Source organism: Mustela erminea, chromosome 15 (genome assembly GCF_009829155.1).
Source record: "Mustela erminea isolate mMusErm1 chromosome 15, mMusErm1.Pri, whole genome shotgun sequence".
In the NCBI taxonomy this organism is placed as follows: Eukaryota; Metazoa; Chordata; class Mammalia; order Carnivora; family Mustelidae; genus Mustela; species Mustela erminea.
In genome coordinates this window covers 29,359,588-29,431,676 of record NC_045628.1, presented here as the reverse complement: position 1 = coordinate 29,431,676, position 72,089 = coordinate 29,359,588, and the positions used below count along the sequence as shown (strand labels likewise).

General features: G+C 37.8%; 1 long non-coding RNA gene across 1 annotated transcript; it reads left to right on the top strand.

The window, feature by feature from the left end:
* The first annotated feature begins 48,205 nt into the window (after window positions 1-48,205).
* LOC116574573 lies at window positions 48,206-58,260 on the top strand. Its single transcript, XR_004279374.1, has 3 exons — window positions 48,206-48,308; window positions 55,214-55,219; window positions 58,250-58,260. It is a non-coding gene; the product is annotated as an uncharacterized LOC116574573 (long non-coding RNA).
* Window positions 58,261-72,089: the final 13,829 nt, after the last annotated feature.

Sequence of the window (72,089 nt, the reverse complement as noted above, 5' to 3'; positions counted from 1 at the left end):
GGTGGCTGGAAGACACAGAAAGTAGCGGGCTTTCAAAAAGCTGGAAGTGATGGATGGAGGAACTCCAGGCCTGGGCAAAGCTTCTCACAGAACTTACTCCAGCCCCAGAGGGATGGGCCAGGAGAATGCTGTTGTCCTGAAAGACACAAAACAGACTCCAGAAGCACCTTGTCACACATCTGAGTGCTACCTGTCTTTAGGGTGCTCAAGAAGGTGATGGTCTCCTCACAGCTGAATGGAGTTAGCCAGTGACAGTCAACCTTCTGCAGGGAACAGGGCATCTTGGTACTCAGGAGATATGCAATGTCACCTTCCCAAGCACACAGGGTAGTAAGGTTCACTTCCTCTCTTTCCCACCTCTGCCCCCAAAGCATTCCAGACGACTGGCCCTAAAAATGTATCCTCAGCTCTGTTCTCCAGCAGAGCTGTCCTCTGACATAACTCCAAGATTCCACCTGGCTAGCTGTCCTCTAAGTAGCATCCATACCCAATCCCCAGTGGCATCAGAATCCTTGGCATTGCTCTTTTTTTTTTTTTTTTTTTTTAAAGATTTTATTTATTATTTATTTGACAGAGAGAAATCACAAGTAGATGGAGAGGCAGGCAGAGAGAGAGAGAGAGGGAAGCAGGCTCCCTGCTGAGCAGAGAGCCCGATGCGGGACTCGATCCCAGGACCCTGAGATCATGACCTGAGCCGAAGGCAGCGGCTTAACCCACTGAGCCACCCAGGCGCCCTGGCATTGCTCTTTTGCTCCCATTCAGGTTGAGCTTACTCCTGAGTGGCCTAGTTAGCAGGCAACAAGCAGATAGTGACAGCTGGTTTGTTCCTCTGAGCACCGAAGGTTCAGGTTCTAGGACTTCCGAAGGTGCCCCCCTACCCCCTCCAACGCCTATGCTCCTCTGTTCTTCTGCAGAGCAGGACACTAGAGGGACCATGTTAAGTTGTGTGGCAAGAGCTGAATAAAAATAAAGGAAAAGTTCAGTGCAGAAGAAGTGGAACAGCTTTTATTTATTTGGAGATAGGGAAGTGGAGAGTTTTGAGTAAATCCCTCCTTTTTGGTGGCACCCGGTGGCTCAGTTGGTTAAGTGTTCAGCTTTTGGTTTCGGCTCATGTAATGATCTCAGGGTCCTGAGATCAAGCCCTGCATCAGGCTCACCACTCAGCAGGATTCTGCTTGTCTCCCTCTCCCTCTGCTCCTCCCCATCCCCACTTGTTCTTTCTTTCTCTCTCTATCAAATAAATACTTTTTAAAAAAGCCCTCTCTTCTCATATTAATTTGTTGTATCTCATTGATTGATTTGTGAATGTTGAACCATCTTTGTAGCCCAGGGATGAATCCCACCTGGTCATGGTGGATAATCTTTTTAATGTGCTGTTGGATCCTGTTGGCTAGGATCTTGTTGAGAATCTTAGCAGCCATATTCATCAGTGATATTGGTCTGAAATTCTCCTTTTTGGTAGGGTCTTTGCCTGGTTTGGGGATCAGGGTATCTCCAATCAAGACATACAAATGGCTATCAGACACATGAAAAAATGTTCATCATCATTAGCCCTCAGGGAGATTCAAATTAAAACCACATTGAGATATCACCTTACACCAGTTAGAATGGCCAAAATTAACAAAACAGGAAGCAACATATGTTGGAGAGGATGTGGAGAAAGGGGAACCCTCTTCCACTGTTAGTGGGAATGCAAGTTGGTGCAGCCACTTTGGAAAACAGTGTGGAGATTCCTCTGGAAATTAAAAATACAACTTCCCTATGACCCTGCCATTGCACTCCTGAGTATTTACCCCAAAGATACAGATGTCGTAAAAAGAAGAGCCATCTGTACCCCAATGTTTATAGCAGCAATGGCCACGGTCACCAAACTATGGAAAGAACCAAGATGCCCTTCAACGGACGAATGGATAAGGAAGATGTGGTCCATATACACTATGGAGTATTATGCCTCCATCAGAAAGGATGAATACCCAACTTTTGTAGCAACATGGACAGGACTGGAAGAGATTATGCTGAGTGAAATAAGTCAAGCAGAGAGAGTCAACTATCATATGGTTTCACTTATTTGTGGAGCATAACAAATATCATGGAGGACAAGGGGTGTTAGAGAGAAGGGAGTTGGGGTAAATTGGAAGGGGAGGTGAATCATGAGAGACTATGGACTCTGAAAAACAATCTGAGGGGTTTGAAGTGGCGGGGGGTGGGAGGTTGGGGTACCAGGTGGTGTGTTTTATAGAGGGCACGAATTGCATAGAGCACTGGGCGTGGTGAAAAATTAATGAATACTGTTTTTCTGAAAATAAATAAATTAATTTAATTTAAAAAAAAAAAAAAAGCCCTCCCATTTGGTCTGGGTTACTGAGAAAAGTCAATGTTGATCCTAGACGCAATTGCAATGACAGCACCGCTACTGTTGGAGGCTTTGCCCTGCCCTCTTCAGCATGTACAATAAAGCTTCTCCCCTGCCTGGAGAAGGATGATAATTAGGTTGCGTTTGGATCAGACACTAATTCTTTTTTCAGAAATTGGTGTAAATCCATATTGGGGGACACTCAAAAAAGCTGGACCTTCTAGTCCCTTTCTCATATTGTCCCTGCTTCAAAAATTACCTTTCCCTTTTCTCCCTCTTTCTTCCCTAAAACTCCCTACTTTCCCAGGGAAGATGAGCTGAAAGAGAGTTAAGAAACAAGCACATGACTGCACTAACTCGTCCAACAATACGAACAACCTTTCCTGACTATCAGCAGCTTAATAGGGGCATCTCCACAAGAGGAGTGGTTCTAAGTGACTCAGGGTTCATATTGGTTTCATTGCCATAGGAATTGACCTAACCACGGGTTTTGCCTCTGAGGATGCTGGATGGGATCAGAAAGCTGACTGTGAGTGGAGTAGAGGCTTCTGAATCCTCTCGCTGAACTTTGTTCACATGTTATTGGTCTCCATGGATGATTTACACATTCCATACAGTTATATGCTCATGCCGCAGGATTTCCTACTCACAGCTGAAGGAAGATTGGATGTGGCAATTGTCATGACTGTGTAATGGGGAAGAAATCAGTTAGTTTTGTGTTGCAAACACAGACAGAGTATGTCTCTTTGGTCTACAGATCTGTATTTGGGGATCACCATTGTGGAACCATTTGGGAAGAAAAGTGCTTCTATTTTATCTTTTGGAAGGCATTCAGTAGGTCATCCTGAGGATGGAGGTTTGGAACCCATAAAAAAGAAATAGAGCCTTGCACGATGCCTATGAAATTTCTAGAAAGATCTTCTTGAACAATAAAAAAAGTTAAAAATCTACTTTTTGGATTATCTTGCTTTTCTGTTTATCTTTCCCCTTTTCAGCTCAACTCTTATGAGCTCTTCTCCCATTATCCATTGGACGTACTCTCTGAGCCAGGAATAATGTGTGTGTTTTTACTTCAGTAATTCACCCTGCCCACCCATGGATGAATAACTAGTAAGGTCCAGGCAGGACTTGAGATGAGAGATGCACACTAACTACAATTCACCAGCTTGTTATTGTTGTATTATTTATTCTCTATATAAGATATTTCTTCTGAGATGCCCAAAGTACTTTCTACACACTAAATAAATGATTAACCCACAGAACCCTGCTAAGAGGGAAGCAGATTTGCAAAGATGATGGGAGAAGAAGGAGAAAACTAAATCCCACATGTGGAAAATAACCATTCATCACACAAGGTGAAGATGGCAATTTCTGCCTCTATAGGTATAGAGAGCAGGGAATGTCAACAGTGGATTGACGACCATGAATTATGCCTTCTTTTCTCCTCTCTACCCTCTCCCCCATGCACCCAGATTATCCAAAGCACTTTCACAGATCAATTAGGCTACCTGTCATTGCACAAGTAGCTGAGCATATGCTAATATAAACATATGCATTTCTTAAGCCTTACCATTGGCCGAATATCATGAAACTGACTGTACTGTACAGAGCTTTGCTTAAATTAACTGGCTCGGTCATAAGGCTGAAATAAGACTCGCACTGAAATCTAGATTATCTCAGAATTTAGGTTCTTCCTCATGGTTCATGTTTCAGCTGCCCGGTCTAAGTTATTCTCTCTCTTATTTATTCTCTTGATACTCTGCAATTTTCCTTCACAAACTTTTAACTTTTATATGGCTCTATTTTTAATGTATTTTTTTAATGCCTGATTTGTCCAATAAGCTGTAAATTGCATCTGGACAAAGATGGAAAGCTCTTCTCTGAGTTTTTAGCACAATGCTTGGCACATTATTACACACTTAACAAATATTGTTTTAATAAACAAATAGATGAATGAATAGAAAACATAGATTTGGGGTTAAAATAGATCTAAATTTTATTCCTGATTTTACTGTTGACTGGAAGTCTTACTGATAACATATAAAGTTAACACATATTTTGTATGTTATCTGTAGTATATATTATATTCCTATAGTAAAGTAAGCTAGAGAAAAGAACATGTTATTCAGAAGGTCATAAGGAAGAGAAAACACATTTACAGTTCCATATTGTATCAAGAAAAATGTACGTGTAAGTGGACCTATGCCACTTAAAACCATGTTGTTCCAGGGTCAATTACAATTCAATCTCTGAGCTTTGGTTTCCTCATCTATAAGATAGAGCTAATAATACCTACCTCACGGATATTTAAGATGATTTACTTAGGTGACACATGACAGATTTTAAGAACTCAAAAAATGTTCATACTCTGTAAGTTACTATTTGATTTCCAGAATTTGCAGATTTTTTAAAAAAAATGTTATTTCATCCATCAAAACTTCCTCAAATAATTATGTAGAAGTTACAGCTATTTCAAATGTAATTTGAGTATAGACTTGGAGTCATATCTCATTCATTTCTGGTTCCATACAACATTAGAAACGGGCCTTGTGTACAAAATGGGCTCAATAAATATGTACTGAGTGAATTAACTAATTTTATAGATGAGGAAACTGAGCCCAGAGAGTACCAGGGATTTGCCTAACACCACACAAATAGTCTAAGGACAAGAAGTAGGTTTTTATATTCTGATTTCCCATCTAATGGTTTTATTACTAAAGCATATTGCCTGCTTTTAATCTAGATCAATATCACATTTCATAACATTAAGAGTAATTCGTTAAGTACATGACTCAACTGCTCAAGATTGTCTTCTTTTGATATTTTATCTTATTTTATTTTTTTATTTTTATTTTTTTATTTTTCTTTGGACATTTCAGTAAAAAGCTTTAGAAACAAAATTACCTAGTTTCCAGTCTCAATTGTGCCATTTCTGAGCTGATATTGGAAAATTACATAGTATTTTTGAACCTCAGTTTCATCTTATGTAACTACAGGCATTGCAGATTATTATATGATTTTTTCTGACAATTACATGGGATAATGTTTGTAAAGCACATAACAGTTTCTAGCAGGTGCTAAGTTTTCAGGAATGGAGGTGATGATGAGGGAAGCAATGATGATAGAGTGGTGGTGAGGGGAGCAATGATGATAGGGCTGATTTCTGCTAAGCTTGTTTTTAGTTATTTAGAGCTTCCTTCCTGCACTTAGTAACAAAAATACTTTGAAACACATCTGTCATTTTCATTTTGCCCCTTTCTCTTATAAGATTTAAGTATCTTGGGTTTTTTAGTTTTATGCTTGATTGTTTCTGTTTTACTCACAAAATTACAGCAATTGTTCTTCTAGGATTCTGCCTTGTTCTGAAAATATATACAATATGATTTGTTTGCATCCAATAATGTGCAGAATGAAATTACATTCTTAGAGTTGCCCTCACAGACAGTGTGATCAATTTGCCTGGGACTGTCCGTTCAGTCCAGTTGCTGCGATGTCATTATTGATAGAACTCTCTTTGGCCTCCAGTAGTTTACACCAATGATAGATCTTCCTAAAATTTCAGTTTTTCTTCTTCTTCTTCTTCTTTTTTTCTGGCATGACCATATTAATTAGGACCATTGCCATGTCAATTTTCTGAGTAATCAAAGCTATGCCCACCAGCAAGTGACAAAATACAGAAGCAGAAAGTTTATTTTAGATCCTGTGGTGGACTGAACAATAGCCTTCTAAAGATGTCCACATCCTAATTCCCCAAACCTGCAAATATGTTGACTTACATGGCAAGAGGACTTGGGACGTGCATCAGTTAGGGGTCTTGAGATGGGGAGATTATCCTGGACTGTCATGGGGAGCCTAGGGTAGTCACAAGGGGACTTATAACAGGGGGGCAGTAGACTTAGAGTCAGAGAGAAGACATAAAGAAGGAAGCAGAGGAAAGAACATGCTGTGCTGCTGACTTTGAAGATAGAGAAGGGGCCCATGAGTCAGGGACTGTAAGCAAACTCTAGAATCCAAAAAAAGCAATGAAAAGGATTCTCCTCTGGAGCCTCTGAAACAACACAGTCTTCTTGGCATATTTGAGACTCAGACCTCCAGAACTATAAGATAATATATCTGTGTTGCTATAAGCCACTAACATTGTGGTAATTTGTTATATCAGCAACAGGAAGCTAACATGGATTTCTGCATGTCCTCCCCCTCTAAACTTTTCACTTCTTTGTATGACGTTGATGTTTGCTGAGCTTAAGAAGACACAACTATATAGTTTTACCAATACTGGATTTTTGGCCATTTGTTTTGTTTGTCTTATTATTTCATGTTTGTTCGGTAATCTTAAACTTACTGACTATTGGTGCAAAGGAACACATTCATGTAATAATAAGTATCTCTTTCTTTGGGAAATTACTGTGAATCTGTGAATATTTACGGTTGGTTGGAAGTTACACAGTTTAGGGGACCATATGAAGATTATTCCAAATCCAAGTGAATCCACTGACAAGGAGATACTTAGTTTACAAAAATTAATTGTATACAATTTCTTAGACATAATCTAAGTAAATTAGGAAGTGCACCAATAATAGTGTCCTGGAAAAGGGTATGCCAATACTGGCTCTGGGTTGGAATCTCTGCTCTACTCCTTATCAGCTGCCAGATTGGAGGTAAGTTTTCTAAATTATCTGGCTTCAATTACAGTTTTTAAAAATTGGTGTAGATTTAAGCTAAAGGAGAAAGCAGTCAACTAATTATTTTAATGAATATAAAATGGTTAATCGACATATTTCACTACATAAAAATTCTTTTGTTTCTAACTCGCCATTTCTGCTCAACTCCACAATTGACTCAATCTACACAGATACAAATTAATTTAAAATCTATTTTATATATAAGTACTGCACTTAAATATATTTGTATATATATGTATATGTACACACAAACACATACAAACACACATATACATGTATATGAGTTCAAAGTTTCTATCAAGAGTTATCAAGTGTCACTAGTTAGCTACCTAGATGGTTCCTATTCCTTGAATATTTCCAAATTGTATTTAGACAAGATAGTGCAAGACACTTGGGAGTGATGCCTCAGATACTCTAGCTGTCCTTTGGCTTTTGGGTTTTCACTCCAAATAATTTATGTGTTCCTTTCTCAGCACAGATTAGTTAAGTATTTGATGTCTAGGTATATTAATGCTTTGCATTAAAACCTAGTTCAATGCAGTGAATTATTTAATCGTTGAAAGATTTTGACATTTCTTTTCAAACTACTTGGTTTAAAATTAATTTTTTTTCTAAATCTATATTATACAACTCTTATAAAGGTAATGACAGTATCCAAAGAAAATATCTTTTTTACATTAAAAAAATTAAATATCCTTAACCAATGCCTGTGTCATTACATTTCTATATTTAGAGTCAAAATGTTCTCTCTTTCACCAGTAGTCATTGAAACTTATTACCATGTACTTCATCAAATATAAGTAGAATCGTGTCATTTTGGGAAAAAATCCATTTTGAATACAAATAAACTTCAGTCTGGATTTATTTAATAATAATAATAATAATAATAGTATTTCAGAGCATAAGTCCCATAAACCATTGCAGTTTTAACAATGACGTAACCTGCAAATGATGTAGAACAGAAATTTCATAGAGGTTTTTAGATCAATCAACTTAAAAAGAGAGAGAACATTTTGTTAGACAACACAAAGTATATTAGTGAATTTGGAGAGACACATTCTTCATGTGTTGAGGACACATTCTGTTCATGTTATTCTAGTCAGACTGAGTTTATGTGTTTCATTTCCATTTACTCTCTTTCTCATTTTCTCCTTGGCTTTCCCAAAGATGGGCCTTGTAACAATATTCTCCTGCACAATGCCGTATGGTCCCATCCATCTAGCTCTTTACCAGACTGCATTCCCTAACAGTGAACACAAAGTGTCACTGTGACTGCATGCTAATAGTCTAAAATTCAAAAAAACTTGCCCAAATTTGAAATTCATTCACTTGCCAGTTGGTGTTTTATTCGTATCTTCAGTGTTTAGCTATCCTTAAGTTGGGCAAGATTTTAATTATTTGTGTTTTTACCTCTTTGTCTTTCATAGACTAAAGTGGAAATTTTTTTTTCCTTTTGATGATACTAGAAAGAAAACAAAAGAACAGAGATTCTGAACACCTCAGTTTTGGGGTCTGATGACATGTGAATTCATGTGCATTTAAGAGAGAAACTGGCCCATGGAAGTTGTTACTGCCCTCAGTGCAGACATTTCTGGTCCACAAGGCACCATGTGTTTTATCACTGAGCTAGATAAAGGTGCTCTGCTCAGAACTGAAAAAACATGTATTCCTGTATATGTACAGCAGGAATATCAAATTATAACTGAATCCTTAAAAACCTATCATTCTTTTTCTTAAAATCTTGGTCTTATAGAATAATACTGACCAGCAACAGCTGCTTCTGAATGTACTTTCAGGAGTAAAGAAGAAGATTTGCCTTCCTTTCCCTTTTAATATCTTAATATTATTAACTTTCTCCCTGTTTGGGGTATAGAGATTTCTGAAATGAATATCTGCTCACTTATTTCAGACCCACATCAAGAATTTTCTTTCGAAATCGATTACAGGACTCCATCTTATTGGACACACCAATTGTTTTACCATGTCTGAGTAATTGTAGCCTCAGAAACATACAAATTAATTTTAAGTTCAGTATTTATGTAGAAAAACTGCAAGGATGAAATGGAAAGCTTCTATTCTGAGATATGCTATGTGGGTTGTATTGCTCCCAATACTTCTATCTGTCCCGGGTTTCATTATTTCTTCATGTATCTGGCTGTGGTAGTTTTCCCTTAAACCAGTCCCTCTAGCTATATTCTCCCCAGCCTCGTTATTACCACTTTCTAAATTATGATCTGCCATGAATGTGTTAATACAGCACATTATGGATTCATACTGAGATATCGGGCAACAGGTGAGGGGTACAACTTCTCCTGATTGTTGCCATGTTCTTTTGTAGAAGAGATCCTGATTAATCAACATTTTATGGCAATTCCTCCATTTCTACCTTTGCACTGCTGGGCAAACTATTTAATCTTGGTTTATTTATTTTTTTAAATAAGAAACAGTGTGAAAAGTTATTATAAACAATGAATTCATTTAAAAAATAATGGTTAGTCATTATCTCCAAATTTTAATATAATGAAGTTAAAAAAATCAGGTAACTTCTTTCAGAATAGCATGTCAAAGTTCCTTGCGTTAGTCCCTATCTGAAGTTTAAGAACTTAGAGCTAGAGCTAGATTGACTTTTTATAAAAATCAATAGGAGATGTTCTGAGTTTTCTTCTGTTTTGTTTAATGAGCTTAAATTACCAGAGGATTTAGAGACCTAGTGGCTACTCTTCAGCTGTGAATTTCTAATGTCTGGAATGTATAAGAATTTGAGATCTTATCTGGGGGCTTGGCATTTGGATTTTAGAGAAGGACAGTATATAACCTCATTCTTTTATTCTTGTATTATACAAGCTATTTTTATGGGCAAGGTGTGGTGCTAACACCTACAGGTACAGAGAGTCAAGGTATTTGCTCTCACAGGCTCATAGTTGTGCCAGAAGCAGCAAATACATAAGAAAGCACTACAGAATTCTACTATTGTAGAATCTACAGCGGGAGAACAGAGGTATGAGTTGTATCCACATACCCCAAATGCTTCCTCATATTTCCTCAACACTGTCTGGCACCTAGACCTTGGATGGCTGCCCAGTTGAGCATACCTCAAAGCCACGGACTGCCTCTGTGCTCACAGATTCTCTTCCCTAAGGCAGTTTATCAACATGCATAGAACCTTTGGGTCCTCCAAGCAGTTCTGGACTAGGGGAAGCACCATATTCAATGACTTCCAAAAGGGTCTAGTGATGCAATCCCAAAATGTGGGAAGTTGACACCTCATGAGACAAACAGACCAATGGGAGACAGCTCCAGAATAATCCTGTAGATAAATGTCTTCGAATGGACTGTTCTGAGTTGTGACTTTTCCATGCATCCTGTCTAGAAACATCCCGAAGCAGTGTCTGGCCAGCACAGTTCTGTATCACCCTGTATCACCCTCCCACTTTTCCATGACTTGTTCCCTTTTTGCTCATTCTTGCAGCCTTGGGATTTCACTCCTCTCAAAAGCATTGAAAACTTTAGCTTCACCTCAGTCTATGCTATTTAGGGAAGCAAGGCTAAAATAGTGGTCAACTTGATTTACATGAGGGGGGGTAGGGTAGGAGGAGTGGAAAGTATTGATCAATAAACATTGCAGAGGGAGGTGAGGTTTACTTAAAATATGCAATGAGCTTTTTTTTTTTAATACTTCTCTCTCAGAAGTCTTTTACCCATTATAAATTACTACTTTGATCAAGAGAGACAGAAAATCTAAAAGTGAGAAAATAATACAAGTCTATTAGTTCATCACTCTAGAGATACCATCACTCCACACTGATCTTAATAACATCTAAAATCCTCACCCAGAAGCCCAGTCAATGATCTCTAATCCCTTTGCCCATATTATTTATTACCTTTTAAGGATACTATCAATGTCCATTTTTCTTCAAATTCTGCAGCTTAATTTTTAATGCAGGTTTTGCCTTAGCAATGCATTCAGAGACTGTTAACACAATTTAGTTAATTGTGGAAAAGCAGCACATAAATTCCTAAAGAGGTCCACATTTCTGACCATCTGGCCCTTCAATTTCAACCATTCTTGGCCTTCAAATTTTCCTCTGAACTTCTTGTCCTTCATATTAAATCCAAATCACCCACATGAGGATTCAAGTTTCCCCCCAACCCTTTCCTATGTATTTCCAGGATGATGCTTGTCTTCCTTGCTTTGGTTCCCTTGTTCATCCTGAAGCAGCTTCCTTTTCTTTGCCATCGAGTCACTTACTTCTCCTCAGTCAACAACTCATCGTTCCTTAAGAAAGAAGACCCAGTAAGCACAAAATACTTCCTCCCTTTAGTGATCCTCCCTACTTCAAAAGCAGCATGGAGAAAACCTCCATCTCCCCAAAGAGAACTTGGCAATCACCTGCAATCTAACAGTCTTTTAAGATTACACACATTCCATATGATAGAAATTTGTCTGGTTTCAAACCTGAACTCAGAATCAGATGTTGGCAAAGCCCCAAAAAGTCCCATTTCTAGAAACAGGTTCAGTGATCCAAGCTGTAGCTTACTCTTCATTCTTCCAAATGCAATCTTTGCTTCAATTAAGCATAGCTATATAATTTATTGTGTGAATCAGTACACTTTTGAGACTGAAAAGGGCTTCAGAGATTAGATATAAAGTAGGACTTTTTCAAACCAACAGGTGTCCAGTTACCCTACTTTTAGCAGTCTACAAATAGTGTTACCAGCCTACATTTTGAATGATAAACGTTCAGGAATGACTCCTTGAGATTTTTTGTTTGTTTTTAGATGCTCAACTCAAGGGCTAGTGTGTTTCAGAAGGAAGAAAATGAGAACACACAAGTAAAATCTAAGCATAGTGCTTAAGAGTGAACATGCTATTATAAAGTAGCTTAAGAGTTCTGGGAAGTCACTTAACCTCATGACACCTCAGTTTTCATATCTGTAAAATGAGAATAAGTATGTTACTGACCTCATAGTATTGTGAGGGTTAAATAAGTAAAGGCGTTTAAAATGTTTCCTCACATATAGCACTATATGTATTAGTTAATAATAATAACAGCAGCAGCAGCAGCAACAGCAACAACAACAACAATATTACCTGGCATGAGGTGCAGCATAGAAAAGAAGGGACCTTTCCTATGGTTCTGGATATTAAGATTACCATAGGAGCAGCTTATAAGACAAATGCCAAATCCCCCATGACTTTCTATTTCTGCAGAAAGCATGAGGAACATCAAAAATTAAATTCTGATTTCCCTATAATATTTAGGACCAAAAAAAAAAAAAAATACTGAGAAGGAGTTTGCAGTTTGGAGACACTTGCTTTCTCCTTCTCAGGGCACATTTCCTCCCATTGTTTTAACTTTTGTTGGGGAAGAAGACAGAAGATATCCAAGCGGTCCCATGCATCGTGTTTATCAAGAGTTCCAGAAAAAGAGTTTGAACAGAGAAAGAGAAACTGTGAATCTGAACAAAGAAAAATTGAAGCCCAAAGGAGAAAACAAGGTACAAAGGTTCACTAAGACCTGTGGAAAAAAATCCACCTACGAAAGCTCCTCTCCCTGTGTTAAAATCAAGCAGGCATTTCTTTGCTGCTATGAATGCTCTGATTCCTTTCTTGCTGGGCAGTTAAGTGGGCTTGGATGTGGGGAATTTCTTCTGATCTTAGCCTTTTTATGGCCACAATGAACTGTCAGCACTGCCAGGGAAACCATTCCCTTCAAATTTCACAAGGCTGACCTTGTGAGGTTACCACCGTCTGTCCAAGGGGCAGGTGACCCTCAGAGCTCCCAGGAGAGCCTCTGCCAGCCGGCAGTAGAAAAACAACTACAAAAAGACACTCTCAAAAACCCCACATATCTCTTAAGCCAGCAAGAATCCCAAAGCTTCTCGCCTACGGGAGTCCAGGCTTATTTTTATTATCATATCTGACATCATTCCAGCAGAAATAGAAGACAACTGTGTGGATATCAAAAGCAGTTTATAGGCACGGATACCTCTGATGAAGAGTAATTGCACTGGAGAAAAACCTAAACGTCTAACTTGTCTCCATTGTCCGTAAGGCACTTGTCATCATGCTGGGTTTATTAATTTTCACAATCAATTACCACGGATTTTTTTCTTCACCATATCCTGGGTTCCATGGGAAGGGGAATTGAGGTTTCTCTTGATTCCATTTTCCAAAAGGGGGGCATAAAATTTCCTAGTCTAGGCAATTGGGGAGATATGGACCCTAATGGTCTCTGCCAGGTATAGACTTTCGTTTATAGGAATGAGCCATTTATTGATTAGCTATCTGTAAGTGTTTACTGAATTTTTTGAAGAAATCAGGGTAAAATTGCAACAAAAGCATTTGTGGCGGTATCCTTTAAAAGATGGCAGATTTGAATTGAAAAATAATATTTTTTAACGTATTGACATTTAGTGCTAATTCATGAGCATGCTGTCTGACACTACAAAGCATGGATCAGAACTGCTGGACAGGGCCTTTCTCCATTCTCCCTGGAAGGCAACAGAAGGCCAGGGAGCTCAGGTCTCCTGGGTCTCTCTGAGACCCAGGAGAACAGCAACAAACAAAGGTCTCCTGACTTCCGGACCAGCGCTCTTTATACAACACCTAAATCTAATCTAAGAAAGGATAATCTTAGATGCTTAAAATGAATTGTGAAAAAGGCAAACACTTTTATTCCCTTACTTATTATAGTAAAATCATAGCTTAATGAGCTTGTTAGGGAATATATATCCAAGCACAAGGACTGAGTAGCAAGGAGGAACGTGTGATTGGATGATACGTTTTATGGCCATGCTGTGATCCTTCCACTTCTTCCTGGGCCCAGCCTGCTAATTGCTCTTGTCTTGGCCCCTCCTCTGACCTGTGATGCCTGAGACATGACACAGGCTCCAGAGTCAGCTCTTCCTTCTCCTCTTTCCCATTAGCCAAGCCACCACCCCCTCAGGGCTCTGCTTCCATCTGGAGAAATGCATTCCAAATCTCTTAAATAGTTGCCTCTAAAAGGAAGGTTCAAGTGTTTCTTTAAAAAAAAAAAAAAAAAAAAAAGTCAAATTAATTTTAGAAAGGTAAATAAAATATTTAAAATATCCCTATATTTAGAAAAATTGATTGTTGATATTTTTGTTTTTAACAACTGATCTGTTGAACATTTACGATACCCGGGCATTCCAAATGTCTCCCAGGTCCTCCACGGGCTTGGAGCTGCTTCTGCACTTGAGGAAGTTTCCTGCCCGAGCCAAGTGCATTCATTATACCATCTCTCTAGCTTATTTTGTAACACAGTACTGTTGATTGACATAACTAATAAACTTTGAAGTCTAAAACCTGAAATCTAAGCAAGAAAATAAGCTTTGACTCCAGACATACTTTTTTTTCCATCTACATTGTTCTGCAAAATTCAGAATGAACCATGGAAAGATGTAGGATTTCATACGGCTATGAAAGATCTGATGTCCAAAACCATCAGGATTCAATCTTGGATACTCCCTCTAACTAGGAAGAGTTCAATGCCCTAAATGCAGAGGACTATAAGGACACAAGCTGGTGGTGGGTATTAAGGAGGGTGCATATTGCATGGAGCACTGAGTGTGGTGCATAAACAACAAATTTTGGAACACTGAAAAAAAAATTTTTTTTTAAAGTGGAGAACTTAAAAAAAAAAAAAAAGGATGCAGGTGATGGTCTGAGGAAGGGAAGTAGGGGGGTATCAGAGGAAAAGATCGTAGGGCTAGCCATAAGGAAGAAAGGATGCATCTGCCTCTTGCAACATGAAGGGCGACCTTCGTCATGAAGACTTCTTTATTACAAGTCAACCTCCTAGCTGCTTTGTTTTTGAAAAACTGGTGAAAGTGTGAGATCCGATCCAAGAGGTATGGAAATATTGCTACACCAATAACTCCACGTTAGTCGCCGAAGAGATGTGCTCGCCTTGAAATGCCTTTCAAAAATACAATTTGCTCCTTTGAAAGGTGTCGAGGCTGCCAATATCTGTTTGTCTGCTCATGCCCACTGCATTCTCAATGTATAATAAGTAGGAGCAATTGTCTCCTTAATGTGATAATAAAATGTTCATCACTTAAAAGTAAATACACTCCAAAATGAGCCGCTGTAGTTTTGCTCAGGAGCTGTGCTTTTTATAATGGGTATCATAATGAAAAACTCCCTATTAAATTTATTGTGACTTTTAATAAACTGGTTCTCCAAATGTGAAAAGTCTGTGTTGATACACCAGGATTATATGGCTGGGAAATAAAGGGAGTGAGTATTTAATTCTGAAAGGTAATAAGACAGATTACGCCATTTTTTATTTTTAAATGGGCTTGTTCCAACATTTATAAGAGCAACCAGATAAACCTGCCAACATCTGTTCCTCTTACACAAAGCACCGGCTCTAATAAAATTTTGGTCATACTATTACAAGATCTTAGCACGAGTGTGAAGAAATCTCAGGCAGAATGATGACAAACTTGACATTAATTCTTCACTAATATTGATATGCCTAAAATCTTTCGGAACATTTAATGTGCCTATAATCCTGAACCATTTGACAGCTTTTACATAATATTCTAGGCAAAGGTGACCTGATACTCCTCTGCTGTTGACAGTGCAGCTGAAATGGCCCTCCAATAAATGAGGCAGGATTATCTAGCCAAGATGGCAAACAACAGCTTATAACACGCACCAGAAAATTTCCATAGCATGCTGGATCTTTGCCGTCAATGACACATGGATCACGCCTGAATATAAAGCACACATTTCCCTAGACGCCTAATAAGTTTTAAAGGACAAAAATATGCAAAACCCATTTCAGATGTAAAGACCAGTTCTGCGCTCCACACTTAGAAGTATAGGAAGTTCCATGGAAGGAAGCCCCGAGCCTTTTAGTGTTGTGTTATTGTGCCGTCCCCTTGGTTGTATTCTAATGACTCTACAGAGAGTCTCCTTCTTAAAAATCATGGAAGAGATATTGTAATGGCATTGCAGGGTGACAGATGGTGGCTACAGTTGTGGTGAGCCCAGCATCATGTTTTAACTTGTCGAATCATGATCTTATACCCCGGAAACTAACTAACATTGTGGTTCGACTAAATGCACACTGAAAAATTAGTAAAAAAAGAAAAGAAAAGAAAAACAAAATAAAAACACAAATTACAGGAGAACGCAGGCAGTACACTAGATAGGAGTTGAAAGAAAATAATGAAAATAAATAAGCACAGAGTAGTTGTAGGCGGGATCATGACATTTGTGTAGGACTTGTATAATTTGTTCTAAAAATCTGCATCACTGTGGCCTGTAGTGAGTGGACTTTGGCCCCTCAATTTATGGGAAAATAATCAAAGAGCTTGGGGGTTGTCAATTCATAGCCTACAAGTTACCTGTTGTAAATTTAGTTTATAACAGTGTGATTAGCTGCCGCATGGCCAGATTGTCTGAATGTTCTTCCTCCTGTTGGGAGCTTGACAATTGGAATGCCACAGAATATCAATACCGATCTTTTACAGCCCTTTGCCAGAGCAGCCTCGGGATATGCTGAGCTGGCGCAGTAACTGCATTAGAGAATTGAGTTTGTTCTTTTTCAGAAGACAAATATACTATCTTTGAAACCACTTACGAGGAAAAAAATAGGTGTTAAATGCTAGTGCATAATACCAAACAAAACTTGTGCATAGTAAGGCTAACCTGGCATTGTAAATGATACGGGATCTTGAAACTCCAAGAGAAAAATGGTAGCAAAGAGGGGCAAACCCAGAACCCCATGACAGACGACATGCTTAGAGAAAGAAAACATGCGTGGAGGGGGAAGGTTTGCAGCCTGTAACAGTCAAATCTGAAGCAGTGTTGTAATATGTAATAATAACAGTGAAATCATTGTGTTGTAGCTTCTTAGATGACTAAGGCTATTTTCTGAAATATTGTAGGATCCAGAGGAATGAAGCTGAGCTAGAAATAAAAGTTGCAATGTTAGTTGCCAACAAGAGAGAAAACATTAATGGCTTTGTTTAGGAAACAGTCAAAAGCTGACAGTCAGCTTGTGTTGAGAAAGATTTCAGTTACTATGGAAAGGCTAGCGTGGTTTATTATTCTTCATGGAAACTCTAACTTTTGATACGTACATACCCTCTCTGCGAGATTTCTCAACCTTGCCATAATTAAAACACTAGACATATTAAATTAAGAAGCACTTTATAAATTGTGAGCCAGCTTGAGCAAATCAGTGCAATCACTTTTGTAAAACAGGATAGAGGCACATAATTTCTGAATGAAGCCTACTTTATGTCAAATTGAATAGATTTATCTTTATGAAAATCATACATAAATACGAAGCTATTATCCCTGTGAGCAGAATTTTTAGAAACCGTAGGTAGGTGCTTGGTGACTATTTGAACACCACATAGCTCTTATTGCCCTCCCAACTTTTACTTACTTTTTCTAATTTCCTCTGGCACTCATGAGTCCGCAATTCTATGGCTACATAGGACGCATGATTCATCAGGGACGTGACTCCAAACAGCATTTGGGTACTCCTGTAGCAATTGTGTCTACAGTTTGGCTGCCTTGTGCATCAGACCTGTGAAGACTGTGGCTTGGCTCTTCATTTGGACAATACTCCAGCCATTGTAAAAGTGACCCAAAAATAGTCTTTTGAAAATATCTACTTCTATGATCTCACAAGGTAGAGACTTTGCTGATGAATCTACTCGTGGTTTGATTTTTGCAGAATAGTGTAGACTAGATTTTCCATTATATTTGAAAAGCAAATTCTAGGGGCGCCTGGGTGGCTCAGTGGGTTAAAGCCTCTGCCTTCAGCTCAGGTCATGATCTCAGCGTCCTGGGATTGAGCCCCTCATTGGGCTCTCTGCTCAGCAGGGAGCCTGCTTCCTCCTCTCTCTCTGCCTGCTTCTCTGCCTACTTATGATCTCTGTCTGTCAAATAAATAAATAAAATCTTAAAAAAAAAAAAAAGAAAAGAAAAGCAAATTCTAAGCATTCTGATGTGAATACTAAATGGAGTCATTCTCTTCATTAGAACATTTTGTATTGTATTATCAAGAAATATAGAAAATGAAAACAAATGAACAAAAAAAGAATACCAATGACAATTATTTATTAGGTGCTCACTATTTCCCAAGGACTGAACTGGACATTTAACTTGCATCTCATTTACTTTCCTAATATTAGGAATTAGCGTGCAATGAAATAGCCTGTCCGTAGTCTCAGAGATTGTAATGTAAATAATGAAAAAGAGTTCTGATATAATTTTTTTAATATCTCCAGTCAAAAACTATGTACAAAAACTTATTTTTAAATATAAAAACATAACAGGTCAATAGATCAAGATATTTATGGAACTAGGAAAATTATATTATCATGTGATTTTTAAATATATTGTTCTCCTTTTAATTATGTACACTCTGGGTTGTATGAAAAGATTGGAAAAAAGTAAATGTATAATTTTAGACACAAAAATGAAGTGTTGATGTGAATTTCACAGTACTAAGTAATTGCCAATGCCCCATTGAAAATTCTTGTTGCTTATTCATGCAGTAATTATGGAAAACAGACCCACATTTCCTAGGTGGGACCAACAGAACTTGCAACTTGGTTGAATGTGGAGAGTTTGGGAATCTGGCAGAGAAAAAAAAAATAATGAATGATTCTCTTGTTTTCAGTTTAAACAAATCATTCCATTTTCTGATGATGGGAAAGTCTGGGAGAGGAAAAGGGAAATGGCAAGAACATACTGATTTTTAAAATATGAAGTTAATATTAAGTTTGAGATTCCTTTTAGATATTCAGGTGGACAAGAAAAGGATGTGGCTTAGAGATACGAGTCTGGAGCTCAGTATAGCTTAGATTTGGGCCAGGGAAATTTTTTTGTGTGTGAACCACTCATTTCACCCTTCCTAATACTACTCTGATTTCATTTTGGACATCATCTCTTTCCTCTTTGTGTAGTCTTAGTGAGGCAGTGAATACGACTGGGGTCCATGATCTGAAAATGCCTGATGTTTTGTCTTACCAGCCTGTACAACCAATGTGTGCACACAATGAAGATGTGCTGGCAAGTATGGTAGCCACCAGCTCTCCAGGGCATGGGATCAGAGGGGATAGGAGGGAAAAGCCCTATTTTGCCCACACCCATGGTATAAATGCTCTCACCATGTCTTATTTCAACCTGCCAATGTGGTATCCCTCACCACAGAGTTGGGAAGAGATGTGTGGTAGGACAACATTGTATACTATTTACACCAACAGATGCCATAGACATAAGTAACCTCAAGAGCATGGATAGGAGTAATGATATTTACTGTTGTTGTGCCCCAATAATGGGTCCGTGATTAAAGGAGAGAGACTGATACAAAGCGAAGTTCAAGCAAAGCTTTATTTCGTGCCAAGCATCAAGAATCTAACAAGTTTCGGGGCCGCACCTCTTACAAGAGAGGGCGACCCTTCTCTGTTTCACAGACTAGCTTTTAAGGGCAAAGGCCATGCCGTTGGGCCTGGCCACGCACAGGTGGCCAATGAGATTGTAACACACACAGGGAACTCCATAGTGATGCTAGGTGACCAATTGAGTTACTATTTACCCTAGTAGACATTCAAACCAGCCTATTACACCTTGATTGGGATTGGCGCCAAAAAGGGTTCCAAAGGGTGGGGGCCCCCTACTCCTTGGTAGCTAGGGAGACAGTATGCAACCCCCTACTGATCGGATGTCTCCACCAGGCCTGACCCACCCTTATATCTGGGCTTTTGTTACCTGAAGCTGGTTTCCAGGACTTGTTTTTAAGTGAATCCCCTGGGGGTAGGGAAGCAGGGACAGTTTAACTTCAATGAAAGCCTCTTGCTAAATAGGTCCTTACACTGTTAAATATCAAATGGTGATTATCTTGTCAATTCATATGTAAGACTGAAACTAAGATAAGACTTACCCCAAATCTACTCCGGATAGAAACCCTGTCCTTGAGGAACTTACCTTCCAGAGGAAGATGACGTGCATAACACAGATATAATTTGCAAGGCAGTGCCGAGCAGTGGGAGGAGCTGATGCAGCACTGCTGCTTGTTTGGCTAACTCACTTTGTGATCATGTTCAGACAGTAGCTGTCTTGCTGAGCTTTTGAGATACCAGATGAATAGTTCTCTGTAGTCTTTTAACCCTGTTTCAAAAATTGTTTGCTTCTTGGACTCTGAATTAGTCTACAAATCATACACAACAGTTACCTAATAATTCCCCAATAATCACCATTTATGGTGAACTAACAGTGATTCTTTATCTTTTTTAATGGTGCTGGATCTCCCACCATTGCAATGATCAATAAGTTATATGATATTTCTCAGACATGAAATGGTTTCACATGATAATTCACATGTGGAGTCTTTGAAAACTGGGAACGCAGGCTTATCCAATTTTTTACTTCCAGCTCCTGACATAGAGAAAGCCCTCACAGTTGTGTGTTGAAGCGAATTGAGTAAATTTTTGTGGAAATCTTGTTGAACTGGTGAGCTGTGGTGAGTTACTATAGGGATATGTGCGAGGTTCTTTCTAATTCAATATTTTTATTAATGTGTTGAGGGAAGATGCAGATCTCAAAACGTATTCATAAAATTTTAAGACGATCCTAGCTTGGGAGGAGAACCAAACACCAGGGACACCAGAAATATAATCCAAAGAAGTTAGAACTGTCTACATAAAAAGAAACTTGGCCTTCAAAAATGTAAATGACTGAATATGGAAGAAATGGTATGATTTTTTTTTTCCAGGCAGGGGAATAAAAGAAATCTGGAGTCTAGGGGTGATAATAATTTGCAAATTAGATCTGTGTTTAATATGATATGGCTGTAAACAGAGCCAGAGCTATGTTGGCCTGAATTTAGGGAGATTGATGTGATAAGTGGTCAGGAAATTAGTTGTCTTTCTCCATGCAATGCCTAAAGTTCAAAATTCATTGAAAATTCCTAATTTCATCCAATATCACTAGAAACAAGAGCAAAAATATAAATTCAGGAACCACAAATATGTGTAAGAATAATACCAATTGTTAATAACAGCCTTTATAGATTGAGTAGCTTGGATACCTACTATTAGCTTCCTTAGGTACTCTACTGGCACAATTGCCTTAAAAACAACCTATTACGCAGCCTACATAATCTGGTCAAATCTTGGAAAAATCTTTCAGGTGGTTTTTTCCCCATTTTACCCTGAAGAAGAGACATTAAAAGAGTTCAAGTAGTTTGTCAATCTCCATGCAATCCAATCCAAGAGTCACCCGCATCCAATTTCCATATTTAGTTGAGAACAAAAGGATAAGAATGTAATATTTAGTTAAGATTGTTACAAAATAGGGGTGCCTGGATGGCTTAGTCGGTTAGCCTCCCACTTTTGATTTTGGCTGAGGTCATGATCTCAAAGTCCTGAGATCAGGCCCCTCCTCCGGCTGCGCACTCGGTTGAGATTCTTTCTCTACCCCTTCATCTGCCCCTCCCACAGCTTCCGCTATACATAAATAAATAAACAAAATCTTTAAGAAAAAGAATGTTACAAACATTTTCTTTAACTAACATGAGCTTTGCTTGTTTCTCATGAGAGGAAATGTAGTATGCAATGGTACTGTGTTAGCCCAACATATATCACTTGCTCTAGACATAGGAATCCACTTTGTAGGACAGTCTGTTGAGATAGTCTGTTGTCTATCTCAAATGCAGAAGACATTTCTACCTACTTGCCACCACTGAGTACGAGGGGTTAAGTTCAGGACATGCGCTCCAGCACTAAACTGACAAAGATTTCATTCCTGTTCCTCCACTTGTTGGTTATATGATCATGCACAGGTTGATTTATCTCTTTGGGCTCACTTACCCCAATAAAATAGCACTAATATACCTATCTCTTAGAGTGGCTAACGTGAGTGAAATGAGATAATACCTGGGACACAGTGAGTTCTTAGAAAATGTGAGCTATTATTATTAATCAGTGATGGAAATTACAAGTATTCCCATAGTCTATTACCGGTGGATCCTTTTGGAAATGAGTTGGGAGTTTCACAGGCAGGATGACATTGATGCTAAGATTCCTCCCCTGCACACTTCACAGTCTGATTCATCTTTTTTTTTTTTTTTTAAGATTTTATTTATTTATCAGAGAGAGAGAGGGGGAGAGAGCAAGCACAGGCAGACAGAATGGCAGGCAGAGGCAGAGGGAGAAGCAGGCTCCCTGCTGAGCAAGGAGCCCGATGTGGGACTCGATCCCAGGACGCTGGGATCATGACCTGAGCCGAAGGCAGCTGCTTAACCAACTGAGCCACCCAGGCGTCCCTGTCTGATTCATCTTTGTTTCTTTTCCGTTGTTCCCTTTCTCTCATCTTTACCTTCATAATTTTGAATTTGCATATGAATCTATCCATTCGCGCCTCTTGATCATGAAGACAAGGAAAAATGCTAACTTTTTATCCTATAACATTAATAGACAGCTTTACTCATAGGAAAAATTGATGACTTAATAAATAAAACTAAATTCCTTTAAACAATAACCAAAAAACCCCCACATCCCTCAATTTTACCAAAGAAAAATGAACAGATACAAAGGGCAAATTTTATTTACTTGTTTCATAATTATCATTCATATTAAGATTCAAGTCACTGATTGATATATCAAAAACCCTGATTACTTTTAATATAGAATGAAATCTTTAATAATTTCAGAATGCATATAAGGAAGAAAGTAAAGTTTAACAGCTATTGAATTTTATTAAGCCTTAGGCAAAAATCACACTCAGATCAAAGGAGTTTTATCCAAGGGAATAAAAATGTAACAATTAAAGAGGTGGGGACGGGGATATCTGAGAAGCACTGGTCACTTCAAAAGCTATCCAAAACAGTCTGCTTTCTTTTTAAGAAATATCAAACTTTGTAACATTAATACATACGTGAAATCAACACATAACTAAAATAGACAGAACACTTACAATCTTTATTTGCTTCACAAATATTTTTGTTGCACTAGTCTTTTGATATCCTTTGCAACTACAGTGAGTGAATTATCTTTACTGCATGTCAGTGTTCAACAGTGGAAGAGGAGAGCTCTTAGTATGATACCAACAGAATATGCAGGCATATGGGCATACACAGAAACATCATTACGAACACATACAATTAAACCTTAATTTAAGGCAAATTGTTCACTCTCAACTTTAGTATGGTTGAATGGTTGATTGAACTTGACTTTACATTGCTATTTAAAAAAATGCATGATGCATTTACAGACTACCAAAAAAAAAAAAAAAAGAAGAAGAAGAAGAAGAAAAAGTAGAGGAAGAAGTCTTGATATGTGACTATGGTAATCGTCAGAATGTTCTGGGCAAAGGTCAGAAAACAAGATGGCTCTAAGAGCTGGCTGTTGAAATTAACTCATGCTAATGAGCATAGGTGATGAGGAATTCGAGTTTCTTTTATTTATCTTTGTTTTCTGTACAGTATCTAGTGTGAAACCTTGGGCATAGAGGGTTCACAATGGTTTTTGAACGCAAGGTTTTCGAATGAAGTGTGCAGACTGGAGTTGGGAAGTTAATTTATGCCACTGTTCTGGACATATCTCTAAACCTGATGAGCTGTCCATTTTGGAGTAGTTCTGATTTAGTGAACTAGTTTAGTATTAGTAGAGTGACATCCCAGTGCCAGAACTGAAGCTCTTGCTCCTTGCCTTGCAGCTGACATATTGCTCCTGATGTAAATTAACCACAGAAAAGGTATGTCAACCTTTCAAAAAGTGAATTCATTGTCCCAAAATTTGTGGTTGGGAAAATGTGGAGATAGTTTAATGTCTCATTAAGATACAGACCGCCTGTTATTAGATAAAGAAAGAGACATACTGGGGTTGGGGTGCTGGGAGAGTCATAGAACATACAAGTGAATGAAAATTGCAGAAAAAAGTGCTCTACAGACTCCAAAGAAGTGGGAGAAAATTCTGTTCTTGATTCAGTGCATCCACAGGCCTCTGACTAGCCTTTGACCACTATCCAAATCTAAAGTTTTTGGACTACTCTGTAGGCTATATACAGAAAAGGAAAATTTCTCTATGGTATGTAACACATAGTTAGGCATTGGACATAGTGTGATTTACAGTGGTTTTTGAATGCAAGAGCAGTAAAGACCAAACCCTGGGCTAGCTGAGATCTATAGCATGATTTATCATTGCTCATGAGTTGTTTCTTCAGATCCTCAGAGTAACTGCCTGAGCAAAGACAGGAGGGAATTATGTTCCATTTTTGTTGTGGCTTATCCAAGATCACAGACTCCTAACTTTGTTTTCTGCCTCCTGGTTGAGTTGCTTTTACATTCTCTTTCACACGGTCTCTTTTAGACTAGAGGTCACCACCCTTCTAATGTTATTTTTGAAAAATATCCATCTTCCTGGAGTCTACCTGTTTAGGATTCAGCACGTAGCTGTCTCATTTTGTGCAAAGCTCTTGGAATCCACCTTGGTCTGCCTAGTCTGGGAATGTCTTCTGTTTGCCTAGTGTGAATATCCTGAGGTTCTGGCCTATGCAGTCTTGAAACTTGAACCTGATTCATTCAGAGGGGCTTTGAAAAATTTTTCTTTGCTACAGGCTGAAGTATGCATCCAACAACTCTGTCATGAAAACCAGCTGGCCATTGCCCAGATGGTGTGTTAGAAGAACCTCTGGGAGCTTGTCACCTTTCTTAGCATCATCCTAATCTTGAGACAGAAGGTATTTGGAAAAAGACAAGGCTTCAGGACATAACATTCTGCAGGAGAATCTAGGTGATGGGACTCACACCAAGGCTCTTAGGAACAAACTGTCCCAAGTAAAGAAATTATATTCTCCCTTTTCCTTTAGCAATACCTTCCAAAGTACTGCCTATGCACCTACCTTTAAGCCAAAAAATACTATAGGCACATTATTTCTGTGGAAGAACTGTCCAGAGCCTGGGAACAAATGAAAAAACAAAGAGAATAAGTTGGTTAGTCCTGATGGGCAAGCTTGCAAACTTTGACTTAAGGGTATGAGAATTGGTATTGTGTCATCTTTTGTGTTGTTTCCTGGCTGAGATGCTCTGGTTGGGCTCTAGGCCCTGAGCAGAAATCCCTTCTTGCTTTACACCCAGACAGAGAATGCAAACTCACCGCTGTCTCTCCCTTGCCAACATGGCCCATCCTCTCTCTGCCCGGACACCAGCTCGCAGAGAACATGGCCAGCAGGAACACCCTCCAATTTCAAACAGCCAGGAACCTGCTGACCTGGTACTGCACATTATCAGAATGGCAGTAAGACAGTAAAATTAGAAGCTTACTGAAGATTTGTTTATAATTTCCTGCAGCTTTGGAGGAATTGTATGTGATTATATCTAAAATGCAATAAATAGCTATCTACTAAGCTAAAACGAGTGGAGGGAAAGAATCCTTGTAGTATTATGTTATACCCAGGAAACACCCATGAGATAGAATTCTGTGTCCAAAGACCCCACCAAGCTAGGAAAAAAGACAACATCTCCATGGGCTGGAGCAGAAAAATACTGATAAATCCAGAAGAGAATTCTAGAAATAGTATGGAAATAGGAAGAGGAGGGGAACCTGGTGGATTGACTATAGAATGAGAGATAGGAGAATGTTTATGCTTTAAAGATGATCCCAGGATAAAGCATGTATTCTGCAACATGAAGCTTTGGCTGTAGCATTGGTTCTTGGGCTTTTTCTAAATCAGAAGTGGAGCTGTAAATCAGCTTACTACTTCTCACCACCATTAGTTCCAACCAAAAAAATTTTACTTTACTAATCAGATCATGGGATGCTCTGTGGATTTCCAGGTTCTTTCAGGCTAAAGGTCTCTGAAAATAACAAATATTGAAATATTCCTTTTAAAAATATTGAGCTCTTGTCTGCTAACTTCAACTCTCAAATAACAGCACTTTATTTAAAAAAAATAATTTCACATGGGGAGTTAGAGAGAAGAGGGTTGGGATAAATTGGAAGGGGAGGTGAATCATGAGAGACTATGGACTCTGAAAACAATCTGAGGGGTTTGAAGTGGCGGGGGCGGGGGTGGGAGGTTGGGGTACCAGGTGGTGGGTATTATAGAGGGCACGGATTGCATGGAGCACTGGGTGTGGTGAAAAAATAATGATACTGTTATGCTGAAAATAAATAAATGAAAAAAAAATAATAATTTCACAAATGAGAAAGGGTCATTTCGGGAAAAAAATAGTGTTCCATCTGTTCTTACTTCACTAATGAGTTGAACTTAGCATATTTTATAAACAGAACACAGAAAGATTAAATTCTCAGAAAAAAAGAGGAATGTTTTTTAAAATTACTAATAACCTCCAGTTGCCTTTCCAGTCAAGTGGTTTACTGTTATGCAAGTTGGTATTTCCACAATTCTGAATTTTAAATTAAAACCCAAAAGGACTAGGTATATTCAAAAGGACTAGGTGTAATCATTTGGGGGTCATTTATCATTGTGAGGTGCTAGCTTATCTCTCCAAAGTCTATCTTTCTTCAAGTCTGCAAAGAGCTTTTTCATGAGTTGACCACCAACGAAACCTTCACGTAAACTCAGAGAGATAAAGGGAAACTTGCTCTCTTGGTCTGGTCTCATTCAAGCAGCCCTGGCAGGGGATCATCTTGCACTTACCGTAACACAACCAGGGATAAGGAGCTCATGGAAGAACTTTCATGATTATAAAGCTCTTTCATATGTGAACTAAAATATCACTTCCTATAATCATATAGACTATGAGTCCTGCTTGAAGCCTTTGAAACAACACACAATAAATTTGATCCTTTTCCCAATAAACTGTCTAATTTAGAATATTGAAGTAATTGTATATTCAATTATATCTCTTCTACAGATTAAAATTAATTCTTCTTAACAAGGCTTGGTCACTCATTCTCAACATGCACTGCAGTTGTTCCACATTTCTGTGAAGGTGAAGCATAGGTAAATAGAAATGACGGCAAAATAGCTTGATATGGGTATGGGATAAAGTGTGCTTCTTCCTCTTCTAGTCCAAATTCTACACTCTTCTTAGTAGAGCTCAAATTTGTATTCACTTTTCCGTGGCTACCTCCCCTCATTATCTCATATCAAAATCCCTTCCCTATTCTTTTAGCATAGACATGTTATGTCAAGTCTCCCTATAACTTCATATACAGTTTCTTTTTTTGAACACAGGTAAAAGAGTCAGGTTTTGCTAACTCTGTATCATATAATACCCTCTATGTAATTTCTCACAGCACTAAACACAGAATACTGTTTCTGCCCCTTCCACAAAACTGTAAACTACTTGAGGGATTGAGTTCCTTTGGTTTAGCATTGTGTCTGCAGGGTCTAACGTAATGTCTAGTACAAACTAAATGCTCAAAAAAAAAAATCTGCTGACTGACTGAATGAAGAAGAGTCAGAGCTTGATTGGTCGTGGAGGAATGTGAGAAGTCAGTCAACTGAGGGGCACCTGGGGGGCTCAGTTAATTGAACATCCAACAGTTGGTTTTGGCTCAGGTCATGATCTCAGGGTCCTGAGGTCAGTCCCTGCATCAGGCTCCAAACTCAGCATGGACTCTGCTTCTCTCCTTCTCCCTCCCCTTTTGCCCTTCCCCACACCAATGTGCTCATTCTCTCTCTCTCTCTCTCTTTCTCTCCGACTCCCTCAAACCAAAGTGCTCTCTTTCTGTCTCTCTCAAATAAATAAATAGATAATAAAGTCTTAAAAATAAGAATGAGGTCGGCCAACTGAAACAAGACCAACATGGTTAGCCTAAAGATTGCCTGTGTCTTCAGACCGGAACCTTGTCTCCACGGTTAACCTACTGCCTCATCTGTTTCACATCTTGATTTCATGCCTTTCATGACACTGAACGGGTCCCCTGTCTTACACATATATTGCCCAACACCCACCCCCAAAGCCAACTTCCCTGACCCTTATTACAACTGCTAATGCCACCATCATACCCCTCCCCATTCCACTCCACAGTAGCATGATTTTGTTTCTATCTTCAGCAACTCCTTCACCTTATTTTTGACAAATCCAATTAAAATGTGTGTGTGATTTCCTGAAATACCTAAAGTAATTTTACTTAAGGCTTTAAATAAGATTAAATTAATTTAAAGATATATCTATTGGGTGAAAAAGCAGATCTGAATTAAGTTTCTTCTCTAAGTCAATGAAAGCATTTAAAAATTTATTAACACTTAAATTTTACTTTTCTTAACTATAAAAAGTTGCACTTTAAGTTAATTGTTTGGAAGTCAAATGATTTGTTTTTAAAAAGCTAGAAAATTTGAACTTTTTTTTTTTTTTTGCCTTCGAGTTTTAAGGAGGGTTAGCACATATTTCTAGAATATTCTTGAAATCAAAATAAAACAAAAGATATGTTTTGGTGGCTTGAAAACACACCTACAAATTCTTTACATTCCATTCAGAAGGTAGAACATTGAATGTGAGCTAGGTTTTGGGGACTTCTTTTGCAAGTGGTTAAAAAATCCATGTAACATAAATTTTCCATCTTAACCGCGTTTATATATACAAGTCAGTAGTGTAATGGATATTCACATTCATACTGTGAAACAGTTATCCAGGATTTTTTCACCTTGCAAATTAGAACTTTCTGCCTGTTAAACAACCTCCTTTTCCTCCTTCCCCAAACCTTGGCAACTACTGTTCTACTTCCTGTTTCTGTGTATTTGACTGTTTTAGACACCTCGTATAATGAAGCCTTTTTGTGACTGGCTTATTTCACCTAACATAATGTCCTCAGTGTTTATCTCTGGTGTATCTTGTAACAAGATTTCCTTCCTTTTTAAAGCTAAATAACATCCCATCACCTGTATATACCACATCTTGTTTGTTCATTTATCAATTGATGGACATTTGTACATTCCACTTTTTGGCTAATATAAACATGAATACACACATATCTTTGGACCTTGCCTTCAGTTCTTTCAGATATACACCCAGGGATATAGAGCCCTGGTTTTCTAAAAAAACCCATGCTTGAAGGAATGTGGAAGTCCTCCTAGAGGAATTAGTAATTCCGTCCTGAGGGGAATCAAGGATATTTAAGCTTCTCCATTTTTCATCCCAAAACACAATGTTCTCTAAGAATCTTATGAATTTCTCCTTTTCAAACTTTCAAAAGTTCTCCTTTTCAAAGTTTCTGAGGGGTTCGGTCTTCAGACCTCCTCTCTTTATTATCTACACTCATTCTCTTGGTGACCTCATTTACTCATTCTCTTTAAATATCATCCAAATATTAATACCTCTTAAATTAATATCTTTCCTGAACTCCGTACATGTATATCCAGCTTCTTCCTTGATGTCACTACTTGGAGAGGCTCTCAACATCTTAACATGTCCTAAACTGAGATCCTCACATGCCCTGCCCACCATTTTATCCATTTCAGTAAATGGAATTCCCTTTTTCCAGTTGCTCGGGTCAAAAATATTGGAATCATCCTTGGCTTCTCTTCCTTATACCTGGCCTATTATTACTTCCTGTCAGTTCTACTTTCACTATTTATCCCAAATCTGATCAATTCTTACCACTTCCACTGCTATGAGGAGTCTAAGCATATTAGATCATATCCCACCAGGATTGTTGCAGTAGCCTCCTTACTGGCCTTGTCCTCCATAGCTTTGCCAATATATCCAAATGAACCTGCTAAAATATTAAGCCATTCCTCTATTCAAAATGTCCTATGCTTTTGTATCTCGCTCAAAATAAAGGGTAAAGTCCTTAACATAGCCTATGATTTCCTATATAATCTCAAATCTCCTCCCCATTACCTCTCTGGCCTCCTCTCCTACAGGGATATTTGTGTTTTGGGCTATATCCTTACTGGAGACAACAATGTCTGACACATGGTAAGTGGGCAATTAATATTAATTGATGAGCAGCCTTCTCTCCTTCCCCACTGATGTTATAGACAACATCCTCTCTATGGTTCTTGGTAGCTTGGCCCACTCTCTGCCATTCGTCCTTAGAACCTTGCTCCATCCAGTGATCTTGTGACTCTATTTATTCAAGCTTTCCCATCCTATTGTAAATAAGCAAGTAAGTAAACATCTTTCTCCCAGTTACCCTTTTAAGCAATCATTCTCTCTTCACCTCCCAGCCACTACCAAACCACCAATAGGTAATTTATAAGGAAGAAAAAAAATCTATATCCCAAGCCCTTACTTCCTATTCAGTTCTTGTTCCCTGGCAGTCTGGTTCCTGTCATCATCATGTTCCAAAAATTACTCTCCAAGGGCCACCATAATGTGCCAAATCCAATAGCCTTTTTCACAATCCTTAACCTTCTGTATTTCCCTGGAGGGCTAGATGTTACTTTCAGCAATCTCAACCATCTCAAATATCTAAAAAAATAAATTTCAAAAAATGATTTGTTATCTTTCATTTTCATTTTATAAACAAAAGAATGCTATGGAAATACTTTAAGAGACCATTCTTCCTGGGCTTCTCTGGAGCATCTCTGCTTTCCTTCTAGCCCTCTGACCATCTCTTCCTTGTATTCTCTGGATTGCTCTTGTTGTTGATGTTGATTTTTTCCTAAATACTGATGTTGCCCAACTATCTGTTCTTGGCCTTCACTGTTTCTTTGTACACCATTCCTTCTTAATCATACATTCCAGGATTCTGCTTTCAGATTTGATCAACTTCCCAAACTTCTGGCACACATTTCCAGTTGCTCTGATCTCTCTATTCCTGGACATTCACTGGTACTTCAAAGTCAAATATTTTCAAAGCTGACTTCGTTCTTTCCCCAAACCTGGCTCTTTTGGTGTGTCTTAATCTCAGGATGAGCAGTAAGTCTTTCCTTCTTGCCATGTGGGGCCAACATTGTCTATTCTACTTTTATTGTGTTGCTCACCATCACTGGCCCCTCTCCATCCACTTTTCCCTACTAGAATTCTGATTTCTACCATGTCTCTCTGGCAAGTGTGTAAAGTCTTTCTGATCAACCTTCTCATCTTGAGCCTTTCCTTTTCTCAACTCATTTTGCACACTTATCAGATCAATCTTCCTTAAACAAACATCTGCTCATGGCCATGCCTGCTTAAAATCCATTTTTGACATTGCATTGCCCATAGATCCAAGCCTATCTGCTGGCATTCAAGATCATAATTTGGGCCTCAAATGGGAAAACAATGTAATTGGGGGAAAAAGTTGCCTTTTTGGTGTCTGGGAATAGATCTAGAACTTGTATCCTCCAAACAACAATCTACTAACTCACTCTATAACTCTCTCAATGATATGGGAACCTCATTTCTTTTAGGTCACATAGGATATTTATCCTCATCCTCATAAGAACTTCCAGTGTCACTCAAATGCCAGGTCCTAGTTCTCTGGTCTGTTTGTAGTTTTATGAGGCAACATTAGTGTTCCCATAGGACCTGGCAGGCTCATTGGAAAACCCTTACATTTCTCTTCTTCAAAAGATTACCTTCTCTATGTCCCCTTTTATCTTGGTCAGGGGAACAGAAAGTTGTCTTGTTTTTACATGTATTTTCAACCATCATCTTGCAGCTTGGTTTGAAAGGTAAGATCTCATGGGGTCTGGAAAGTAAACATGAAGATTTCTCAACCATGTCATATGACAACTTATTAGGTAGGACTTCCAGTGACCTTTAATGGTTAATGTCTGTAACTGTGATTCTAAAGAGCATGCCATCTGCTCTACCAACTCACTATGGTCTCTTTAAGCTGTCAAAGTCCCAAAATTAATACCTTAACACAACTTTCCACTGATGTTTCTGTTGTCAAAGTATGTGTGTCTGACATAAAACAAAAATCGCATTAATCTCTACCAAATTCCAGGAAGAGTTGGAACGTGTGTGTGGAGAGGAGGGATTGGAGGAGGAGAGTAGGCAGGTAGAAAATGGGGGGAGAGAGAGGATAAAGTTCACTACTTTAGGATTTCTAAAATACTCAATAGTGGAAAAAGTTTCTACACCACGAACTGGAATACAGGATCTTAGCCTCCAAAAAACATCTATTCTAATAAAAAAGAAGGCAAACAAAAATAGAAAATACAAATAGAGATTTAAATCTCTTTATAACACGGCAGTGCATACCAATGCTGGCAGAGGAGCTAGACAGGGCTTTCACAGAAAACACATGATACACCTGAGGACAACAGGACTAGGGTCTTTAGATTTCATTCACTTTTACAACCACCATAAAAAGGAAGACTCAGAGCACAAAGCCAAAATCCTCTTGCAATATTCTAAAACAGGAAAAAGATCACCTGGCTCATGTTTTGAGTTACCTTCCTTCTTCTCCTGGTGAGAATCAGGACAATCCTATTGGTTTACATAGATTCTGTCAGCAAATGCCTATTGGTGATTCTGACAAGGACTCCTTTCTTTTTTTAAGAAAAAAGGATTGTGTTTATTTATTTATTTACTTTTTTAAGAGATAGAGAGCTCGAATGGAGATGGGAGGTAGGAGCAGAGGGAGAGGGACAAACAGACTGTGTTGACTGGAGTCCATCAAGTGACCCAATCCCATGACCCCAAGATCATGACCCGGGTTGAAACCAAGATCAGACGTTTGACTAATTCAGCTACTCAGACACCCCAACTCCCTTCTTGACCAAACTTTAGTCAGGCCCCTCTGAGCCCCTTTTCTTGAACAGACCTTGACCTTGGCCCCCATCCTTACTGGACCTGCATAGCTCAAGTTTTAGCAAAAATCCTGCTAACTCAATTTAACAAGAATATCTAACCTTTGATAACTGACTATCCTTGACATCTAATCAAATTATTTATTCCCTACCCTCGATATCTGATCTGCCTTCAGTAAGAATCCTGTTAAGTGAGTTTATAAGAATTCCCCTACCCCTTGATGTCACATCTTAGTAATTCTCCATCCACTGAACCCCCTCACTATGATCATTGGCTGTAAATCCCCATTTGTTCTTGCTGTATTCTGAAGTGACCCCTGTTCTACACTGAGGTCACTTTCCCTTATTGTAGGAGTTCCTGAATAAAATCTGTTCTTACTCTTTCAAGTTTTGTAACGCTCTGGTATTCTTTAACAGTCTCCACTTCTGTGGCATAGCACCCCACCATGATTGCAATTATTTCAAATTTACCTAAAAAATCTCCAATCAAAATTAATTATGGTCCTCTTTCATTTAGGAAACAAAAATATGCCACAGAAGTCCTTGAAGAGACTGACACGAAATTACATGAATGCTTTGAGTTTAGTGATCAGCTGCTTGTGTGATAAGAATATAAAACCTCAAAGTCGAACACATATATGAAACCCTGGGAGCAGTTTCAGTTCTCCTCTGTTAAAAAGAATATCTGAGCATTGCGAGTAGGGTTTGGCTGTCACTGGATTTGCCTTCATGGAGTGAGGGAGCAAGAAGGAAAGGCTGGGAAGTTGGATCGGGAAATAGATCCCATCTTATCCACAGCACTTGTATGATGGATTTTACAGCAGGGGGAAAATGAATGGTCTCAATATAAGAGGCTGTATAGCTCCTTTTACATCTGAGGCTAGAAAAGCTGCTGCCTCCACATTTTTGACTCCTTTTCCTCAGCATAATGTGAGGTACAAGGTCAGGGGACACACTTGCGGCCTCTAATGGCCAGATAATGGACCACAATAAAAGTTATGTGTCCCCAGCTGAAGGTGAAGACGTGTAATGGTTGACAAGATCCATTATCTAACTATTAGAACCTAGAGGAAAAGGAGACAATTATTAAATCAAAGAAAAAAATCTTTTCACTTATTCAAGAAAAAAAATTTTGCCTATGTGTTTTGTGTTTTTCTATCAGTTCCATCTTTATTTCCAAATAATCCCACTAGTAGTAACCAGAGCTAATGTTTATTGAGCACTTACAATATGCTAACATTCTTGATAGAGATCTATGAAATCAGACTCCCCAGTTTCAAACCCTTGTTTGCTGAACAGAGTAACCCTTGCTCACCTGGAGGAAGCTATCCTTTCCATGTCTCAGTTTTCTAATATGTAAAATGATGATAATATTTGTACATGTATCATGTGACCACTAGGTATATTAAATATCTAATAGATGGTAGATATTACTAATATCATTGCTGCAATATTATCATTGTTGGCATGACTCTATAGTACTTGTATTATTTATAAATCTTGTCAGCCCTATTTGATAAATTAAGAAATATGAGGATAAAATGAGCTATTATATTTGGAGATTTGTCAACAGATTTTTAAGGTTTCATCAACCCCTTGGAAGACACTGAAAAAGACACAAAGATTTTGTGTATATTCATTTTGGTAGGTGATTTTTAACAGATGCTCAAAAGAGCTCTTGACCCTCAAAATTCTAAGAATCTCTGAGAAATGAAATTTCAGGCTATCACTTCACCTGCCGGGTGATGTAGAGTGATGTAAAGGCAACCATATTTTAAAATCGTTTCTTCTCTCATGAATTGTCTTTTTAAAGCTTATGGGAAATCAGATAAGAAAATCAAGCACAGATACATATTTTGTCTGCTGAGTGCCAAAATGGGCTCATGCAGTCCACAACATGACCAGTTATTTTTCCTGTCATTCTTGAGACAGACCCCCTTTGCCAAGACAACATTTCTAAGAAAAAACCAATTCAGTTACAAAGGTGGGAAGCTAAAGTGTTAGTGTCTTGGTAATTGCTCCTTAGCAATCAATAAATACATCTTTAGCCATTTCACTCGGCCTTTTGGGATCCCCGGAATTTGAGTTGAGATTCTGACGAATGTAGCGGCATCATGATATCAATAGCCCCCTTTTTCATAATGCACTTGAAAAAGCATCTACTCCCCCCCCCTTTGTTTTCCCTTTGGATGTAACTATAGTCAGCCCGTGGTCAGTCCCTGTTCAACTAATGAGGGATTGTTGGAGCTACTAAAATGCTAAAGTAGATTTATGGGTCTAAAATTATTGTCATTATAATTTTAAAAATAAGTATCACTCATTTTTAAGGAGAAGAATTATAACACAATGGTTAAGAACACATATTCTAAGATGAACTATAAGGGATTAAATCCCGATTCTGTCATCACCAGCTTTATAATCATGGACAAATTAATCTACCCCTCTCTCTCTGTGTTTCAGCTTTCTTATCTGTAAACTAGGTATTTATGGTATTTACCTCACAGGATTATTGTATGAGGACTGAGTTTGTTAACACATACAGGAACAGTGTAGCAGTGCCTGGAATATAAGGGTTATAAGTATCAGTTAGCGATATATCATGATATATCATTATTATGTAATTCATTTCTTGGGGATTAAAAAGAAAAAGTCTGAATGCTAATCTTATTTTAACCTGCTAAACTACCTTCAAATTTACACAAATAATTAACTCTCTAAGCTCCATTTTTTCCTATACCTGCATGAGGAGATAATCCCCCAGCTCATGATGCTGTGTAAAATCAGGAGTGCTCTAGTGCTTTGTAAGTTGTTGTGGCCTGGACCTATGTCAATTGTAAACATTTCAGTACACATCTACAAATATGTGTCTGCATTTTGAAAGCACTTTATGATCAATTCTAAGTAATTAGGGAAACACAATGCTTAATACAGAACCTAGGAGAATTTTGAGATCTTTATTTGTGCAAGTGTTACATATGAAGAAAATGTGACAAATAGACTTTTCTAAGAGTTTTCTAGTTAATCCTAAATTAAGAGTCTCTTTAGCTTCAAGTGTTTTTAGTTTTTTGTTTGTTTAATTGGTTTTGGTTTCTGAATGAAGCAGAATCCTGGCTCAAGTAAAGAACTGACCCCATTACTGACTTCTTCACAGTTGGAGAGGCTGAGGGGAGATGATTGAATATTAATGGATTTAATGGATTTTTGTTTCACAACATTTCTTCTTCAAAATTTTAGGATCTTTTTGCTTGCTTTAAAGCCTTTTTTTTTTTTTTTTTTTTACCAAATTTTCACTGTTCTAATTTTGAAGCATTATAACAGATGATTCTCATTTTGGCTTAGCTACTCTTATATTTCATTCTTGTTTGCCAGGAATTGAAGATTTACAGAATCAATGTGTGTGGACATGTGCTCACTCAAGGCTTTTCTATTTCTGTCATTTGTCATAATGAGCTGGAAATGCTTTCCTAACCTCACTGAATAACCTTCCTCTATTCAAGATCTCTGGAGCCACTCAAAAGACACTGTGGTTGTTTATACCTCCACTTTAACTGTTAGGAAAAGGGCTCCAGAAGCTGCCATTTGTTTTCATACCTCTACCAGTTATCTCTTGCTGCATAACAAACTGCCCTAACACTTAGTGTCTTAAAGCAATGCTGCTATATTATTTCTCACTATTCTATAGGTTGACTAGCTAATTCCCTCTGGTGATGTCACCTGGGCTGAAAAATTTTGTTGCCATCACCTAATGGGTCAGCCGAGGTTGAGCTCAGCTGGGATTGCTGGGTGATTGCTGGATTCTTTCCGTGTGGTTATTTATTCCCTAATTCTCCACGTGGTCGTCCTGGGCAGCATTCCAACAGGGCAAAATACAAGGTGTGGAGGCCTTGATTCCTGAGCTCCCGCAATACACATTCCACCTCATACCATGGTTCAAAGTGTGCCACTAATAAGACCAGCCCAGACTGTAAAGGTTGGGAAAACAGATTCTACCTCTTTATGGAAGAAATTGCAAGGAATATAAAGCCAAATTTAATCTTCCAAAATGTGTAGGTGTTTATGTTTTAGCCAAGTGTTTCTCTGGTAGACTGTGAACAGGAACTTTTGTCTGTGAACTTTTATCATTGGCCCTGGAGAAAACCAGTAGCAAGAGCCAACGAAATTCCAATTCATTGACAATACCCATTCATTCTTATGTGGGGTCATCCCCTGGTGTTTAATTATGTCGCAAATATTAATTAGGCAGCTATTCTCCTAGGTACTAGAATTATGCCAAAATTCTTGATCACAAGATCGCTGATTCTCATCCTGAATTTAGCTGTGCCTTTTGGGAAAATACACATGTCACATTTTCAGGAGTTTATAGAAAATCAACATCATCAGTGATAAACAATATTAAGCACTTACTGTGTGCCAAAATAATGCTAAGTCTGAGATTTCTTGAATAATATAAGGCATGATTCATGATTGCAAGTTAAATTTTAGCTCAACAAAATAGTCATAACTTAGCAATAAATAATAATAAACTTTTTCAATTATTTAACACTTTTATTGAATATCCCCTATATACCTAGTTTCTGTATTAACCACTATGAATGCCAAAACAAATCTAACAGGGATTGTGGTCACAGTAGTAGTAAGGGGAAGAAGAATGTAAAGAAATTTTTAAAAATCGCTATAAACAAGTAAAACATTAATTAAACTAAAGAAGAAATTAATATTATAAGTGCTCTGACAGAAGATTAAACAAGAAATACAGAAGGTGTAATAGCTTCCTGGGGATTGAGGATGAGGATCTCCTTCAAAGAAGAAATGAGGTTTGAGTTAAGTTTTGAGAAGAACACACATGGTCTTTAGACTGTCCAATAAGGGCCATGAGGTTCAAGAAGATGAAGAGTCATAAACAAAGGGATGTGGACCATGGAAACCATGGGAAGTACTAAACCTTAAATTATCTTCTGAGATCAGATGAGATCCACCACGTTCAGAGAGGCATGACTATGCTGGATCTTCACTTTTTTCAGTGTGGGTGAAACCCATATTCTGGATGAGATGGAAGGGATGGGAGCAAAGAAGAAAGGGGAAAAAGAGAAATTGTAAGAAATAAACAGAAATGGCCCAGAACTCAGTCATAGAAGACCTTAAAGTTTGGATTTTCTCCTATGGATAATGGCAATCTATTGAAGAGTTTTCATCCTGAACAGGATTCTTAATAGATCCCCTTAAGGATGATAGGATCAAGCTAGTATTTGAAGAAGATCATTATGGCCTCAATATGAAAGATGACCTGGCTACAGCAGGGCTGGGGACACAGCAGTTGCATTATTGCACTGGTCTAAATAAGCTATAATAAGGACAAAGTGGCAGAAAGCCTTTGGAAAAAGGGATGATTCAGACATTCAACAGACATGTATTGGGTGTCTACTAGGTACTGGGAGGTTATGCCAAGTGCAGGGAATATTGTAGCATAGAACTGACCTTGAAAATATACTAAAAGACCACTCAGATCTTCGAGAGATTCAAGTAAAACGACCTGATTCCAAATTGAAGGTAGGAGTGAAGAAAAATGAAAATCCCAGAAGCTCCTAGAGTTATGAAAGGTAATACCTGACAAACAGCTTTTGGGTGATTTAAACTAGTACAGTAGGTACTAGCAAATCAAGAAAGAAGTACGTTCTTGTATAGGTAAACAATGAAATGAGATGAAATGAAATAAAATAGAAAACATGAAGGTCCAAAGGAAATTTTAGTTTTCCAGAAGCATCAGTTTTAGTTGTATTTATGTATCAGTTTTCAAAGATGAGACAATGAATGAGACTGTAGATATGTGTGTACATGTGTGGCATTAGGTCTGACAGAATATTCTACTGCTTTTCATCTAGTCTGTCCTTCACAAAGTCAGCCATATCTTCCTATGTGTGGTTTAATTGAACTTGACCCTAAGAGCTGATGAATCCAATTCCCTGTGGCTCAATAATTGGGCCCCATGTGTGATATGGGAAGGTTGCACAGGGCATCCCACAGCTGCTGCTTATGTGGATGGATTAAATTAGAACTTCCAAGAACACTGCCTGCTCCTGATTTGATCATGACCATAAAGATATATTTTCAGCTAAATTTTTACCTATAAAGCCAACAATAGAAAAGCAATCAATAATGGTAGCTCTCTTCTTCTCTGTTTACATGTTCATATCATCAACTAAAAACTATTACACCCGGATGAAGACCTATTATTATATTCTGGGTATCTATTTCATTTATTTATAGCATAAGTAACTAATTCCTGGCACAATGATAAACCCATTACATATGACTGATACTCAATTTTTGACATTAATCTTACTCTTAGCTTTTCATTAGGTCAATCAGGAAACCTTTATAGAGTTCCTATTCCGTGCTTAGCAGTATAGGACTTGGACATGGAAAAACTATTTTGAGGAGGATAAGACATCATCCCTCACCATAAAAAGAAGAGATATGTAGTGAGCAAATACTTGCCACATATCATCCATCCATTCATTGGGTACCTCTTCCCTTTGGGGCTGGAAGAACAGAGAAATAAATAATACCACTCTCTTCATGTTTATAGTTGGGTGCACCCTGAAGAGATTATGAGCACTGTGTTTGACACTTTACCTAAGCAGTCTTATGTAAGTCTTCCAGGAGCTCTGTAGGGTAGGGAAAGTTGTTATTACCCCTACTGCAGGAGGAAGTACAATCTGAAAAGATTTACAAAAAGCCACACAAATGCTAGGACTGGGTCAGCAGTAAGTTATACATAAGTCCAAACCCTGAGGGCTTTCCAAAAATAGGACCTTAGGATGGTATGTGAAGTTATAATAATACACCATGACAAATAATAACTAAAACATTATTTTCTCTTAATGTTACCTCTCCTTTCTTTACTACTTCTATAGCCTTGGTAGCTACCCTTTATGTAAACTGCTTGCAAATACAGTTCATATTGTCTAATTATTTATCTTCCATTTACATTCCAGCCACACTAATGTTGAGATTTTGAAGCAAAACCAACACATATATGCACGTAAATGTATTGGCTCTGGGGCAATAACATTATCGTCTTTATTCCCTAAAAAGTAATCTTATAGTTGTAGTGAAATACACTATTTTTAGTTCTCATTTGACTTAACTGTAAGGAGGTAGTACATTATATTAAAAAAAATTGTGTGTTTCAATATCAGACTTCTCTCAGTTTAAATACCAGCAGAGCTTGGATTTGTGGCTGTCTCTAACCTATGCCAGTGACAGGCTCCCTGGGTCTTATTTTACTAATCTATAGAAAACAGGAATGATAACACCTACCATTCAGAAATGTTGGAAGATCATAATCTGTTTTTAACATGATGGCAAAATATCTTCTACTTTTTGAGTACTCCACAAATTTGTTATTATTTAACATTATCATCACTGTCATTATCAAAATCTCTACTACATTTGATAAAGTCGACGAACTCCTCTTTAAATTCTTTCTTCCTGGGGCACCTGGGTGTTTCAGTGGGCTAAAGCCTCTGACTTTGGCTCTGATCATGATCCCAGGGTCCTGGGATCGAGCCCTGCATCGGGCTCTCTGCTCTGCAGGGAGTCTGCTTCCTCCTCTCTCTCTGCCTGGCTCTCTGCCTGGCTCTCTGCCTACTTGTGATCTCTTGTCCGTCAAATAAATAGATAAAATCTTAAAAAAAAAATTCTTTCCTTGAGCAGAATTAGCCAGTGAAATGCCCAAATGTGCCCCAAGAGTCACAATCTCCTACCTCCCACCCTGTACCTCTGGGCTCATGTATTTCATAATCCCTGAATTTGATGGATTTTTATTCCTGGGATTTTATTCCTGGGATTTATGACATAGTTGACTTTAAGAAAGAGATTATCCAGGTGGGCCTGACCTAATCCCATGAGCTCTTAAGAAGTCAGAGATTCAGAGCACAGGAAGGATTTTATGTGTTGTTTCTGCCTTAAAGATGGAGGGGGCCATATCAAGGAAAGGGAATAAAATTGTGAGATATTTAAAATGTACAATGTGATGATTTGATTTACCTATACATTGAGAAAGGATTCCTCCCATCAAGTTAATTGACACATTCAACACCTTACTTATTTCTTTTTTTTTCCTTGTCTCCCTGCTTTCTTTTTTCTTTTCTTTTCTTTTTTCTTTTCTTTTCTTTTCTCTTTTCTTTCTTTCTTTCTTTCTTTCTTTCTTTCTTTCTTTCTTTCTTTCTTTCTTTCTTTCTTTCTTTCTTTCCTCTCTCTCCCTCCCTCCCTGCCTCCCCCTCCTCCTTCTTCTTCCTCCTCCTCCTCCTCCTCCTCCTCCTCCTCCTCCTCCTCCTCTTCCTCTTCTTCTTCTTCTTCTTCTTCTTCTTCTTCTTCTTCTTCTTCTTTGGTAAGAATATTTAAGTTCTACTCTAAGCAAATTTCTATTCTATAATACAGTGTTACCAATTAAAGTCTTCATGTTTTACCCTAGATCCTCAGACCTTATTCATCTTTAAAACTGAAAGCTTGTGCACTCCGGGGTCCCTCCTCCCACCTCCCCCATCCCCTGTCAACCATTTGTCTGCTCTCTTTCTATAGGTTTGATGTTTTCTTTTTTAGATTCCACATGTATATGATACTATATACAGTATTTGTCTTTCTCTGTCTGTCATATTTCACTTAGCCATCCAGGTTCATCCATGTGGTCACAATGACAAGATTTTCTTCTCTTTTAGCTAAATAATATTCTGTATGTGTGTGTGTGTGTGTATTTTCTTGATCCATTCATCATCAATGGGTTGTTTCCATACCTTAGCTATTGTGAATACTACTGCAATGGACATAAGAGTATAATATCTCTTCAAGATAGTGATGTCATTTTTTTTTTTTTTTGATAAATACTCAGAAGTGGGTTTGCTGGATCATAGGATAGTCCTATTTTTTTTTAATTTTTTGAGGAAACTCCTTATAATTTTCTACTGTGGCTGCATCAATTTACACTCCCACCAACAGTGTGCAAGGGTGCTTTTTCTCCACATCTTCTTTAGCATTTGTCATTTCTTGTCTCTTCTTCACCTTAATTCTTTTTATACTTAATTTAAGTGTTTTATCCCACCGTATTTTAATTCTTATATATTGTCTTTATTATTGTTGACTTAGTAGTTTTAAAAATTTATATATATATATGTACATATATATTCATATATAAAAGACTCTCTGGCTGTTTATTACAATTTAGCATTTCTCTTCTCATAATTATTTCTAGTTTTCTATAGTCTTGTGATGTGCAGTAGAACTTGCACCTGACACATTTAGGACTTGTGGTTGGCTTATGAGTTAGAAAAGGTTAAAGTAGGAAATAATAAAATCGCATATAAAGTACTGTATGTGGTTTAATTCATCCTTTTTGGGCATAGAGCCCAAATGGGTCTGCCAATGAGACCCATTTTAATGTGTTTTAATGGGTCTGCCGATGAGAACTTCTCTAGTCTTGCCTACACTACCCCGCACAAGACTTCCTTGTTGGGTTCTTTAAAGCAGCTGGGAATTCAGAGGTGATCTGAATATAGACTCCTACTGGAGTTTTCTGATGTTTTTCCCAAACATTTTCTTATCCACATGTAATCTGAATATTTGTTCATAGAGAATTCAGTTTGGGGGCATCTTAGTGGCCCAGTTGGTCCAGCATCCAACTCTTGATCTCAGCTCAGGTCTTAATCTCAGGGCCATGAGTTCAAGCCCCAACTTGGGCCCCACGGTGGGTGTGGAGCCTACTTGAAAAAGAAAAAGAATTCAATTTGGTTTTCCTAGAAACAATTCTCTACCTTTGTTCACACACAATTTTTTCTCTACCTTTGTTCACACAATTTTATTGATTTGTGTAGTATTTAAGTAATGGGATAATTTATGTGTTAACTTGACAAGTACACCACATTAATAGATTTGGGAACAAACCTTCTGATGGTTGGAAAGCTTGTTCCACAGCTAGTCAGTGCAGCAGGGTGCAAGCAGAGAGAGAGTATCTTGCCAGATTGAGCATTCAGCTTGTAGAGGCGACCAGTCAGGATATTTAACAGTGGAAGGTTAATGTGGATTAACCCACTGAGAGGGCTAAGTAAAGACAAATGAAGAGGGCTTCTGTATTATAAATTATGGGACCTTGGTCTGGCCACTTCCTCCTCATGATTCCCTCTCTTCATCTATAAAATGAAAACTACCTTAACACCTACTGTAATGGATTTTTGTAACAAATTCGCAATGTATGGAAATTTCTTAAAAACATGTATAGTACATAATAAGCATTCAAAACTTAAAAGGAAAAAAAGTGAAAAATAAAAAATAAATGCTACTGTTTATAATGGTTTGAAACTATGTCACAATGTATTTTGTTGTTATTATTATCATTATCATTGCTGTCATTATGTGAGTAGAGGTAACATTTATTGAATATATACTCTGTGCCAGTAGCAGGAGAAGCACTTTATGTGCATTATTTCATCTCATAACTTGACCAGTATCACCAGGCTGTTGAGAAATCCAACCATTTTGATTCCAGAATTTGTGCTACATGTTAGTTCATTTACATTACTCCTTTTCAAAAAGCGAATTTTTTTTCCAAAAGCAATTTAAAATTTGGCTTGCAAGGATACACTGAACACAGTAAGATTACATATATTAGAAACAAATTCATGCTACCAATAAAAATGTGTCCTTTCAATACATTTAAATATATTTGTATATGAAGTTTCTTGCTCAATGAGAAGCCCCAAATCTAGTGACCACAAAAGGGTCTACGGTCAGAAAGCTTATTTATAGTTACACGGAAATGCTTGAAATTCACAGGTGTTATATTTATACATGGGCCAAATTTACTACTTGCTCTCTAAGCCAGCAGATGTGATAAAGGTGGAAGATTCTATTAATATAAATGGCTGTAAGAACGAGATATAAACCCAAATCAAAAATTTAGTTTGTCAATGTGCTTATTTGTCCTATGTAGAGATTAATGAGAGAATTCTATCTCTTATATAATTGACCTGACCCTTTACCCAGTGATGCCCTTTATGTTTTATACCTTCCTGTAGATACCACCAGTCTGGGCATTAAATCAATATGGAAATTAAACTGGCAATCCAGACCACATTGATTTATGAGGTTGCATTTCTTCTTTACATTTCATAATATTTTTTGAGCAATCATAAATTAAACATAAAATCAATTTAAATTAAGAGGTAAGTGGCAGTAGCCCTCAGGTAGATGTTCAATGGTTTATTAGTTTCATGAAATACATAAAAAATACAAAACTTTATACTCATGTTATTATTATTTAATATTTCTTACACACTAACAAGGTACCATCAATTCCTATTGAGTCGAGGCCCAATTACCCAGTTTTTGAATTATGTAGGCTGCCCAATTCTACAATTAAACCTTTGGTCATTTATTTCATTCTAAATTTTGGCTCTTCAAGGGAAAGAAGTGTTGGAAGAAAAATCACATCATTGTATTCTGGAAGCTCTATTAAAACTTGGAAACAACCCCCACACTGGGAAATTATTCATTTGCAGTTATTCAGGCTTTAAAAGTCATATCTTTGGGCAACACTGAATGATGAGAGAATATTTACAAGGTAATATAAGAAAGACTATGGGCAACATGTCTATAGTTATTCGCATTATATATTTAATTCATTCATTTATTCAACATATATTCAGTATAGTTCGAATGTATGAATAACATTAAGAATAAAGAAAAGAAGAAGCGGACACAGGTGGGCCTGTCTTCATGAAGCCTGCATTCTTGGGAGAGAAATAAACATTAAGCAATGAGCAATTTAAAATGAAACAGGAGGACTTCCCAGTGCTTATTGTGTGCTAACCACTGTTGTAAATATTCTCTGCGTATGAGTCCCTGTCACTCCCCTACCAACCTAACGCCGTGAGTATAGCTGTTATGTCCATTTAAAGATTTGGAAACTGAGGCTCAGGGAAGGTGAGTAACTTGTTCAAGTCCAATAGCAAGGATGTGACGCTGTCAATACGTGAGCCCAGGTGTAGGTGCTGAGCCCCTTGGTTTTGTGCTGTCTAGTGGGATGTGCGGGAATAGGAGGCACACGCTGCTCTGAGGGGACACCTGGTGTAAGGGAGATAGAGGAAGATCTTCACATGAGAATTACAACTGGAGTGAGATCTAAGGGCTGAATGAGAATGAGGTAGGCATCGATGCAGGCAGGGGAGGGTATGCTGACTCAGGTAGAAGGAACTGACGGTGGAAAGGAATTGAAACAAGAAGAGGAAAAGGCTTTAGAAGAACTGAGAAATCCAGAGTGGCTGAAGGGGAGGCAGTCAGGGGCATGGGTCAGCAGAACTGGAGGAAAGCCCAGAAAAATCTCTCTGGGTCTGGCTGCCCCTGATTTCATTATCTGTATATTTAGACTCTCTTTACGTCGGCGGATCTCAACCTTGGCTGTAGTCAGAATCACCTGATTCTGATCATGAACAATACCTCATCCCAGACCCACTCTATCAGAATCTTTGCAAGGGGGACCCAGACGTCACTAGTTTCCGAAGGCCCCCAGGCATTTCCACTGGACAGCCAAGGTTGAGAACCTCTGTGTTAGATCATCATCAGACTATGTCTAAATTAGTTAAAGCCTCTAGAACCAAAAATATAAACACTATTGTGATAATCAAGTGCAGATTTGAGTTTCGAGTATGTATTATTTGCTGAGGTGAAGTGGGTGAATTTCTGAGTGGCACGAACATGAGCTGCATACACCCTCAAGCAAAGGAAATGTTTGCTGCTTAACTTTGCAGCGATGGGAAGGTCTGGCTGTGCTGACCTTATGTCAGCGATGTCCTCACTCCACAGACTAAAGGAGAGAAAACAAGCCCAAGTCTTAGGATGAAACATGTCTTTGGTGTAGGGAAATGCCTTCACAACAGTGCCCCACTCACCCCTCTTGGGCTGAGGGGTATAGGTATGGGGGATGGGATGGAATCAGAGCAAATCCTGAGCTTAACCTGAAAGTGTATGTCCTATGATATCACAGAAAAGGAAAGAACGGAGAGAGATGGTGACCCATCAACAATTTGCCCTGCGGGACAGTCCAGTAACTGTGGCTGGATTTGTGGAAGATGTGAGGCTCCCCCCCACCAAAAGAAAAAAAAAAAATCTTCAGGAAACCTTTGGAACAGCACCAAATTAAGATGTTGAACATCTGTAGGAACTGGAAAGATGATGATGCCTTCCCCTAAATAAATAAAGTTTATTTTCCAACATAACACATAATTTAAGGGTATGCTGGAAGTATTTGGCTGCAAGAGTATGGATGTTTATTGAAGTTGAATTCTTTCTTTTCTTCCTCTTCTCCTTCCCCCCTCCATTCTCCTTTCCCTCCCCTGCCTCCCCTCCTCCCTTACCTCCCTCTTCCGCCTCCCCCTCCTCCATTTCCCCCTTCTTCTTTTTCTTTCTTCTCCTTCTTCCTCTTCCTTTTCCTCTTCTTCTTCTTCTTCCTCCTCCTCCTCCTCCTTCTCTCTTTCTCTCTCTCTCTGCCACTTTGTAATTCAATAACAGGATAGGAGATCTTAAGCTAAGGGAAGGATTACATGTTCTTTGGGTTTTATTTGAATGAATTAAAGAAGGGGAAAAGTGGGCATTGAAATGTCAATATGGAGGCTGGTTTACTGTAGGTCAGGGGAGAGGTGATAGCAGCTTGCAGTAGAGCCTAGCAATGGAAGAGGAAGAAGGGGAAAGAGAGTGAAGTTTGGTCATAAGCGTTAGAGATAGTAAAGTAAAAGAGACAATGATGGATACATAGTAAGAGACAGGGGCATAGAGACAAAGGAAATATGTGTAATCCTACCAACTATAACTAGGGCTTTCATTTTGCCTCTGAAAGTGATCATTGCTTATTTATATTTTATAGTGATCGACTACTCAAGGAATGATGGAATAAACATATAATGCACACCTAATGATGTATAGAAAATAAGCTGGAAAAAATACTTCCAACTGGTGATATGATTAACTGGGAGTGGGTGGTATCACTGGGCAATTCTAAGAATAAAAATGCTGAGCACTTCTTGAATTCTTTTCCAGGCAAATTCTGGTCCCTTTGCTTACATTACCCATTTAATCTTCAGTTTCCAGGGTATGGGAATGTTCCTTGGAGCTGATGAATGAAACATAATATTGACTACTTAAACTATTTTTTAAAATGTGAAATTACTATACTATTGAGTTGAACTAAAATTACAACCAAGTTGAATTCAGACATGAAGAGTACAATCGTAACAATAGTTGCCGAAGGTGCATCAAGCGCCATGTTAGGTGTTTAACCAGTACTAACTCATTCGATTCCCACAGCAATGTATTAGGATGCATACTATAATTATCTCTTATAAGAGAAAAGCAAGTATGTCTATATTAGGGATTTTTTTCCTAGTCTGATTCCAGAGACTCCAAAATTTAGAAGAATAGGCAGAATTTCATGGCTCAGAGCTAGAGCCCTATTCTCCATCATGGAGATATTCAAGGGGTCTGGATTTTTTCTTAAAAAAAAAAAAAATAGAAAGACAGGGGAGCTTGGGTGGCTCAACCAGTTAAGCATCTGGCTCTTGGTTATAAAACCTTTTAAAAAATGATAGGACAGACATCCCTATAATCTCTTAAATAGTTCATGGGTTATTTTCATAGAGGAGGTTCAAAGCCAGTGTTATACAAGTGTGGCTAGGTCTATATAACTAGGTTTCAAACACTTTACTAACAGCAATCAAAGAAAGAAAAGACAATAAATACATTTGATTGTGGAGATCCCTAGAATAATTTCACTGAAATCAGAATATAGTTTTGTTTTCTTTTTTATTTTGACAGACAGAGATCACAAGTAAGCAGAGAGGCAGGCACAGAGAGAGGAGGAAGCAGTCCCCCTACTGAGCAGAGAGCCCCATGCGGGGGGCTCAATCCCAGGACCCTGGGATCATGACCTGAGCTGAAGGCAGAGGTTTTAACCCACTGAGCCACCCAGGCACCCCAGAATATAGTTATTTTAAAGTAATATTTTTTCTTTCCTTTTTAACTTCCTAATTTTAATTCCAATATAGTTAACATACAGTGTTATATTCATTACAATGTACATTACACTGACTCAACAATTCTATACACTACTTGGTACTTATCACGACAAATGCACTCCTTAATCCCATCACCTATCTCATCCATCCCACTCCAACTCCTCTCTGGTAACCATTAGTTTGCTCTCTGTAGTGAAGAGTCTGTTTCTTGGTTTATCTCTCTCTCTTTTTTCTATTTGTTCATTTGTTTTGTTTCTTAAATTCCACATCTGAGTAAAATCTTGTGGTATTTGTCTTCCTCTGATTTATTTCACTTAGTGTTATGCTCTCTTATTCCATCCATGTCATTGCAAATGGCAAGATTTCATTCTTTTTTTTAAGGTTGAATATGATTCCAGTGGGGTGTGTGTGTGTGTGTGTGTGTGTGTGTGTGTGTGTGTGTGTATATGTACAAATCTTCTTTATCCATACATCCATCAATGGACATTTGGGCTGCTTCCATAATTTGGTTATTGTAAATACCACTGCAATAAACAGAGGGGTACATATATCCTCCCAGATTAGTGCTTTTGTATTCCTTGGGTAAATATCTAGTAGTGCAATCACTGGATCCTAAGGTAGTTCTATTTTTAATTATTTTGAGGAACCTCTATACTGCTTTCCACAGTGGCTGCAACAGTTTGCATTCTCACCAACAGTTTCTGAGAGGTGTGAGGTGATATCTCATTGTGGTTTTCATTTGCATTTCCCTGATGATGAGTGATGTTAAGCATCTTTTCACGTGTGTGTTAGCCATCTGTATGTCTTCTTTGGAGAAATGCGTGTTCATGTCTTCTGTCCATGTTTTCGTTGAATTATTTGGGGGTTTGGGGTGTTGAGTTGGAGAAATTCCTTGTATATTTTGGATATTAACCCTTTATCAGATATGTCATTTGCAACTATCTTCTCCCATTCTGTAGGTTGTCTTTTAGTTTTGTTGATCACTTCTTTTCCTGTGCAAAAGCTTTTTATTTTGATATTGTCCCAAGTTGATTTTTGCTTTTATTCCTCTTACCCCAGGAGACACATCTAGAAAAATGTTGCTATGGCTGATGGTAGAGAAATTACTACCTGTGCTCTCTTCTAGGATTTTTATGGTTTCAGGTCTCATTTAGGTCTTTAATCCATTTTAAGTTTGTTTTTATAGTTGGTATAAAAACGTGGTCCAGCTTCATTCTTTTGCATGTAGCTATCCAGCTTTCCCAACACCATTTGTTGTTGAAGAGACTGCCTTTTTTCCATTGCAATTCTTGCATTTTTTTGTTTAAGATTAATTGACCATATAATCATGGGTTTGTTTCTGGACTTGTCTATTTTGGGGCCAATGCCATACTGTTTTGACTACTTTAAAATAGTAATTTTTATTACCATATTGCATCATTTTATTACTGTAGTGCATCATCCTCCAACTCTACTAATCTCCCATGCATTGTAATTGAATCTCAGGAGACTAAATTTCAAATGAAACAAAAGACCACAGTGGGCTGTTTATAAAAGGAATGTTAATGTAAATATACTTAACCTTAAACACTCAGAGATTAAAGTTAGGGAACCCAAATGCTAACCTGTACTTAACATATTTTTAGAGTCCAATATATGTGATCAGGGATATACAGTCAGTACCTAAGAATTTTATCATGAATATAAACTTACTTCAAAGGTGTTTTCACTGTAGTTCTTTGCAATTGCATTTTTGACCAAAGTGATTTTGTTCATTATGTCAACTAGAAAAAAGCTATATTCCCAAAACAAAAGTAAGACTGTATCTTCCTCTCTCTTGCTTCTGTATACCCAAAATGTGGCACTTTTTTTTCTGAGACATTATGAGTCTCAAAAGCATAAAGTTGCAATGCCCAAGTCTTAAATTAACACAAATTGTTTCAAGTAATTCATCACCAAGCAAAGTACTTCTCAAACATTTTTGTACTCTCATTTTTTCTTGACTTAATCCCAGGGCCTAGAAAAAAGAAAATTGTGTTTTCTTGTGATTGTCTTTGTGTTTCAAAATAAAACATATGCAAGCATCTGGACTCCAGTCACACACCTTCCTCTCACCCTGCTCTGAGACAACAGTGTTGAGCACTGCTGATGCAATGAATACTGCTCCAAAGCAGAAAGAAAGAGCTTATGCAAAATTTAATTTAAAAATGCCAAAGAAGGTATGTGTCTCTCAAGTTTTAAAGTTGGATTATAGGGCATCTGGAAGTCAGACTTGCTTTTTAGAAAACCCACTGTATTAAAGGGTGAGTGCTTTCCTTAGGGTTAAGCAAGTGTTGAGAAGTGTTCTTAACAGGATTTTTGGACAAATGGATCTTTGTTGGGAAATTTAATAAATTTTGAACCCTATCAGAAAAACCCTGGGAAAGAACTTCATCAAAAATCCATGGGCGGGACATCTGGGTAGCTCAGTCATTGGGCATCTGCCATCGCCTCAGGTCATGATCCCAGCCTCCTGGTCCTGGGATCCAGCCCCACAACAGACTCCCTGCTCGATAGGGAGTCAGCTTCTCCCTCTCCAGCAACCTGTGCTTGTTTCCCTCTCTCACTATCTCTTTCTGTCAAATAAATAAATAAAATCCTTAAAAAAAAAAAAAATCCATGGGTGTTGCCTTGTTAAGAGCTCTATTGTTTGGACAGAACAAGATGAACAAAAAAGTTTCAAGCAACATTTTCTTTGTTTCTTTGTTTCTTTCTTTCTTTTTTAATGAGTTCTTTCCATTTATTGGTTATTAGGAATAATGCTGCTATGTACAAGTTTTGGGATAGATACATATTTCTAATTCTCTTGGATACATATCTTAGGAGTGGCATTACTCAATAACATTATAAAGCCGAGTTTAACTTTTTGAGGAACTTGTGGTTTTCTAAAGTGACTGTACTATTTGATACTCCCACCAGCAATGTACAATGATGGCAAGTTTTCCGTATTTTCATTACATCCTCATCAATACTTGCTATTTCTTTTTTTTAAATTTAATCTAATTTTATTTGTGTGTGTGTGTTCCAAAATTCATTGTTTATGCACCTCACCTAGTGCTCCATGCAATACATGCCCTTCATAATACCCAACACCAGGCTCACGCAACACTTCCCTCCCCTCCAAAACTCTCAGTTTGTTTCTTGGAATCCACGGTCTCTCATGGTTTGTCTCCCACTTCGATTTCCCCCAACTCACTTCTCCCATCTCCCAATGTCCTCCATGTTATTCCTTATGCTTCACAAGTAAGTGAAACCATATGATAATTGACTCTCTCTGCTTGACTTATTTCACTCAGCATAATCTCTTCCATTCCTCTCCATGTTGACACAAAAGTTAGGTATCTCTCCTTTCTGATGGAGACATAATACTCCATTGTATATATGGACCATATCTTCTTTATCTATTCGTCTGTTGAAGGGCATCTTGGTTCTTTCCACAGTTTGGTGACTGTGGCCATTGCTTCAAGCAACATTTTCTTTACCACTACCCAATACTGAGCTTTCATCTCTGAACAAATATGTTATTTGTCTCATAATTGCTCTTTGTGTATAAGTTTTTGTCTCTAGAGCCACTGTGATTTTATTAAAATTAGAGAGCACGTATCATTCTTTTCTATTTTACCTAGAAATCCTAGTAGTGGAAGGTGTCTTATTACCATTTAATTTAATAAATAACCACAGACTGACCTCATAAAATAGTCCAGCTGAGTGTACAACAATTAACTGGTGGTTTGTTTCTGTGACTCGTGTGTTTCTAATAATTTGGTCCTGGACATGAAGGTATGGGGGGAAAAAGACTAGCCCAACCTTTTCATTTTGCATCACGAAAACAAGGACAAAAGAAGCTAAGTGATTTGCAGTGATAGGCAGACTACCAAGGTTTTTTTTTTTTTTTTTTAAGATTTTACTTATTTATTTGTCAGAGAGAGAGAGGAGCGAGAGTGAGCACAGACAGACAGAGTGGTAGGCAGAGGCAGAGGGAGAAGCAAACTCCCTGCCGAGCAAGGAGCTGGGAGCTGGGACTCCATCCCAGGATGCTGGGATCATGACCTGAGCCGAAGGCAGCGGCTTAACCAACTGAGCCACCCAGGTGTCCCAGACTAACAAGATTTTTCACCTCACTCATGTACAAAACCTGCATAATCTCCAGAATGGTGAATATGATGGATTTTGCTTTCATGACTGTATTATATGGTTCAGTCGGCCTTAAGTTTTAGATAGATTATCTGGGTGGGTACAACCTAATCATGTAAGCCCTTTAAAACCAGAGTTCTCTTGCAAAAAAGGAAGTCATAGACTTGAAGGAGAAGGATTCAGTGAGCCATTGCGGGCTGGAAGAAGGAGGGAGCCATGTGGCCAGGGATGTGGGCAGCCTCTAATCACGTGGGGCAGAGGGTGGGGGCATGGGCCAGGGGTAGCGAGTAGGCCAGACCCCTACTGACACTCTCAAGGAAACAGGAACCTCTATCTTACAGCTAAAAGGGAATGTATTCTGCCTATAACCAGTGAGTTTGGAAGAGAGCCCCAACCCCAGGGGAGCACTGTGACCCTTGCTGCCATCTTGATTTCAGCAGAGAGAGCCGCTATACCATCCCTAGACTTCCACTCACCCTCTTCCGAAACCGTAAGCTCTTAAGTCCCGTGTTGCTTTCAACTGCTGGGTTTGTGGTATTTTGTTACCTAGCAATAGAGAAAGAATAGGTTGTCAAAGGTTCTATTGTTAATGACCAACAGTCCAAGGCCTCCTGAGACTCAGGACAAAGTCTTTTGCCTCCTGTGGGAGACAGTGCTGATCATGAGAGACAGTGATTCCAGAATGAATTCGATCAACCAGCACTAAGGCATGTAACCATGGTGTAGCTGCAGAGCCATATTACTATTACCTCATCACTGTTTGAGATTGGTCAAAAATTAATTCTGAATAAGAAACTATCTCAGAGGATAGGAAATATCTCTTCCATCAAATCACATGACTAGAAACAAGAAAAGAACTTCCTCTAACATCCCGGTGCTCTCAAATCTGGTGGTATTAGTTAGACACTAAGAAGGGGCACTTAGGGATCAGAATATAAACTCTATTTATTCTTCTCCTACCCACTTAAGCCCCCATGTTGCATCACCACTTCCTCATATCAGGGAGATCATATGATAGTTGTCTTTCTCTGCTTGACTTATTTCGCTAAGCATGATACGCTCTAGTTCCATCCATGTTGTCGCAAATGGCAAGATTTCATTTCTTTTGATGGCTGCATAGTATTCCATTGTGTATATATACCACATCTTCTTGATCCATTCATCTGTTGATGGACACCATAAGTGACTCTTAATCTCACAAAACAAACTGAGGGTTGCTGGGGGGAGGGGGTTTGGGAGAAGGGGGTGGGATTATGGACATTGGGGAGGGTATGTGCTTTGGTGAGTGCTGTGAAGTGTGTAAACCTGGTGACTCACAGACCTGTACCCCTGGGGATAAAAATATATGTTTATAAAAAATAAAAAAATTTAAAATAAGAAAAAAAAAGAATATAAACTCTAAACAAAATCTTCTAAAAGTCTTCTATTAAGACTTTCTTTTTACTCTTTGTGTGTGTGTGTGTTATGCTAGTCACCATTTAGTACCTCATTAGTTTTTGATGTAGTGTTCCAAGATCCATTGTTTACGTAATTTCCAGTTTGGTTTCAGGAAAAAGAGAAAGTGAGAGAACTTTTCTAACTGGATGAAAGGCTAATGGCCTTGGGTTTATTTGGAATTTGAAATCATAACTTTTGCTCTGCAGAGCAACGCCGTACAATGGAATGGGAAATTTTGCACTTGACAAAATTCTTTCTTAAGTCTTAATAGTTTATGTATAATTCCATCCAGTCATCCGGTTCGAGAAGTTCTTTTACTTTTTCTTCTTCCTGAAACCAAATTAGAAATTACTTGCTCCAAGGGGAAAAGGACTCACCAAGTACCTGTATTTTTTTTTTTTAAGATTTTATTTATTTGACAGAGAGAGAGATCACAAGTAGGCAGAGAGTCAGGCAAAGAGAAAGGGGGAAGCAGGCTCCCCGCTGAGCAGAAAGCACAGTGCAGAGGCTCGATTCCAGGACCCTGAGATCATGACCTGAGCCGAAGGCAGAGGCTTTAACCCACTGAGCCACCCAGGTGCCTCTACTTGTATCTTTATCAGTGTAGATGAGGCCCAGATTCAGTATGCATTGATTTCCAGTATCAATTAGTAACAATTCCTGTCCATCAGACAGTGAAAAATCTACCACAGGCACTGTAACTGTGGTGACTTTGCTGATGTGGAGAATAGTGGTATCATCTTTCCCGTGGTGTGCCATCTCTATTAGACTTTGTAAACTGCAGCAGTTGAAATCTTTAACCAGCCATTACTAATAAGCATATGTTAATTGTAGCAGAGATCATAAGCAGGTCAATTAGGAGGCAAAGACTGGAACCGAAGGAAACATTCAGCTGGAGGGAAAATCCAGGGCAGGTGTCGGCCAGCGTAGTCTGCCCTGGCGGGAGCTCTAAGCATCCTGGGTAGGAGCTCATTTAACGTTTTGATTTGCTGAATTTGCATTTCAAATTTTCATTCCTAATAGACAATATAGTCAGTCTTTGTTAATGAGGACTCTGATTACATGTGCCATTATAATTGGGAATTAGCAGACCAGCCTTGTTTTGGAGATTAAACCCAAAGCAAATTGGATTAAATACTGTGTGACTGAAACCTCCTTTCTCTCTCTTTTTATTTTTTTGTTTGAAGTCAAAGGTGAGAAAAAATCCATTTGTTCCAGGCATATGGCTCATAACTTTATTATCATTTTTAGAGCTTTGATTATACTTTTAAAAATACTCTTCTTTGGCAGAGCTAATCTATAGTTTTTAAAACAAGTGTTTATTACAATTTCCTCCATAAATAGCAGACTTATGAGTAGATCATTAAATATTCAGAATTAATTATAGAATACATACACATATACTAGATTTGTTGTATACTTTTTTTACATTTTATAGCTGAAAAAACAATGGAGAAGTGATGTTTTGAAGTGAGCTTCAGGTAAAATTATACAACCTGTCCTCACAATATTATTTGAAATCCTTGCATTATAGTCTAACAAATCTTTGAGATATGCCCCATTAGATTCTGCTGTATTATCTTAAGTGCAAAGATGAAGTAAAAAATTCTGCATTAATGTTACCAACTCACTAAAATTCATTTTATCATGAAAATTATGATGCAATTTTTATATTTTACATGGTAGGTATCATAACCCTTAAGTGGCATATCGCTTAGGGTTATGTGGTCTTTCTTAATTCTCTTGGGTCATTTAAAATTGTAATCCAGTTACACTCCAACATTTTCATTATTAAGCTTAAGACCAATTCTTTAGAAACTACCACTAATCCCAAGTCATTGGAAAATCATGCTTATTAATTCCCGTGAGATTCAGTTAGATGTTTGTTTGGCTATAGGCCGCCTTAATTACACAACAAAAGAAGATCCTCACAAGATGAAGAGAAATTCAAATATTTTTTGAGTGTATATTGGTCTTTGAAGCCACACAAATGAGCATGGACCCAGATCTAACAATCACAGATACTTTTTCAGACACGGAAGGTTAATGGGAGGAGAAATGACAAAATGGGAAATTTTACACAGGGATATGGGGTATTTTTTTGTTTGCTTGTTTTTCTGTCTCCACTGCACTGTGTTCTTAGAAGAGAATAATCTTAGTAGAAAGTAGCTGTACAAATCAAAGTTTAAAGTACCTTTAGCATGTCCTTACCCATCCAGACATCTCTGACAATGGACCAGGAAAAAGTGGAAAAGTTTTCCAGGAATGTGAATTTGATCATAGTATGATCAGAAATTATTTCTCCAGGAAGACCTGATAATTGTTTAATCAGTCAGTTTCGTATGTATCGCCTAGGCCGGTGTCTGATGGGAGGAGATGGGCAGGCCATCTGCCGGTTGCAGAGATACTCATTTGCTCTGACATGAGATGTGCTCCTCTGCTTGTGCTCAAGCGCTGTTCTGGATACAAAATGACTTGTTTCAGTTAAACTAATAGAAAATTAGACAATTTAGACCATATATGAATTTCAGTCTTTTTTCAGAATACAATGTACTCCACACTAAATGATCCCAAATATAATGATACTATAATTTGAAATAATATTCTTTGAGTTCCACAAGAGTGGACTGCATTTTTTAACACCAATGCCTGACACATAAAGGAATTAAGACTCTTACAGTATTGGGGAATTATAGCCACCCAGGCACTGAGCCACCCAGGCACCCCCTCATGAAATCTTTCTATGTCAAAAGTGAATGCCCACAATTTAGAAGTAGGTGAGCATATTTTTCAAACTGAAGGCTATGACTTATTACGGAGTCATGAAATCAATTTTGGTAAAATTTATCTAGCATTTTATAAATAATGTAAGATAAAGTAGAATGTGAAATATCAGAGTGCATGCATGTAGTAAAGGTGAGTCTTTTTCCCAAAATTTGCTTGTAACACCACATGTAACACCACAGAGCAAAATATATCTCATACTGTAGATTGCCATCAAAATAGAGTTTTGAGACACATCCAAGTCAGGGATGGGCCAGGAAACTTTTACAAACCAAATACCTCTACATCCAATGATGCAGAGATAATATTTACAAGAATGTGGACCCACCTTATTTCAACACCCACCCCCCCACCAAGAGCATACACAGTTCCCTTCATGACAATTATTGCCGATTTCTGCCATGGTCAATCACTGGTATTTATGAGAGTGTGCTGTAACCTTTGGTATATTTTAGCAGACCAAAAAAGAAACTAAGGCTGTGCAATAAAGAATTAACTTAGCAAACAGGGGTTGTCCCATTTTAAGTCTTTAGAACTGGCCCTTGATTGACTCCTAGGATATAACCTCTGAGCCTTGGAATTTCCTGCCTGACAAATATATCGTTGTATACCTGAAACCATGCATGGGCCATACTAGAGAGTTTAGGTTAATGCCATGACTTATGGTGAATATGTTTGCATGCCTAAGAATTGGGTGGTATCAGTTTGACCTCTAGGAAGCTGGAGACTAAGTAGCTAAGGTAATCCTAATGGTGCTCCATGTGACTTACCTGCAGGAAAAGCCATGGGTATCAAGGTTTGGGTGAGCTTCTCTGGGTTGGCAACACTTCACAATGTTGTCACACTATTGCTAGGAGATGAAGCCCCGTCCAGGTGACTCCTCTGGGAAAGAACAACTGGCAATTTGTGCCTGGTTTCTTCAGATCTACTCTATGCAGTAGATCTGCTGATTTCCCTCTGCTGATTTTAATCTGAATGCTCTTGTGATAATCAACTGTAAGTATGAGTAGAAGAGCTGTTTTGAGGCCAGTGAGTCCTAGAAAGTCACTGAAACTAAGGATAGTCTAGAGAATTTACAACAAAACAAAAACATGAGTAACCTCACCTTCTTTAATGGCCATAAAGTGTCCCATTGTATAACATACTATAATTTATTTTACCACTCTGTTACTGATAAGCAGTTACCTTTATTTAGTAACACAAATAATCCTGGTGTGTGCAACTTTGTCAGGCTACTGAATTTATTATTCTTTTTTTTTTTTTTTATTTCCAGCATAACAGTATTCATTATTTTTGCACCACACCCCGTGCTCCATGCAATCCGTGCCCTCTATAATACCCACCACCTGGTACCCCAACCTCCCACCCCCCGTCCCTTCAAAACCCTCAGATTGTTTTTCAGAGTCCATAGTCTCTCATGGTTCACCTCCCCTTCCAATTTCCCCCAACTCCCTTCTCCACTCTAAGTCCCCATGTCCTCCATGCTATTTGTTATGCTCCACAAATAAGTGAAACCATATGATAATTGACTCTCTCTGCTTGACTTATTTAACTTATTATTCTTTTTTTTAAAAATATTTTTAATTTGTTTTTATTTAGAGAGAGAGAGAGACAGAGTGAGAGAGAGCATGAGAGGGGAGGTCAGAGGGAGAAGCAGATCCCCATGGAGCTGGGAGCCCAATGTGGGACTCAATCCCAGGGCTCTGGGACCATGACCTGAGCTGAAAGCAGTTTCTTAACCAACTGAGCCACCCAGGCGCCCTGAATTTTTATGCTTACCATATCTTTTCAAATGTGAAAGGCAAAAATGTGTTTCATTTTTACTTGCATTTCCTGAATATCTAGTCATGTTTAATGGATCTTTGTGTGTTACCCATTTTTCTATTAGAATGCATCGCTTTTTTTGTATTGGATATGTATTTGGATAACTTGAGCTGATTCATGAATAAGTTTGAATTATAAAATACTTTAAAACAAATGCAGTTACATTGCACCTACTGCTTAACGAAAGTTGACTTAAACACTACAGAAGTATTGCAAGTAGAGCTTTTGCTGAGACTATACTACAGAAAGTTCATATACTTACTTGTATATAATTGCTTGCTTTGGAAGTGGCTAAAACTGTGTCAAGTCATTTTGTTTACAATATGCTTAGCAAAAAATTTTTTTCATATTCTAAGGTATTGCCAAAAATATTCAGCCCAAATTTTATCATTGCAGCTTTAAGGATAATAGAATTTAACCACAGAGTAACAAAAAAAAGTTTATACAACTGCTAAATTAGTATGCAATTATTAAATACAATTTTATTAAAGGCAAATGACAGGTTGCATATATCATTGTCTTATAATTACCAATGAAGCATGAGTTCTTCATTCCCAATTAAAAAGCAGCCATATCTTAGCCAAGTGCATTGCTAGCAGGTTCACTGTTAACTGATACTCAGTTAAACATAGTAAGTAACACATTAAATGTGCATAATACCTTGTCCATTCACTTTAGGTTTTCATAAAACATTGCCATGGCATATGGTTAGCCATCAGAAATGAGAAAAGGAGGGAGGAGAGAGAGAGGGAAGAGAAGTCTGCTAATAGTGAGTTGGGTACTTGGGGAGACAGAGAAATTTATAAGGACCTTACGTCACCATTAATGCTAGAGAAACAGCAATAAATGAGTGCATTCAGCATTTTTTGAGAGTTTTTCCTATTTAAATAAATGGTACATTATTCCCTGGGGACTCATCTATACCTCGGATTCCTTCTGAAGCTGGGAGATTCTTTTATAGGGTGAAACATACTACTGCTGATATTAAGTATTATCATTTTATTATTATTACTATCACTAATATTAGTAAGAAATTATTTTTGTGTTTAAAATGCTTTCACATATATTTTCTCATGGTCAGTGAATTAAGCTCTATATCTCTTCTACAATACTTTAGAGACACTTAGTAAAAGAACTTATCCAGTAAAAATATTGGCATATTTTTATAATAATTTACAGTTTACAAAGAGTCTTCACTTATGTGATTTTGCTTCTTTCTTATGAGTCCTTTCTGGTAGGCTCTGTAAATCTGCATTAATTTTAGGGAAAAGTAAATGATGGTTTGAAGAGGTCAGTTACCCTACCTGGAGATGCAACTGATATGGTACGTGGTAAAGTTGGTGCTATTGATTCATTCATTCATTTATGCACTGAAGCCTCTTTCAAGGGCCTACGATAGGTCAGTTACTCTGCTAAGTGGTGACAACCCTGTGAAAACAAACAAACAAAAAAGTGTGCCTCTTTGTCTTCCAGGAATTCAGAGGTTAGCAGAGGCACTCAGCATAGTCATATACTATAATGCACTGTCTTTATTGGTAACAGAGAAACATAAATGCTATAGCAGCACAGATAAAGAATGATTGCAATTGCAATTGGTTCGATGGAGATGACCAGTAGGATTACAATGCCCAGAGAGTTCCTGATGCCCCCCCAAAAGAACTCATAGGATATCCCAGAACAAATCCAGGAAGAAAACCTGCAACTGCTCTGAAGACGCAAGCTGAGACTAGTTGGTGGTATTCCATATCCCCCTGCCCAATCACCACCTTGAAATACATGAGAAAAGATACTGTCAATCAGAAAAACTCAACTAAACTCTGAACCTAAAATATATTCTGGCAGTAGGTAAGATAAACACATTTTAAAAATTTTAATTGATATTTTGAATCATTTTCTTCTGGTCACATAACAATTAAGACTCACAGAACAAAGTTTAGGATGTACAGAAGTTTTTAAAAGGAAATTAAAAATACACAATCCTGTTATAGGAGATGTGATTTTTTTCTTCCTATGTACAGTACTTCATAAACAAGACTATTCTGTATATAAGATTAATATCCTGGTTTTTATATTAACATTGTAAATTAAAGGTTTTCATAACATTTAGTCTAATTTTCCATAATTCAACTACTGTTGAATACTTTGATTGTTCATCAATTTTTCTGGTTATAAATGATACTATTTCTAAGATCTTTGTATTATTTTTTCTTATCATTTTGTCTTATTATTTCAAATATTATTTTCCTAAAATAGGTACCAGAAACAGAATTTGAAGTCAAAAGTATAACCACTTTTAGCATGTGGTATATGTTCTCAGATTTGTCCTTTAGAAAGAGTGTACCAGTTCATATTCCCACTAGCAAAGAATGTTCTCCTTTAGTAATTGCTAATAAGAAAAGCAAAAATTATACCTATGAGATTTTATTTTTTACACACTTTAAAATATAATTATTTATATTCTGATTTTGTGAATTTCAACTTCATTGGTTTTTTTTTCAAATGACTTATTAGAATCTTAACATTTGTAATCCACTTGTGTATCACTATATATTCAAAATATTAACACTTTATAGTATTTGACATCAATACTTTTCTGTTTATTTTTCTTTGATTATAGTATACAATATTTTTAAAGTAAAGACTTTAATAGAGTTGAGTCTACACATCTTGTTTATTGTGCTTTCTTCCATCAGTTTATTTTTCTTTTTAATTTGAGCTTAGAGAGTCATGCTTCAAGATCAAGCCATAGACCTAAATAGCTCTAAATGTCCCCAGTGCTTGTACTATGAGCTATAGAGGGGCTGCTATAGCAATATACTGCTTCTAAACACAAGAATACACTGGTCAGCAGTCAAAATTAGATGATGTGGGTTAGAGCATATATGTCTTCATGGAGGGAAGGTATTTTAAATCATTTGAAAGAAATTAATATACCTGCCTTTTCCCATTCCTTTTGTAAGGTACTGGAAACACTCTGTTGTGTGTGGTTTTTTTTTTTTTTTTTTTTCCTGTCCCTGAATAAGATGAGTGTCTTCATAAACTTTTTGTAATAGAGGCTACTTTTAGATTGACTAGAGTTAGCATAGGAACTGAAATCACTGAGCAGGATACACTGTGGGTATGACTTTCTCTCATCTTTTCTTTGGACTAAAAACATAGAATGTTAATTGAAAGTGTCCAAAGAATTATCTTAATAAAAACTTAAGTTTTCTTGGCTAGGAACCACATGAGTTGCCTACATTATAAATTATGGGTCCACTTTATCTCACTCCTTTGGTTTCTGGAAAGAAGTTATGACAGAAAATACCTTGTTGGCTTGTCAGTGTCTCTGCTTTCTCTGGATGCCATTTGGAGTGACAGACATGTTGGCAGGTTTCAGCGATCAGTCCTGAGTAACTCAGAGCAGAAATGAAGCCAGACTTTCGACAGATTTCAATTGACTTGTGTGATACTAGACACCATGAGAGCCCCCTCTCTCAGCCAAACAACAAATGTAGGACACTGATTCATAAGGGTGTAAACTTCAAAATTCATTTGACAATTTCTTTCTTGTACCATAGTAAGCAAAATGGAGCGCAACCGACTGAATACATAGAATATTTTGTGTGTGGAGCCCCTAGGTGGCTCAGTTGTTAAGCCTCTGCCTTTGGCTCAGATTATGATCCCCGGTCCTGGGGTCGAGCCCTGCGTCAGGCTCCCTGCTCCGCGAGGAACCTGTTTCTCCCTCTCCCACTCCCCCTGCTTGTGTTCCCTCTCTCACTGTGTCTTTCTCTGTCAAGTATATAAATAAAATCTTAAAAAAAAAAATAGAAGAAAAAAAGAATATTTTGTGTGAGTTGGGTGAGTAATAATTTGTACAAGGAAAGGTATTTTGCTTAAATAATTGATAGGAGTCTAGCGGGAACTCGATTTGGTTCAATGTTTTCATTCGTAACTTGGATGATGGTACAGAAGTCTTAATCAACAAATTTAGAGATGGCACAATGGCTTACATATTTGATGAATCTAAAAAGGTCTCAAAAGATGACACCCATGGTCTAAAATCCAGCAAAATAAAATTTAATGGAAAGGAATATAAGATTCTATACTGAGGATGATAACAACTCAACTATAGATACAAGAATGGTGTGGCAGCTAAAGATACAACAATGGCTTGGCAGTCACCCCACTACCTTAGTTAAGGACAACACCTCAATCTGCAATAACAATATCATATAACTCTTCTGACATTTTATAAAATGTGGCCTCTACTTACAGGAGTGAAGCATTTGAAGCAAAAGAGATAACAATTTCACCTTACACTTTTTTTTTTAAGATTTTATTTGTTTATTTGACAGAGAGAGAGATCATAAGAAGGCAGAAAGAGAAGGGAAAACAGGCTCCCTGCTGAGCAGAGAGCCCAAAGCAGGGCTTGAGGCAGGGCTTGATGCAGGGCTCACTCCCAGGACCCCGAGACCATGACCTGAGCCAAAGGCAGAGGTTTAACCCACTGAGCTACCCAGGCGCCCATCACTTTACGCTTTTAAGAGAACACTTAGAGTAAGGTTTTTGATCCTAGACACTTCCTTTAAGAGAAATTTGACAAACCAGAGCTTATTAGGAAGAGAGTAAACAGAAAGTGAGTAGGCTTAAAGTCCAGCCAGTTAAGAAAGGACTAAAGGTGTTTCTACCTTGCCTTTTACAGTCTGGAGCAGTTATTCTTTGCTTTTCAAGACCTTGAAACTTTTCATATACTTCTTTGCTATTGCTTGTCTTCTTTAGGAAAATTTCTATATAGGTTCTCTGCCCATTTTTTTTTTAATTGGGTTATTTGTTTTGGCTATTGAGTTGTATGCATTTCTTGCATATCTTAGATATTAATCCCTTTTCTGATATGTGGCTTGCGAGTGTTTTTTCCTATTTAATGGTGTCTTTTATTTTGTTGATAGTTTCCATTGTTGTGCAAAGAGTTTGATAGAGACCCACTTGTTTATTTTTGCTTTTGGTGTGAAAAAAAAAAAAAAAACAATTATTGCCAAGACCAATGTCAAGGAGCTCAACCCCTATGTTTTCTTCTAGAAGTTTTATGGTTTTATGTCTTACATTTATATCTTCAATCCGTTTTTTGCTGATTTTCATGTATGGTGTAAAATAGGGGTCCAGTTTTACTCTTTTGCATGTAGCTATCCAGTTTTTCCATCATCATTTATTGAAGAGACTGTCATTTCCACATTGCATATTACAAAGTAGAACTTAAATGTTCTCTCTCACACACACATACACAATGTAAATATGTGAAGTAATAGATGTGTTAATCAACTCAATGGGCAATATTTTTTCACAATGTATGCATATATCAAATCATCATGTTGCACACTTTAAATATCACAGTTTTGTTATCTATATCTCAATAAAGTTAAAAAAGAGAGAAACGTATGATGAATACTGGCCAGATGTGTTTTAGATTATCCCTCAATTTGGGCTTGTCTGAAGTTTCCTTCTGATTAACTTTAGTTTATACATTTTTTCATGAATTCTATAAAAGTGATGCTGTGTCCTTCATATAGAGAGGTACTTGTCATCAGTATGCTTTATTCCTGGTGGGGTTAAGTTCAATCAACTGTTAAATGTGATGTCTGCCAGGTCTTTCTGTGGTAAAGTTATTACTTCTTTGCAGTTAGTAAGTATCTTATGTGGAGATGTTGAAAGTATGTAAATATGTGGTGTGTCATTACATTTTCACCCACTAATTTAACATCTATTAGTGCTTTCTGTTTGCAACAATCATTATGATGTTTGATAAATTCCTATGATGATTCTAGTTGCATCATTCCTTCTGCTTTAATTAATTAAAATTCCACTGTAAGAAAGAATTTCCCCTTCTCACCTACTCAATCACTGGTTCGATTATTTTTATATCAATAGAGAACGCATGGATATTTATTTTATTCTTGGTTTTAACTATTTTGTCTGAACTGGACCATGGGAATTATTTCAGACTGGACCCAGTGTCCTTTCAACATTCATTCAACATGTACTCATTACTTTTCAAGAATTTGCTTAATTTCTGGTACCACAAGACATTTCAGCTTTGTTTTTGTTTTATTGTCTCAGTCGAGGAATCAGCTATTTCCCTGAATAATCCTTGCTCCTTTTACTGGTTAATGCCATTTAAAAACCAAGATCTGGGTGCTAGGTGAGTTCCTTGCTATTGATGTGTCATTTCTTCTAGGCTCTCTTAGCAGAAAGAAATGAGAAAATATAAATTTGTATACTCACACACACACACACATACACACATACACGTGCACAAACACACACATATCAATTTCTGTATCTATCTGCAAATATTTTCAAAACTATGAGTTTGTACTGATACTTCTGTTTCCAGTCTAACCCCACAGGGCTGATTCTAACCTTGTCTTTTCCCCTTTATTTGAAACTCCTTCTCTGACAATGAGACACCTACCTCTCATTAGCAATAATATATAGACACATTCATTTAATCCCAGATCACACAGAGAGTAGTTTCAGAATCACTGCTTATATTTATGTAAAAACAAATTTAATTATTAGTGTATAATATCTGTGTTTTGGGGTTTTTTGGCTTTTTAACCTTAGTCTACATAATCAAATTTATTTTTAGTGTATTTACAGTGTGTTTAATCAAACTATTTTCTAAACGGACTTAGGTCAGTTTTTCTTGTTGGTTTGTTTTTTTTAATTCCCTAGCCCTTTTACTGTGGTTTTGTCCATTATAATGCAGTTCAGCTAATTGATTACTATGTAGATTACATTTAGGGTCTCTCCTTCTGCCTAGTGATTTTAATTTTTTTTAACGCATATGAAACATTGGTTCTAAGACTCAGAATTCCACCCAAAGCTACAATGTTCTCCAAGAAATGTCATTATCCTGGACCTTGTTACCCCATTCCCATTGCTCCATTCTCTCCTCCTCCTTACAGCCCTGCGGGCACTCATCTCGTTCATTTCTGTGTTTGTTTCTGTTTTTTGCATAAATGAGCAGATACATATATATTTTCACCTTCCCTTTATGCTTTTCAAAAAAAACATAGCTACTATAGATATTCTCCGACACTTTTCATTTTCTTCACTTTTCAGTATATCCTTGAAAGCATTCCACATCAGCTCATAGAGCTCTTCATTCATGCTTTTCTACAACTGCCTTGTATTCCATCTTGCAGATGCACCATAGTTTATTCAAGCACTCTCCTATGTGTACACATGTAGGTGGTTTTGCAAATTTTATAACTTCAAGCAATGATGCAATTAATAATCTTGTGCAAAGAATCTTTGTATTATCAGAGGTGTGACTACAAGGTGAATTCTTTACATGCTCTTTCTGTGTCCTGAAGTAGATTTGTTAAACATCACCAAATTCCCTTTCAGGCAAGTTGCATTAGTTCACATTCCCAGGCATATTTTCCCACAGCCTTACCAACAGAATGTGTTGTCATACTTTGTAATTTCATGAAGTCTGATACATGGGAACTAACATCCCAGTGCTGTGGTAATTTGCACTTACCTAATTATGCATGAGTTTGAACATCTTTCCTTATCTTAAAAGCCAGTTTATAACATTATGTTGGATTATCTGCTTATGTCTTCCTTTTTTTTCTGTTGAGGTTTTGATCCTTTATCCCTCAATTTATGAGTTCTTGATATATTCCAGATACCAGCTCTTTGTGTTACACGTTGCAAACATGTTCTCCCAGTGTATGTTGTCTTCTGATTTTGCTGATGGTGTTTTTGCCATAGGAAAAAGTATAGGCAGCCAAATTTATTAATCTTTTCTTTTTGACTTCTAAAGTTTGAGTCATAGTTCAAAAAAACATTTTCCTGTACCTCAGTTAAAGAGAAATTCAACCATGAATTTATTAGTACTTATATAGCTTTATTTTTCACATTTTGATAGAATTAGAGTTTATTCTTGCATGAGGTATGAGGAATGCCTCTAATTTTACTTATATCTAAATGGCTACTTAATGTCATTCTTAAAAAGTTTATCTTTTCCCAAGTCATTTGAGCTACGACCTTTATTTTATACAAAGTATACTTATATACTTGAGTCTACTTCTGGGCTTTTTCTGCTTATCTTCTTATTTGCCAGTGTGATGATTAATTGCAGAATTTTATAGAGTATATGTTTCTGTGTGGCAGTTGTTCTTTCTCAGTGCCTCTCTGAGCTTTATACCATGTTTGTTATTCTATATAGTCTTTAGTAGCAACTTCTCTAGGTCCACTGTGAAAAGCTGCAACATAGGACTCTCATCTAAGTATGAAGACTACTGGTAGACAATGTTTAGCTCAAATGTTTAAGTCAGGTCTATCCAAAGACAGAATACTCAACATTTCTATTGGTTAGAGATGGTCAGACATTGACAGGTGGGGCTAGTGCTTCTCAAATTTTAATATGCATACAAACCTCCAGAAGATCTTTTATTTTATCTCCTGAAGATACTGTTTAATTCCATCACCATGGCAGAGATGGAAGAATTCCCCATCACTGGAACTCATGGACACAGTCCACCCAAAGCCCCACAGTTAATACTGGGAGCAAAGTCAATATGGCAGAAATCTTAACAAATATACACATACATATTTTAAGCCTTGTTTTGTGCATTTGTGCTTTTTGTTGTTGTTCCACCAGGGAATAGGGCTAGATAAATTTCCTTGTGAATAACTTTCCCCTTTATGTAAAACTTATCAGACCTTAAATCCCATAGGAGGCAGAGAGGGCTTGAAGAATACCATTTAGCTTAAAGGATGATGATAAAACACATGGGCTTTGGAATCAAAGAACTGATTTTAAATCTAAGTTTTACCCCTTCCTGGGCAAATTTGGGCAATTTTCTTAACCTACCCAAACTTTACCATCTTACCTATCAAATGTGGATAATCATAGAATCTACCTTCTAAGGCTGTTGTGAAGATTAAATGAGATAATGTTTAAAAAGCACTTAGGAGAGTACTCCATAAATGCTTGCTATTATTGCTGAAAGTTCATGCTCCTTTGGGGATGGACCAATTGCCCAGAGCTTTCCTCTTCAGGTTGTTTGGCAAGGTCCTATGATCTATGAAGGCTTAAGCTTTATCTCCCTCCCAGAAAGTCCTGATTGACCAGTCCTGAGCTCTATCAAAATCAGAGTTGCTAGTAGTTCACACTAGAGAACCCCAGACACAGGTAATACAACAAACTTTGAAAAGCAAAAGCTTTGTGTTTAGTGCTTTTAGATCTTTATCATTCTTAGTTTAACATGTGGCTTGGGCAATACATCATTTGTTCCTAAACTTTTATTAAGAGGATTATTAAACTGGAAGAAAATCCCATCTTCTTAGCCACTAGTTATGCAAAAGATCCACGAATTAGTTAAGAACACTAACCAGTGTCCCTCCCTCCTTTTTGCATATTATAGCTTCATATTATTTTATTAAATCATTCTAGTTTCCACTCTCTGTTCTATTAAGTTTGATACATGGTACATTATAGCCTCAAAAAAAAAAGTACCTAAAATGAATCTCCCCAACAAAACATCTAGCTTCTTATGGAAGTCACTTAGGGAGTAAGAGTGCATGCATACAGAAACACAAACACACACATGCACACACAGACACACATATCTCCAAAGAGACAATTGAGCTTTACATGGCATAGTCACTTAGGTTTATATTCACAGTAGCAAGTAACAAGGGTATGGCAAGTAGGGTTTAATGAAGCTGCATTAAAAAGAATGGCTAGAAGAGTTGGTTAATTACTTAATTAGATGTATATATAAGTTAGAGTATTTAAAACTCATACACATGTGAGTGAGTATACAGCCATATGCTACATATTTTCTAAGATCTCTTTAATTATCAGAATGACATACTATTTTGAGATCATCCAATAAAACCCTCCCATGTTCTTTTACATAAATACCATTGCTGTTTTAAGCAGAGAGAGGCTAATAAATGATTCTACGGGCTATTTCGTCTTCCTACAGGGGTAGCAGATGTACGCAAAGAATCAGTTACTTAATTCCCCTAATCACCCATTTCTTCCCTCCCTCTTCATTCTGTGCTTGGAAACTTCCACATTCCCCAGTGTGCTAATAGCTGACCCTGGAAACTGGCAGAAACCAAAACCTTCTCTTGAAAGCAGCAGGCTCCATATGGTTGCTTCAAGCACGGAGGGTGACCCTGCCAAGTCCCCTGCAAAGGGATTTTATAGAGCAGAGAGACAAACGTGTCCCTTTAAATGTTAGTCATTGAGCCAGAGAGAAGAAACTGCCTTCCTGATGAAAGGCAGTTAAAGTACTTTTCAGCCTCTGATCTGCAACCTATAGGAAGTTTTGTACAATGGCGGCTCAATGCCAAGCATTAAAAATAAATGTAATCATCAGATGATTAGCCCTAAAAGTCTTCCCTCAAAAAATGATAGAGCTGTCAGTTACAATCGAACATACATATGCATACTTGAAAATAGGGAAACCAAGAATATCTTTGAGTGGTTGAAACCAGCACTGTTCTACATGTGTGTGAGGGTAACAGAGGCTATGACACAGCATACGAAGTCAATGGTGGAGTTGTTATTATTTATACATGAGTAAAGATTACAAATGCAAGCCCCAGCTCAGATCTCTCACCCCCTGGATCTGTGAAACCTGTCACTCAGTCTCCCGCGGTGTGTCTTCCTGTCTCCAAGCCATTGGACCACCTGCTGCCAAGACTCTCATCTACTGCATCGCCCGAAGGCCTCGATGATAACAGCATTGATTCCAATGTACATCTAATTACTTCTCATAATCTATTCATTTCACAATAGTGTAGTGAAACATCTGTCACATCATAAACTCTTTAGTAGCCTTATCAAACCACCAAAACACACTCGGCTGCCAGTTGGCAGCTTCCTCGGTTTCCCGTTTATTAATATGATGCAAACATTTCTAGTCCTTTTTGCAGCTTTAGATGAATTTCCCCAATGGCCAGTGAAGCAGAACTGGGCAAACTGCAGTTTAAATGTCTGTATATTACCTATTGAGGGACAAATCCGGATGTCACACAGAAATCAGTTAAAATAGCATTATTTCCTTAGAGGGACCATCTCTGAATAAAGTTCTTTCACTCCTAACAGTGAAAGGCCTCCTTCCTTGGCTTCAGTGCATCTGATTAATTTACTAAAATAAGCCACAGAGACAGGATTCCCATTGAATAGGATATTACACAGGAAAGCCTGTATCTTTGTGTATCTAACTTTACCTTTGGGAAAATTATGCTATTTCCTTTTCCCCTTTTGAATTCTCTCTCTTCATCCTTTTTTTTTTTTTTTTTTTCTTTCGATGCTTTTTTCTCTCCACCTTCTTGTAAACAATCTAGGAGCAAGACCTATTACATCATAGCTGATTTGCAAATACTGCTGCCATTTGGTGGTAAAGTCTACCCAATGTTCTAGCCCAGGGCTCACGCCACATCTTCCAGAAAGATCAATCACCAGGTACTAATTGTTGATGGACTTACTTCCACTCATCCTTCAAAACCCAGCTGAACATCACCTGCTTAAGCAGCTCTCCCAAGGAGAAGTACTCAGTCCTCCCTCTGCACGCTCCTAACGGCTTGACATCTCCACTCATGCACTTAACTTAAGGATTAAGCATCTTCGGTATGCCTCTCTGCCTTTTTCTAGGGTGAAGACTATGGCTTTTTCACATTTGTATCTCTGGCAACTCACTGGGTGCCTGGCACCCCAGACAATGTCAAACAGATGTAGAAGATTCTCTAGTTCATTCAAGAGATGTAAAAAACCACAGAGATTCAAGAGCTACTTTACATTTATCATGAACAATAGCACTATTGGTCTCTGTATCTCACTCTGATAATAACAGCCAGGGCTTGTATACACCAGGTGCTCCCCTAGGACCTCATCTATAGGAACTCATTGAATCCTCATGACAACTCTGTGAGGTAGGTACTATTATGACCCATATTTTAAAGGCAAGGGATTGAAATGTAGAGGGACTGAGAACCTTGCCCAAGGTCACCCAGCTGGTACATGCAATGGGCTCAGTCATCTGGCTCTAGAGTTCCTGCTCTTAACTCTTTTTTTTTTTTTTTTTTAACTTAGTTTCAGTGTAACAGAATTCATTGTTTAGGCACCACACCCAGAGCCCATGCAATCCGTGCCCTCCATAATACCCACCACCACGCTCCCCCAACCTCTCAACCCCTGCCCTTTCAAAACCCTCAGATTGTTTTTCAGAGTCCACAGTCTCTCATGGTTTGTCTCCCCCTCTGATTTCCCCCTACTCATGTCTCCTCTCCACCTCCCAATGTCCTCCGTGTTATTCCTTATGCTCCACAAGTAAGTGAAACCATATGATAATTGACTCTCTCTGCTTGACTTATTTCACTCAGCAGAATCTCTTCCACTCCCGTCCATGTTGATAGAAAAGTTGGGTATTCATCCTTTCTGATGCAGGCATAATATCCATAGTGTATATGGACCACATCTTCCTTATCCATTCATCCGTTGAAGGGCATATTGGTTCTTCCACAGTTTGGTGACTGTGACCATTGCTGCTATGAACATTGGGGTACAGATGGCCTTTCTTTTCACTACATCTGTATCTTTGGGGTAAATACCCAGTAGTGCAATTGCAAGGTAACTCTTACACTATACAGTAGTCCCCTACTTACCTGAGAGTTTGTTCTCTGTGGTTTCGGTTACCCATGATCGACCCCTGTCCAGAAGCAGGTGTTTCTCTTTCTGACATACATCAGAAGGGCAATAGCAGCCTAACACTAGGTCAAAATGCCTACATCACTCAACTCACTTCATTTCATCACGTAGGCATTTTATTATCTCATATCTTCATGAGAAGAAGAAAGGTAAGTACACACAATAAGATTTAGAGAGACTACATTCATGTAACTTTTATTTCAGGATATTGTTAAGTTGTTCTATTTTATAATTACTTACACTTGTTAACCTCTTACTGTGCCTAATTTAAAAATATTATCATCAGTATGGATGTACATATAGGATAAAACAGTGTATAGAGGACTCAGCACTATCTGTGGTTTCAAGCATCTAATGGGGTCTTGGAACACATCCCCCACAGATAAGGGGGGACTGCTATACCAGTTATCCAGGAGATAAACTGTCCTCTTGTTGAATTCAGATGGTTCTTACATCACTTGATCAATTAGTCTTTCTGGAGCAATTCTAGAAATTCCATAGAGACAAAGGTCTATTTCCCAAGCTGTCCATGTGGGGTATAGGACATATATGTGGTTCCATTCACATCATGTTTTGCCAAGTGAATTCAGCACTACTTCCAGATATTTTAATTAGAGGGGCTGATTTCCATGTCTGCAGAGAGAACTCAAGTTTTCTTCATATTTCTAGTACAGACTTGAGAAAATCACTTCTGATATAATTATCAACTCTTATTAATCTACTTTTTAAAAAAATCTTTCTAGTAAGTCATAGATGTTACAGTGTTCTGTAGATGTATTCCTGGAATTCCCCAAAATATAGATTTATTTCCTATAAAGCACTAGATAGCCAGAGAATAACAGTGGCCATAATTCTCCTGGATTGGACTCAGTGCTAATGACCCAGAGATGAAAGACTCTGTATCATATTACAGATCCCTTCAGATGACAATTCCCTGAGTCCCCAGTGGTCAAAGCTAAAAGGAAATCAACTGTTTGTCTCTATTTTCTCTCCACATAATGTATAGTTTATGGCTGCATGTATCTAAATATTGTTTTAAATATGCCATTAACAGACTAGGTTTCCATTTTAGCATATCTTAACATAGTATATAGCCCTGTGAACTACAACTTAGCCTATTCCAAAAATCACAAATCCTAGAAGGATCATATGTGGATATGGCTACAGAACTGAACGAAAACTTACTGTCACAGTGCACTACAGGGTGACAGATCCATGTAAATATGCTGTAAATAATGCTGCCCTAGGACTTAGCTTCCATTTGTAGTGCATGAAGAGGATCAACTTTTTTTTTACAAGAGGAATATATGTAAGACTTTAGCTAGTGCAGAACAAAGGCAGTAGAGATCGATGATTAAGAACTGATGTGACTTCAGATAGACCCGGTTCAAAACTCAGTTCTTACTCTTCATAAGTGGATAAGTGACATCGA